The following is a 72,089-nucleotide window of genomic DNA, read 5'->3' as shown; positions in this document are numbered from 1 at the left end:
ATTGCCAAACCGATTACACAGCTGACTCGGAAGAATGCTCCGTTTGTTTGGTCTTAAGAATGTGAGTCCAGTTTCCTTGAATTGAAGAAGAGGTTGACCAGTGCTCCGGTGTTGACTATCCCGTCGGGTACTGGTGATTTTGTTGTTTGTTGTGATGCTTCTCACAGAGGATTGGGTTGTGTTTTGATGCAGCGGGGACATGCGATTGCCTATGCTTCGAGACTATTGAAGCCACATGAGACTCGTTACATAATTCATGATCTTGAATTGGAGGCCATTGTTTTTGCATTGAAGATATGGCGACACTAATTATACGGTGAGAAGTTCGAGATTTATTCTGATCACAAAAGTTTGAAATATTTGTTTTCACAGTCAGAATTTAATATGAGGCAACGTAGATGCTTGATTTATTGAAAGATTTTGATTGTGAAATCAAATACTATCCGGGAAAATCAAATGCAGCGGCTGATGCACTGAGTCGAAAGGTATGTTCTTTATCTTTATCGACGATCGGTGTTTCGAATTTGATTAAAGATTGCTGTTTTTCGAGATTGGTATGTGAGACAGATTGTAAGCCTTTGAGACTGTGCGTTATTCAAGTCGAAACAGAGTTGATATTGAGAATTAAAGAAGCACAGAAAAGTGATCAGAATATTCAGAAGTCGATTGAGATGGTCAAATTAGGGCATCAATCTGAATATCAGGTTCTTGATCTTGTGTTATATGTGAATAATCGTCTTGTGGTGCCAGATTTTTCAGACTTGAAACGACAGATTTTGACAGAAGCGCACAGTAATCGATTTAGTATTCATCCGGGTGGCAGGAAGATGTACAATGATTTGAAGAAACAGTTTTGGTGGAAACGGATGAAATCAGACATTCCAGAGTTTTTGTCTAGGTGTTTGAATTGTCAACAGGTGAAAGCAGAAAGGAAGAAACCCGGGGGTCTACTGCAGAGCTTATCCATTCCAGAATGGAAATGGGATCACATTTCCATGGATTTCGTTACGAAGCTACCACGTTCTTCCCGAGGCTGTGATGAGATTTGGGTCGTGATTGACAGATTGACCAAATCAGCATGCTTTATTCCGTACAGAATGACGTACAGATATGACCAGATGGCAGAAATCTATGTTCGAGAGGTGGTCCGATTGCATGGGGTGCCGAAGTCTATCGTATCAGATCGTGATCCGTGATTTACTTCACATTTTTGGCACAGTTTACAGCAGGCTCTAGGTACGAAGTTACATCTGAGTACCGCATATCATCCAGAGACAGACGGACAGTCAGAGCAGACTATCCAGACAATGGAGGATATGCTTAGAGCTGTAGTGCAAGATTTTGGCACTAGTTGGCAGGATTCATTACCTCTTTGTGAATTCTCGTACAACAATAGCTATCATAAGAGTATAGAGACGACACCATTTGAGGCATTGTACGACAAAGAATGCAGATCCCCTCTGTATTGGGATGATATCTCCGAGGTACCTGATATTGGGCCTGATATGATTCAAGATATGACGGAAAAGTGAAGCGGATTCAACAGAGAATGAAGACGGCTCAAGATCGACAAGCCGAATATGCGAATATTCGACGTATACCATTAGAGTTTGAGCAGGGAGATAGAGTATTCTTAAAGATTTCTCCGTTTAGAGGTATTGTCAGATTTGGAAAGCGAGGAAAATTGTCTCCTCGTTATATCGGTCCGTACGAGATTCTAGAAAAGATAGGTGATCGTGCCTATCGACTCGCTATTCCACCATCTTTATCAAGAATACATGATGTCTTTCATGTGTCGATGTTACGCAAATATCTTCCTGACACTTCTCATGTTCTTCAGCCCGACGAGGCAGAACTCGATGAAACTCTGAGTTATATTGAACGACCAATTCAAATTGTGGATCGTAAGGAAAAGCAGCTCAGAACGAAGACGATTCCGCTGGTCAAGATTCAGTGGATTCGTCATGGCATTGAGGAAGCTACCTGGGAGACTGAGTCAGATATAACAGAGATTCCCAGAGTTATTTACTGATGTGAGTTTTCTATTCAGCTTCTGTTATACTTTCTTATTGATATGTTTTGATTACAGGTGATTTCAGGGACGAAATCATATCTTAGAGGGGGAGAATTGTAAGGCCTGAAATTACTGATATGGTAATCCGAGATTTATTCATTGATAATTGATGTGATTATAGACAGAAAGGATCAGACCGAGAAAGACGAGAAAAATACATGAAAAATGTGCGAGGACAGTACCCCTCGCGCATATGTGGGAGATAGGCAGAGGGCAGAGGACCTCGCGCATATGCGCGAGACAGGGTGCGCATATGCGCGAGGAGGTGTGAAGCCAAAGTTCCGAGACAGTACTTGTCGCGCACATGCGCGGCGTGAGGGCGCTCATATGTGCGAGAAGTCCAGCATGAATTTTGAGTTGACACATGTCATGATATATATAAGCCATGTATTTGATTCATTCTTTCAGCCATTCCAGCAGCAAAAACCGAGAGCAGAAGTTCAGAAACTCCTGAAGTTTCATCTTAGCTTGAATTTGTGCTTACGAACGATCCGACCGTTCAATTATCGATTTGAGCTCAGATTTGTGATCCTCTTGTCACTGGCTACAAAAGGACGTAAGTTTTATTGATTTCCAACATGATTCAGATTTGATATGTTGGAGGAATTATGATATGCTTGATATTATGTGTTCTGTAAATTTTCGAAATCGTATAGACGAAAGCGGATTGAAGAACGGACCGTATATGCTATTGTTATCAAATTTCCAGCTATATGTGATTTAGAATATACAGATTTGGTATTGACATGATATTGTTGATTGATTATGAGTTGTTGAGATTGGTCGTATCTTATTTATATTGCCGGTATATAAAGACTACGCTTTTTATGCAGTCGAAATGTATCGAGATTGCATATTGATATTCTTACGTTGAGTTTGAGGTTGATATAGTGCATCTTATACATGTTATTTCAGTACAGAAAGGACCGAAGTCTGGGAATAATACGTACCGCCACCCCGATTGGGAGAGTAGGCGGGAGAATTGTTTCGTCTTATTCACACCGGGATCCCTAGACTTAGATATGAGTCGAGTCAAAGAGTTTTATCTGTATTCACTAATGTGTCATTAATTATGATTCATGTTCCTTGATACATGGTTTATGTTTTTGTATATGATTTTATGCATTGCATGTATACATGTTTTATACTGGGATTTATTCTCACCGGAGTTTCCGGATGTTGTTGTGTCTGTATGTGTGCATGACAATAGGTGGGACATGATTAGGTTCAAGAAGAGGATAGAAGATCGAGTTTAGCGTGGTGATTACAGGCTTGGAAGAAGAACTAGTTTTTGGGGACCCGAACGCTAATTCATTTCTTAATCATTTTTGGGAATGATTAGATCAATTAAATAAACAGGGTCTAAATTTTTTATTAAAAAAATACAAGAGTACGTAACATATGAAATAAATCTTATTCCATTTACAAGATCAATATCCAGATCTAAGTACAAGTCCTGTACAAAAATAAATCATAACAACTACTGTTCATTCACTACATGTCAGGTGATGAAACAGATCTCCTTCTTAGTCCGGATCTCCACGCTAATTGTCCTCTCTCATCCTCTTCTTGACCCTGATCATGTCCCACCTGTTGTCATGCACACATACATACAAGACAACAGCCGGATAACTCCGGTGAGAATGTAATCCTAGTATAAACAATGAATAAATGCAATCATATAAAAACATATATAAAAGCATAAACAGTCATCAATAACATGTATCAAGTACGAAAACATAAATTGATATAAAACTGTTAATAACTCGTGGCTCCTCATCTCAGACTCGACTCATCTCTAATCTAGGGATCTCGTTGTCTGGACATTGTCTCATAGATCGAATCTCAGCGATAGGAGTTGATCTACTCCTAAGCAACATCGATATAGTTCAATCATCCAGTGTCTCGACATATCCGCCAATGAATATGCATCTCCGTCTATGACTCAGTACACGCTTTGCTATAACTCAATAGACTAAGCATATCAATCTCATGAATTGCAAACATCAATGCAATTAATAAGTATGTGGTTTTTGGGAAACTCGAGTCCAATCTGACTCAAGTCGATCTCCCGGTTAACATTGATTTATAATTTTCGTTCTGTCGATCTGACTTTGTCGAATCTCGGATTCAAATCCTGTCAATATCAATTTGGCAACGACAATATCGAATATACTATATCAATATGCCATTCAAATCAAGACATCTCAGTCTTATCAAATTCTGACAGCACGATAGTATAATCTTGAACTACCGGTTATACAAAATCAGTATATACCAATTCCAATAATTTATAATCAACCACAGTACAAATCTGATATCGAATCTCAATCAAATCCATTCTGAAAATCATAAAAATTTCTTACGATAACTGTTCTTCAATCCGGTTTCGAATATACGATGTCTACTATGTCAAGAACATCATATATGAATCATATCCGATTCTGGCAATACCATAATTTCAAATCATAATATGAACCAATAACACTTACGTCCGTGTGAATCCTGTGTCGAGAGGATCACAGTACTATGCTCGGATTAAATTTATACCAGACGGATCTTGCAAAATAACGATTTAATATTCCACGAAGATATTTCCCTGAAGCTTCTTTCGGTTTCTTCTTTTTCCTTTCTGAAATGCATATGAACTCTTTAGTATATATATCAATGCATGTAAAGGGCAAGTGGCTTCATGTATGCACTACACGTCTTGCGTATATGCGCGACCTCAACCGACGCATATGCGCGAGACCTACTCCTCTTGGGAGTCTTCCCTTCAGCATAACGCGCATATGCGCGCACCATTGTCGCGCATATGCTCGATGTTCTCTGGACATAGCATTCTTCAATGCACCTCCTCGGGCATATGCGCGAGATCTCTGGACATTGCATTCGTCAATGCACCTCCTCATGCATATGCGTGCCCTGTCTCGCGCATATGCGTGAGGTCCTCTGCCTGCCTCGCGCATATGAGCGCATCAACGCCGCCATATGCGCGAGGTGTTCTGTCCTCGCACATTACCTCAAATCGTGTCTCAGAGTGATCCTTCATAATCATATCAACTCATAGTTCAATAATCGTAAATTAACAGCAAATAAATCTCGGGCATTACATAGTTGTTTATCACTAGACATGTATTGAGATTCTAAACACTAGTTGTATATTGGTTTTGTTTAAGATATTGAAATTGATCCATTTTAAATTTGAATAAGATGATATATAAGTTGTTGTATGTCATACCTTTAGTTAGGATGTTTAAATAAAAAGAAAAATTTTGACCCATTTTTTTTTTTATAATTGATCATTTTAATCCCAAAGATAAATGAGTTAGCGCCCGGGTCCCCGCAGTTTCGAAATTTCTTGGCATCAACACCAGTTTCTCCATTCCTTTCACAGCAAGAAACTCGAGAAAAACCTCCTCCAAGTGATTGTTTTCTTCTTCCTCATTTTGAAGCTAGAATTGAATTCTCCACCACAAGATCATCCTAAAGTTGTAAGTGTTCATCTTTAATGGTTGTTATATATATAGATGACTATAAAGGGGTGACTTTCACCTAGTATAAACATAGCCACTGAATTATTGATATATTTGATAGTATAGGAGTGAGAAACATCGTCTCAAACTAGTATTTGTACGCTTGGACTGTAAATTGTCATGTTCTTAACGTAATACATGAGTAATATTAATGATTCCCATTGATTATTGCTATATTTACATTGTTAGTATGTTTATTAATGAAAACATAGCACCATATTCCATTGTTATGTATTAAATATCAAAGAAATTCATGAATATTAAAGATAAGTGCTATGTGATGAACATGAACATGAAAGAAAAATAAAATGAATGATTTTTGTATGATATATAGCTTGTTGACATAATTGGTGGTTTTAAGTCCGCCAAACCTATTGACCAATATATGTTCATGGGGTTGTCACAGGGCACCCTGACGTCTAACAGAGTAGTAGCTGTATAATAAAGCAAGAACGGTAGTACATGTCAACTAATGAGGCTCAAGTACAGAAATGAACATGAATATATGCTATGGTATGATATGGTTTAAAGATTCATTGTTGATCACGACTTGATATGTATGTTCCTTCTACTCATATTGATATGTATAAGTGCCAACTTATTGAGTTTTATAAACTCACATAGCTCATATATTACAGGATCAGGTAATGAAGATACATAGGATGCTGGTTCTCCAATGGATGCTTGTGACGTGCCTTACCTCGACAAGAACCTGGATGTCTTATAGTATAGCTTCCACATATATATTATAATGGATTTTATGTTAGGGTTTGAAAGAAATTTCACGACGTTTTTGACTATATGTATAACGATAAGGTTTATGTTTGTGTATGAAAATATGATTCTACATATGCATAGATGTCGCTGCTTGAGTTTTGGCTTTTAAAAAATGTAGGGGCATCATGCCAAAATTTTTAGATACCGTCAAATTGATACCCCTTGTTGAATTTCTTCATAATATAGGTATATCATTCAAACACTATTTTGATTATGAGTATAAGTATCCTTAACATTGTCAAGTATAGAAGAAGGGTGTCACATATTACATGGTATCAGAGCCCACGGTTCTTCGATACAGAAGACACTGCACTTCATCCATACATGGGAACTCGACAAGTTAATATCTTTGCATCTCATAGTTTATGATAAGTTATGTGCTTCTACGTGACCTGCTTGTAGGATAAACGACGATTCCACCTAACGCAAGGTACATGAAGGAGAGTCATCGAAGGGCAAGGCCCCATCAATAGAAGGTGAAGACAATGCACCACGACCTATAGACGATTTTGCTCGGCTACTACAAAAACAAGCGAAAGTTCATGGGGAGAAGATACAACAATTACTTGAAATGCAACGGACTACTCATTAGCAGGCACAAGCACAAGCCATGCTACCAAGACAAGGGCATGTTCAAACAAATGTGTATGATCTTTCGACGTCTGAATCCTCCTGAATTCATGGGAAGCACCGATCCGGCAGTAGCAGAAGAATGTATTATGTCATTGAATTTCATCTTCTCCTACCTTCATATGGAAGATGTTAACAAAGTAACTTATGCCATATTTATGTTAACGAAACTTGCAAGAATATGGTGGGAGAGTGCAAAAGTGGCATTACTTGCGAGACCATTGACATGTGATACATTTAAGTCCACGTTTCATATTAATAAATATGTACGAGCCAAGAAAGCCAGCGATTTCCTCAATTTGAAGCAAGGAACCATGTCAATGACTGAATATATACAACAATTTGAGGATGGAATTCAATATGTACTATATATTGCAGAGGATGATACAAGTAAGATCGAACTTTTAACGTACCGTACTTTTAAAATAATTGAAATTTGCGAAAAAATAAAAATTTTCTTAAATAAATAAAAATCTTCCAAATTGCGATAAAAATAAAATTCTCATCTAAAAATAATTGAAATAAAAACAATTACCAACAAAGTTTGCAAAAAGTATTCGTTTAAACAACGCAAAATAGTCTCCAAAAATCAGAGTATCTGAAACATGCATAAAGTTATTAAAAAGTAGGCGGTACTCGGGTTTAGCCTCCACGCAGTCCGAGCCGGCTCATTGGTCCCACCCCTTGTCTACTTGTACTCGTCCTCCCATGCATCGATGAAGTCTAGTGAGTCTAAAGACTCAACATGTATAAACTGAGATTAACAAATAATACATAATAAAAAACATGCATTTTAAAGTAGGATGTACATACTTGAATATGAACGTACTTACATAAACGTATACGTGCCATCATATCGTAAAAATTTACATAAACATACTTGCATCGTACATACTTGGACATGCATAAACATAATCATTTTGCGTAGAGATATGTTTCAAAGCAAGTGACTCATACATAAATGCGCCTGATCAGACTAAACCACAGTAATGGGCTGGCAGGGATGTCCACTACCACATACATAAGATCCCCGATCATACTTTACCGGGTGGATTGGTCCCTCGTCATACCTTACCACATTTCAATCCTGATCAAACCCGGTCATACTTTACCGTGGTGGAGAGAGTTCTTCTGCCACGTTCACAGACTTCCAAAACCGTTCATATTTGGTCACAAGTCATTTAGCATACCTAAAAAATAAAACATTTTTTTTTTGCACCTCGAACATACTTAAAAATGTCGAGGGCTTCGTTGGAATGCTCTGGACATGCTGCCCTAAGGAAATGGCAAAGATTCAGAAGATCCCAACGAATCCTGCAACCAAAACTTGAGAAAATGAGAAGAACATGCACAAATTTTCTCAGCTTGAGCGATGTCACGGTAAAAATCATATCTCCATCGTTTCTTATCAGAAAAATATGACTTTACTGTCAAATCGATGATAACACAATGTACTACAAATCACATGTTGAAAACATTTCCAGAACACGAACCTATAAGTCGCAGAATTCTAAATAACAGAGGGTAACGGATTTTGTGACACAGAAATTTCACAGCTTGTGCAGTTTTATGATAAAAATCATATCTCTCTTGTTTCTTATCAAAAAATTACGAATTTACTATAAAATCAAAGGTATCAAAAATTTCTACGTTTTGTATGTTGAAAGTTTTTCCAGAAAATCGATCAAAAATTACCAGTATTCTAAAATACAGCAGACTCGTTTTTTTGAGATCCAAAATTTTGATCCAAAATCGTTTCAAACATTTTTGCTCAAACTTTTGCATAACATACACATGTTTTTCATATTATATACATCAAAATAACTACTATGACAATATCGATGCAAACGAAAGAATATACATGCCTTTGATCTTTAAAACTTACGAAACGACGATCAACGAAGAGACACGGTGCGGGAAGCGATCCGGGCGACTTGAGGCACCATTTTTCTACTAAAATCAACGTGTGGTTGCTGAAATAATTTTAGGGGAGGGTGGCTGCATGACAAAGAACTATGAACCCTACCAATTCTCTCCCAAAAGAAATGAAAGGGTGCAATAGATGTGTGTGTGTGTGAAACGCTCCAGATTCGACGACTGTCCTCACTGTACCAAGACGAGTCTTTCCAGCGTGTTTATGTCCTCACTCACACGCACCCTGGGAAACTTCCCAGGAGGTCACCCATCTCAAAATTGCCCCAAGTCAAGCACGCTTCACTTTAGAGTTCTTATGTGATGAGCTACCGAAAAGAAGATGCACCTTCGTGATATGAGTAGTACCAATCAAATCTTTTAAGCCCTCTTCAACTGTACAGTCCACTACATTGAACAGTCTCGGAATCCCTCTCCTTCCTTTGTAAGAACGGTTCATTGATGTTCCCTCTACGTAGAAACCTGCCAGGAGCCGCTCATTGTTTGTGCCACCTCATGGCACCGGCGATCACCCCCCACTTTCTTCGGCCCCGGTCCTCACATGCCCACCAGCTTCCGCTTGGTTCGTCCCGGAACCACACCGTACTCGGAGAGGTCGGCTCTGATACCAACTGAAACGTCCCAGATTCGACGACTGTCCTCACTGTACCAAGACGAGTCTTTCCAGCGTGCTTATGTCCTCACTCACACGGACCCTGGGAAACTTCCAGGAGGTCACCCATCTCAAAATTACCCCAAGTCAAACACGCTTAACTTTAGAGTTCTTATGTGATGAGCTACCGAAAAGAAGATGCACCTTCGTGATATGAGTAGTACCAATCAAATCTTTTAAGCCCTCTTCAACTGTACAGTCCATTACATTGAACAGTCTCGGAATCCATCTCCTTCCGGTGTAAGAACGGTTCATTCATGTTCCCTCCACGTAGAAGCCTGCCAGGAGCCGCTCATTGTCTGTTCCACCTCATGGCACCGGCGATCACCCCCCGCCCTCTTCGGCCCCGGTCCTCACATGCCCACCAGCTTCTGCTTGGTTCGTCCCCGAACCACACCGTACTCGGAGAGGTCAGCTTTGATACCAACTGAAACAACCCAGATTCGACGACTGTCCTCATTGTACCAAGACGAGTCTTTCCAGCATGCTTATGTCCTCACTCACACGCACCCTGGGAAACTTCCCAGGAGGTCACCCATCTCAAAATTGCCCCAAGTCAAGCACGCTTAAATTTAGAGTTCTTATGTGATGAGCTACCGAAAAAAAGATGCACCTTCGTGATATGAGTAGTACCAATCAAATCTTTTAAACCCTCTTCAACTGTACAGTCCATTACATTGAACAGTCTCGGGATCCCTCTCCTTCCGATGTAAGAACGGTTCATTCATGTTCCCTCCACGTAGAAGCCTGTCAGGAGCCGCTCATTGACCGTGCCACCTCATGGCACCGACGATCACCCCCGCCCTCTTCGGTCCCGGGCCTCACAGTGTGCATAGGCCAAGTGTGTGTGCATATATAGTGCATGTGTGTGTGAGTGTAACATGTGTGTTTGTTAGTGGGTTAGTGGGGTATTAAAGGTTTAATTAATAAATTACTTACTAATTAAGAATATTAACCCACTATTAACTTTACTAAAAATCCCATAATTTAGAATAAAATACTCAAGTGATAACTTTAAAACTTTAAAATCTGAAAAATCACCTAATAATAAAAATTAAGCTTTAAAATACTTAAAACATCATAAATCATTTAAAATATCAATTTTATTGACTTGAAATAAAATACCACCTTTTTTATAAATTGTCTAAATCGTTTCCAGTCTCTTTTCCCGATCACGTATCAAATATTCGCCTTAAACATGAAACTCAAAAAAACATTTTAACGTGCATTACATAAAATTGTAATAATTCAAAATAATGCAATCTAATAATTCATGAGTCTCTAAAATCATTTTAAAATTAATTAAAAAAGTAACAACTTAAATAAATGCATGAGTTTTACGTGTATTGATTTTTGGGCTCTACACGAACACTTCATGCGGGACCTTCGTTCTGAAATTAAAAGAGATGTACGAATGTAGAAAGTTGTTATATATGGGGAGATAGTGGAAATAGCACTTATGGCAGAATGGGATGAACAAGACATTGACATAAATAGGCAACAACAAAGGCATCAGTACTCTCAAAAGAGCCAAGGAACAGGAGAAGGCAAAAAGAATTATAGTAAAGGTACTCGACCAGAGATACCCTGTGGCAAAGGGCCCACTCCACGTAAGGAACTGGACAGACCACCTTGTCCTAAATGTGGCAAACACCATGGCAGTGAATGTATGCAAGGTACAAATTTTTGTTATCGTTGCCAAAAGCCAGGGCATCTCGCCAGAAATTTTCCAGGGAGTTCTGAGAAAGTACATGGACGCCTCTTCTCGATGACAAAAGAGGAAGTGGACGCAGATACATCGATGATCACTGGTATGTTCTAGATTTCTGGTATCACTGCGATTGTTTTACTAGATTCATGAGCCACTCATTCATTTATTTCGGAATCGTTTGTATGGAGACTGGGCATTACAACAAGTACAACAGAGACACAACTCACCATAGCTTTACCTTACGGGCAAGAATTACAGACATATCAGATTGTGCGAGGGTGTCCGATATATGTCCAAGGCCGTGAGATTTATGCAAATTTGATAGTTTTAAAATGACCGATTTTGATGTGATACTGGGAATGTATTGGCTCTCAAAGTATAGAAATACTATTGAATGTAGCATGAAAACGATCAATTTTGCGCCAATAGGAGCTGAACCATTCATAGTAGCAAGTGCAGGTATATCCTTACCTCTTCCGATAATATCTTGTATGAAGGCATGTAAATTACTACAGAAGGGGTGTCAAGGGTATTTAGCATCTGTTTTAATTATTGACCGACCTGTTCGTGAGTTAAAAGATACAGATGTTGTTTGTGAATCCTAGAGGTATTTCCCAATGATATAATAGGCTTACCCCAGATAAAGAGATCGAATTTGTGATCGATGTTTTGGCAGGAACTCATCCGATATCAAAAGCTCCTAATAGATTAGCTCCTACAGAAATGAAGGAATTGAAAAAACAATTACAAGAATTACTTGATAAAGGGTTTATTAGACCGAGCCTTTCACTATGCGGTGCACCTGTTTTATTTGTGAAGAAGAAAGATAGTACCCTTCGTCTATGTATTGATTATAGGGAGTAGAACAAAGTGAAAATCAAAAATAGATATCCACTCCCCAGAATTGATTATTTGTTTGATCAATTACAAGGAGCTGCTATCTTTTCGAAAATTGATGTACGATCAGGTTATCATCAACTAAAAGTAAAGTCATATGATATCTCAAAGACTGCCTTCCGAACCAGGTATGGGCATTATGAATTTCTTGTAATGCCATCTGGATTAACGAATGCACCAGCTGGTTTTATGGATTTAATGAACAGAATTTTCAAGCCATTTTTAGACAAGTTCGTGATTGTATTCTTAGAAGATATTCTCATTTACTCACGAACTGTAGAGGAGCATCGAGAACATCGGAAACTAGTTCTGCAAACACTGAAGGATAAACATTTATATGCCAAATGGAAGAACTGCGAATTTTGCTTGAACAAGTAGCATTCTTGAGCCATATCATTTCAAAAGAAGGCATATCTGTGGATTCAAGCAAGATTGAAGCTGTTAATAACTGGCTACAACCAACTACTGTTACCGAGGTACGTAGTTTTCTTGGGTTAGCTAGTTATTACCGTCATTTGATAGTGGGATTTTCTAGGATAGCCTTGCCTTTGACTACTTTAACACGAAAGAACGTGAAATTTGTATGGAACGAAGCATGTGATCGCAGTTTCCAAGAGTCAAAGACAAAATTTACATCAGCACCGGTCCTTGCTATTCCAGAAGGACCAGGAAATTTTGTGGTATATAGTGATACTTCAAAACAAGGTTTAGGAGCAGTCTTAATGCAGCACGGGAAGGTGATTGCTTATGCATCAAGATAATTGAAGGATATGAAAATAACTATCCCACACATTATTTTGAACTGGCAGCAGTGGTATTTGAGTTAAAAATATAGCGCCATTATCTATATGCTGAGTGGTGTGAAATATACATTTACCACAAGAGTTTGAAATATTTTTTCACGCAAAAAGAACTGAATATGCGACAATGACGCTGGTTGGAATTAGTGAAATATTGCGATTGTGTTATTAATTATCATCCAGGTAAAGCCAATGTTGTTGCAGATTCATTGAGTCAAAACTCCAGTTCTATTGCCGCAATGCAAGTACAAGAACAATTTTTATGGGATTTACAGAACTTGCAGATTGAGGTTATTCCAAAGGGAGCTGCAATCTGGTTATCATCCCTCATGGTTCGACCAACCCTTGCAGACAGAATCAAGGTCGAAAAAAGTGCAGATAGTGAATTACAACAACTGAGACATCGAGATGAGGAAAGAGGAAATTTGAACTTTGAATTGAATACGGAAGGAATCTGGACATATCGAGATAGATTGTGTGTGCCAAAACAAGGAACAATAAAAACCGAAATTCTTATAGATGCTCATGCTACACCCTATTCGATTCATCCAGGAGGAATTAAAATTTCAAAGATTTAAAACCATTATTTTGGTGGCCAGGTATGAAAAAAGACACTGCTCAATTTGTTGCACAATGTCTAACTTGTCATAAGGTCAAGACCGAACATCAAAGACCAGCAGGATACCTGAAACCATTATCCATTCCTGAGTTGAAATGGGAACATATAACAATGGATTTCATCATTGGTTTTCCAAGAACACAAAGATATTCAATGCTATATGGGTTATTGTCGATCGACTTACAAAATGAGCTCACTTTCTTCCGGTGAAGACCACATACACGATGAATCAATATGCTGAAGAATACATCAAAGAGATAGTAAGGCTTCGTGGCATCCTAGTGTCCATTGTATCTTATAGAGATCCCAAATTTACGTCTGCATTTTGGAAAAGTTTACATCACGCTATGGGAATTCGATTAGCATTTAGTACAATATTCCACCCTCAAACTGATGGACAATCATAACGAGTGAATCTGATATTGGAAGATATGTTGAGGGCTTGTACTATTCACTTTCCAGGTAGTTGGGACATTAAACTACCGTTGACTGAGTTTACATATAACAATAGTTATCAGTCAAGTATTGGAATGGCACCATATACTGCATTATATGGTAGAAAATTTCGATCTACAATACATTGGGATGAAATAGGAGAAATAAAGTTATTAGGCCCTGAATTGGTGCAACAGACAACAGAATTGGTAACCAAGATTAGAGAAAGAATGCACACTACCCTGAGCCGACAGAAACGTTATGCTGATGTGGGACGTCGTCAATTGGAATTTCAGTTCGATGATCATGTATTTGTAAAAATATCACAATTGAAGGGCATTTTGTGTTTCGGTAAGAAGGGAAAAGTAAGTCCAAGATATATCGGTCAATTTGAAATCTTGGACATAATAGGAGACAGAGCATACCGAGTTACATTACCACCGAATTTTTCAAATGTTCTTAACGTTTTTCACGTTTCTTTGCTACTGAAGTATTTTTCCGATCCATCTCACGTTCTGCATTATGAACCATTGGAGCTTGCATCAAATCTCTCGCATGAAGAACGGCGGGTCCAAATCCTCGAAAGAAAATCAAAAGTGTTACGAGGCAAGGAAATACCATTAGTGTAGCTATTATGGCGCAATCATGCAATCGAAGAAGAAACTTGGGAGCGAGAAGACGAAATTCAATAAAGATATCCTGAACTATATGGTACGTCAAATTTCAAGGAAAAAATTATTTGCAGGAGGGGAGAATTTTAATGCTCGGTTACTCGTAAAAATTATTAATGATGCATTTATTACATTTATTTTGTTGTTATTTGAATAATTAAGTTTCACGTGCTGATTGAAGTATCGATAATGAGATTGAATATGGTGACTAGATTGAATAGTGATAATAAGATGTGTGAATGAAATTGTGTCATGAACATTTATATTGAAATGCACGAAACGAGAATAAAAACTATGACACTTATTACGGTTTTTAGCATAGGTAGTTGAATATGAATCATATTGATATGAGAAAAATTTCATTAGAAACCCAATAAGCAGGACTAAAACTTGTAGGTTTTGGGTTTTGTCCAAATCATTGGGGAAGACAAGCCAAAAGCGCCCCAAAATGTGTCGTGTGTATCATCATTCCTACAATTTAGTAGAAGGAGCATACATTTTTACTCCGACCTCCAAATGAAATGAAACCAATAGGATATGCAAGTCAAGACATAGGGCTACAACTTTTAGGTTTGCCACTTTTTCAAATTCCAAAAGAAAGAGACGTTTCTGGAGCGATCTTTAATGAACAGTGTGCAGGGACAGAATGTACGGCGCCCAGGCGGTAGGATGTTACTGCCCGAGCGCCCCTGTACCACAAATTCAGTACATTTACAGAATGTTTTGCGTCTGAGCGGTTGATTATTACCGCCCGAGCACCACTTCACAATATGTGGGGACCCAGACCCTAATCATATTCTTAATTATTTTTGGGATTTAATTATCAATTAAGATAAATAGGGTCTAAAATTTTTCTTTCACAATGTAATGGCGGAACGTAATGGAATTTAATTAATATACATATCAGTATAAAAATACAATTCTGTACAATAAACCTTCAGACTAGACTAAGGTTTAACTACTAGATTTCAAGTGTTAGAACCATATCTACAACAAGTCCGGAATCACCATGCAAACTTGTCCTCTCTCATCATCTTCTTGACTCCGATCATGTCCCACCTGTTGTCATGCACACATACAAACAAGACAATAGCCGGATAACTCCGGTGAGAATAAATCCCAGTATAAACAATGTGTACATGCCATGGTATAATAAAGCATGAAACAGATATCACTACATGTATCATAATCTGACAATGCGAATCGATATCAAACTGTAAATGAAACATGAATTGTAATCTACGAAACATAATTTATACAATCTGTAATTCAACTCATGACTCAGCATCTCAGACTCGACTCATCTCTCATCTAATCTAGGGATCCCGGTGAATAAGAACGAAACAAGTCTCCCACCTACTACTACCGGTCGCGGTGGCAGTACGTTCTTATTTCTGGACTTTGGTCTAGTCTATATCGAATAATCTGTAATAAGGATGCTATCTGTATCTGAAGCATCTCGATATACCAAACGTCCAGTGTCTTGGCATGTCTGTCCAAGACTAAACCTATTCTGACAATGTGCAATGGGCCAGTGACTCCTCTGTCATAGTCTAGCCCCTCTATCAGTGACTCTCACTCAATAGCTCTCTGTTTTCTACTTTTTAATTCAATAGAACAAACATAATCATTAAAACACAAAGGTATAAAAACAATACCATACAAGTATGTGGTTTAGGAAAAATCGAGTTAAATCTAACTCAAGTCGATCTCCCAGTTAACATCGATTTATACCTTTATCTTCTCGATCTGACGAAGTCAAAGTTTCGAATTCAAATCTGTCCATTCCCAATCTGGCAATGACAATCGAATAGGTATAGTATCAGTAAACAACTCAACTCCTTACCTGTTCTGATCCATACTCAATTCAACACATGTACTTATCAATAATCTATCTCGGTACATTTCGACGGCATAACAGTGTAGTTTCTCGATACTGATAACTCAACAAAAATACTCCATAACACAATTCATAACACAATCATATACATCGCATAGCCCTTAAAATTCTGTATAATCTCCATTAATCTAGGCTGGAATTTCATAAGAATAGCATAGGATATTATTTCATCGATCCAGTTGCATTTCTTCAATGGTTAGGTTCTCAAGCACATATCATAGAGCTCACATCATAATTCTTCCAACACATAAATATCAAAACATGCTGGAAAGATATAAAAAGTATACCCTTTTTAAACCTTTGTCAAGAGGAACAAGAATCTTGTCTCGGATTGAAATTCGGATATGTAATTCTTGCACAACTCAAAGTCTACTATGAAGAAAGCTTGAGGGAATTCCTAAACTTGCTCTCGGTTCTTAGCTGCTGGAAGTGAAGAATTGAAGGGGAGGGATACACATATACCTCATATGCCATGTGTCAATGTAATAGTGTTGCTGGATTTCTCGCACCGAGGCACCGTGGGTGCGCTCTCTCGGGACCGCGGGTGCGGTCAACTCACGGCATCCCCTTCCAATTTTCCATAATAAACGACCGCGGGGGCGCTCAGTTATGGACCGCAGGTGCGCTCACCCTACTGTAGCAACATCATACCTTTCTGCCCACCTACCGCAGGTGCGGTCGATAATGTGGCGCGGGTGCGGTAGCACTTGTACTCAAAACCCAACTTTCTGCCCTTATAACGAGGGGCGGTAAAATACGGGCGCAAGTGCGGTCTCCTTTCCATGCAACACTTCATAATTTCATGTAACCAACCTACAATCTCGGGCATTACATTTCTCCCCCTCTTAGATATGAGTTCGTCCTCGAACTCGCAGGCAATCAAATCAAATATATATAAAATGTATAATAGAGGTTAATCAGAAACTCATCTCAATGAAATCATTCTAGAATCTCAATCTCATATCAGATTATGTCTTTCAGATAATCTCTTTGATATTCTGACAATCTTATTGTGTTTTCAACAATGTAATAATCTTCATTCTGAAACATTTGCCTTTTACGGATCTTTGATTCCAAACTGGAATAATAATTTAAGAAGTATAATATCATAATATCTTTCGAATTAACTCTGACAAAATAAATCTCGCAATACTGGCTATACAACATCCGTATATACCAAAACATCTCATAACAACTCAACATCATCAGCTGTTACCGAATCTGTTTAACCTAATCAAGGATATATTCAATCTTTGGCCTCAAACACCAGCAGTCATCGTCTGACGTTGGCATATTTAGTCTGTTTATTCTGAGCCGTTTTCATTCTCTTCTGAATCAGCTATATTTTCTTTGCTATATCTTTGACCGTATCAGATCCTATCTCAGGTATCTTCGAGATATTATCCTTATACAAAGGGAAGCTGGGCTCCATACGGTACAATGCCTCGTTGCCACTATCTCATTACTCATCTGATAGCTATTGTTGTACAATAATACATAAAGTAACAATACATCGTCTCAACTAGTGCTAACATCCAGCATTATAGTTCCACAAATATCCTCCCATATCTGGATAGTCCGCTTTGTCTATCTGTTAGTCTTTGGTTACTATGTGAAAGAGCTCATGGTATATTCGGCCATAAGTACAAAATCAATCAAAAATCACAATCTGATATTATCTACTTCGGCATTTTGTTCAATCTGACCATTTCTCTGACCTCGATCTTTGTCATCTGGTCATGTTTGTACGTCATCTTGTACAAACTGACATATGCTGATTGAACAATCTGTCAATCACAATCATATCACATCACCATCTTGAAATTGTTACGGTACTTTCATTACAAAATTCATAGAAATGTACTCCCATTTCTATTCAGAATTAAACAATTCTGTAATAAATCTTCTGGTTTCTATCTTTCTGTTTTCATCTATCAGGAATTTAGCCATCTCAGTACAATTTCTGCCATATCTAATCTCACCTGTTTCTATCAAAATATTTTCTGCTATCCAGATCCATGCTGAATCTATTATTGTGCGTTTCAGACAATATCTGTCATTTCAAATTCGAAATATATCTGGCACAACTAAATCAGTTATTAACATACAAGACAGTATTACTTACCTGATATTCTGATCGACACCCTGTTCTGAATATCGATATCGAATTCTGTAATATCAATCTGAAATATTCGGCACAAAGAGACGATTCTGTCACATATCTGTTACTCTGACCGATGCTCTGCTCTGATCCTCCTAATCAAATTCTGAACATTCTGATCACATTTCTAAACTGCTTGAATTCTCGATATCAGCTCTGATTCGGTTTGAACTGTATCTAATCTCAACGGTTCACAATAATCTGTATCAAACACGGATTAAATTAACAATAACATCGGATCAAATTCGAAACATCAATCATCTATATTGATCTTTGACCCTCATAAACGGTAATTTAGGATAATACTGTAAATTTGGCTACTCGATCATATCTTCGAGGTTGTTTAAATTAACTGTTATATCATTTTCAAATGTAATGTCCCCCAAACAATATAACCTGTCTAAATTACTGTTCTAGAACAATAACAATTCTCAAGCAATTTCAAACAACCGTCGTATATAATAATCTGCTAAACTCAGGCATTTATGAATTTTTTTGACATTTCTGATACCGATATCGTTCCCAGCCACTGATCACTATCTTAAATGTTTTAAGATCAATCAATATACTGTCTTCGGATATCACATATCTGAATACAATCTGTTTCAATCAAGATTCATATCTGAACAATTTCTGTATACAACAATCACATTTCTCAGAATTTTCAACACAATTTTCAATTGTTCGATTCAATCAATCATATGCTGCGAATATATCAAGTGGTCATAGATACAACGAACATAACATCATCAGAATACTGCCAGATCTAAGGTTCATCAACCCATATACAGAACTGGTATCGAGTCAAGACTAAAATCAATCTTCTTGACTGAAAGCAAATCCGGCATCTCATCTGGGAAGACTGTAACAACTCTCCTGCTACTGGCAAATCAGTCAATGATACGCACAGTTTCAATAAATCAACTGAATACATAAGGAACTCTTCTGTTCCTTTCGATAACCATCGAATTATATATAATACGGATATCAAAGGAATTCTAGATCTAGAATTCTTATCGTACAAGGTTCATTCTTTGGCCATTTCAAGTCCGAATCTTACCATCTCCTGGCAAGAATCTACAATAGTTCTGCACTTAGTCAGCATAATAATATCAATCATGCAGTCAGAATCAGACAACATGAGTACACAAAGTCTAACTCGATTTCATTCTCATCCTACTGCAGTATACGATATTTTACAGAATTCACTGACATCAACCTTTCCCCCAAGAGGTAAGGAAATCAATACTACAATACCACCAGACCCAACAGATAAAGCATATATCAATGTAATTCATACAAAATCATGTATAGGATGTTTTAGTATCTCTCAATACATACGTAACATAATCGTAAAAGAACAGTTACCTGTCACTATATCATCAAGTGCATCCTGGGTCTGTTCCTTGATCACTTCAACCAGATGATTCTGCTCCCTAAAATCTTCGGGAACCTTTCTGTGGACAAACTCTAGCAAAGTGTCCCCGCTGTCTACAGATATTGCAGCTACCAGTCACTCCCTAGCATTGCTCTGTGGGATGTCTCCCTCCGCAAGTTCTGCAATAAACTCCGACATAACTCAGGCTAGAACCACTGGAGCTAGATGACCCGCTCCCTAACTTCTTGAACTGTTTATTTCGAGCTTGCAATTGTTCTTTCTTTCCACTACTGCTGATGCCAATCTCGACTCCGGGAGGCAGTTGCTGTGAACTCGGTGCTGGAAAAACATATGAAGCTTCTGTTTGTCTCATCAGAACAGTTTCTGCTCTTTTGGCTCTGTTCAGGGTATCAACAAATTTATTTGATCGTTTCACATTTACCAATGTACGTATCTCCGGATTCAATCCCTGAATAAACTGAGTAGATACAGCTTCATCATTCCAAGCCACGTGCGGAGCAAAACGTAGCAAGGTAAAGAATTGGGCCAAATACTCATCAATATTCAACTGACATTGTTTCAAATTTGCAAACTATGTACCTTTATCCTGTCTGTATGATAGGGAGAAAAATCTTTAATAGAATTCACCTTTAAAAATTTTCCACGTGGTCACCGTACTACTCTGTTCAGGGCTTCTTTGGTTACCAGCCACCAACTCCTTGCGACTTCCCGTAACTGGTACCCAATCAGCTTGACTCTACAATCATCCGTGAAACCAAGAAATTCAAATAACATTTCTATGTCGTCTAGCCAACTCTCACAATCAATTGGTGTCTCAGTACCCTTCAGAATCGGTGGTTGAAACGACTGAAACCTCTTCAACTGTGTTTCTATCGAAATTTCTGACACATCCCTCTGATTAGTTGAAGTACTACCTCTTTCTAGAATTCTTCGAGGAGGTATATCTGATTACTAAAAGCATTAGTAACCAAATACAACAAACCTGTTTCAGTCCTCCTCTGATCATCTTACTGCTGATCAAGAATCAGATCTGATTCATACTCAAAATACACAATACCAAATCAACTCAAATAATCAGGTAAACATGTATTGCAAAGCAGTAAATCATAGTATCATGCTAGCATATACTGTCATTCAACATTATAATAAATCACATGCTAGCAATCAAAAACAGGAAAGAAAACTCAATCTACCCCGCTCATCCTCCTCTATCTCAATCTAAGGAACCTATTGTTCTAGGACCTAATGCTCTGATACCACCTGTTGTGGGGACCCGGACGCTAATCATCTTCTTAATTATTTTTGGGATTTAATTATCAATTAAGATAAATAGGGTCTAAAATTTTTCTTTCACAATGTAAGGGCGGAACGCAATGGAACTTAATTAATATACATATCAGTATAAAAATACAATTTTGTACCATAAACCTTCAGACAAGACTAAGGTTCAACTACTATATTTCAAGTGTTACAACCATATCTGCAACAAGTCCGGAATCACCATGCTAAACGTGTCCTCTCTCATCATCTTCTTGACCCCGATCATATCCCACATGTTGTCATGCACACATACAAACAAGACAATAGCCGGATAACTCCGGTGAGAATAAATCCCAGTATAAACAATGTGTACATGCCATGGTATAATAAATCATGAAACAGATATCACTACATGTATCATAATCTGACAATGCGAATCGATATCAAACTGTAAATAAAACATGAATTGTAATCTACGAAACATAATTTATACAACCTGTAGTTCAACACATGACTCGGAATTTCAGACTCGACTCATCTCTCATCTAATCTAGGGATCCCGGTGAATAAGAACGTAACAGGTCTCCCACCTACTACTACCAGTCGCGGTGGCGGTACGTTCTTATTTCTGGACTTTGGTCTAGTCTATATCGAATAATATGTAATAAGGATGCTATCTGAATCTGAAGCATCTCGATATACCAAACGTCCAGTGTCTTGGCATGCCTGTCCAAGACTAAACCTATTCTGACAATGTGCAATTGGCCAGTGACTCTTCTGTCATAGTCTAGCCTCTCTGTCAGTGACTCTCACTCAATAGCTCTCTGTTTTCTACTTTTTAATTCAATAGAACAAACATAATCATTAAAACACAAAGGTATAAAAAAAATACCATACAAGTATGTGGTTTAGATAAAATCGAGTTAAATCTAACTCAATTCGATCTTCCAGTTAACATCGATTTATACCTTTCTCTTCTAGATCTGACGAAGTCGAAGTTTCGGATTCAAATCTGTCCATTCCCAATCTGGAAATGACAATCGAATATGTATAATATTAGTAAACAACTCAATTCCACACATGTTCTGATCCATACTCAATTCAACACATATACTTACCAATAATATATCTTGGTACATTTCGACGGCATAACGGTGTAGTTTCTCGATACCGATAACTCAACAACAATACTCCATAACACAATTCATAACACAATCATATACATCGCATAACCCTTAAAATTCTGTATAATCTCCATCAATCTAGGCTGGAATTTCATAACAATAGCATTGGATATTATTTCGTCGATCCGGTTGCATTTCTTCAATGGTTAGGTTCTCAAGCACATATCATAGAGCTCACATCATAATTCTTCCAACACATAAATATCAAAACATGCTGGAAAGATATAAAAAGTATACCCTTTTTAAACCTTTGTCAAGAGGAACAAGAATCTTGTCTCGGATCGAAATTCGGATATGTAATTCTTGCACAACTCAAAGTCTACTATGAAGAAAGCTTGAGGGAATTCGTAAACTTGCTCTCGGTTCTTAGCTGCTGGAAGTGAAGAATTGAAGGAGAGGGATAGACATATACCTCATATGCCATGTGTCAATGTAATAGTGTTGCTGGATTTCTCGCACCGAGGCACCGCGGGTGCGCTCTCTCTGGACCGCGGGTGCGGTCAACTCGCGGCATCCCCTTCCAATTTTCCATAATAAACGACCGTGGGGGCGCTCAGTTATGGACCGCGGGTGCGCTCACCCTACTGTAGCAACATCATACCTTACTTCCCACCTACCGCGGGTGCGGTCGATAATGTGGCACGGGTCCGGTAGCACTTGTACTCAAAACCCAACTTTCTGCACTTATACCGCAGGGGCAGTAAAATACAGGCGCAGGTGCGGTCTCCTTTCCATGCAACACTTCATAATTTCATTTAACCAACCTACAATCTCGGGCATTACACAATATGTTAAGCAATTGGACAAAATGTTCCACGCCCGAGCGGTATAATTTTACCACCCATACGCCGCCTTATTTCTTGGCATCAACACTAGTTTCTCCATTCCTTTCACAGCAAGAAACTCGAGAAAAACATACTCCAAGTGATTTTCTTCTTCTTCCTCATTTTGAAGCTAGAATTGAATTCTCCACCTAAAGATCATCCTAGAGTTGTAAATGTTCATCTTTAATGGTTGTTATATATGTACATGAGTATAAAGGTGTGACTTTCTCCTAGTATAGAAATAGTGACTGAATTATTGATATATTTGACAGTATAGGAGCGAGAAACATTGTCTGAAACCAGTATTTTTACGCTTGGACTGTAAGTTGGCATGTTATTGACGTAATACATGAGTAATATTATGTATTTCAAATGCTTCTTATTCATTATTGCTATATGTACATTGTTAGTACGTTTATTGATAAAAACATAGCACCATATTCCATTGTTATGTATTAAATATCAAAGATATTCATGAATATTGAAGATAGGTGCTGTGTCATGAACAAGAACATGAAAGAAAAATATAATGACTGATTTTTATAAGATATATGAGCTTTTTGGCATCATGAGTGGTTTTAATTCCCTCAAACCTATTGGCCAATATATGTTCATGGGGCGTGGGGTTGTCACAGGGCACCCTAACGTCCAACAAAGTAGTAGCTATATAATAAAGCAAGAATGGTAGTACAGGTCAACTAATGATGCTCCAGTATATAAATAAACATGAATATATGCTATGGTATGATATGGTTTAAAGATTCAATGTTGATCATGACTTGATATGTATGTTCCTTCTACGCATATTGATATGTATAAGTGCCAACTTATTGAGTTTTATAAAGTCACATAACTCATGTATTACAGGATCAGGTAATGAAGATACATAGGATGCCAGTTCGACAATGGAGGTTTTTACGTGCCTTACCTCGACAAGAACTTGGATCTCTTATTGTATAGCTTCCGCATATGTATTATAATGGATTTTATGTCAGGGTTTGAAACAAGTTTGACGATGTTTATGACTATAAGTATAACGATACGGTGTATGTTTGTGTATGAAAATATAATTCTACATATGCCTAGATGTTGTTGCTTGAGTTTTGGCTTTTACAAAATGTAGGAGCATCATGCCAAAATTTTTGGAAACCGTCAAATTGATACCCCTTGTTGAATTGCTTCAAAATATATGTATATCATTCAAACCCTATTTTGATTATGAGTATAAGCATCATTAATCTTGTCAAGTATATAAGAAAGGTGTCACATTTTTAATGTTATCACCTGCATGTTTACATGACATAAGTTTTACAGCACATGTTTATCCGTCGTTATGTTTCGAGATTAGATGCTTTAAATTTTTTATGCATGTTACGACATGAAAATGAGAAATTATATGATTTTCATGCATGCAGGCTTGTGGTGAAATTGGACATGATTAAGAATTTGGCAATTGGGCATTAGGGAAGGTTGCAAATGATTTGACTGTATTGATTTTTTGGTTAGTAGGTACTGATGTTCTCCTCTTTGGGTCATAAGTTAGTCATGAAGATTATGAATGCTTTTGAGACCTGTATATTTTCTAAGAAAATACTGATGGTTCACGGTCACTAATTGACTTAATTTTCGAGAAATTCATATAAGAATAATGAATCGAAGGCTCAACGATCTTTATAAGTATAAAAACCTATAATTTGGGATTTTAAGTTTTTATTGAAATATAAGATTAGTTATGAGAATTGATTCTGGTTTAATAAGCTTAGAATTATTTAAATTTATGTTACGAGAAAACTATAAAATGGAATTAGGAACGCCAAGAACTTATGGTTAATTGTAGGATTTTCGAAATTAAAGACAATTTTGGATAATTTCGAGGAAATTAAGGATTAATTTTGTAATTTATAGAAATTTGTGGACTAGTTTAGCAGTAAGTGAGAATCGAATGGTTTAAATGATATGAATTTTTGATGATTAAGGATTGAAGGGATATTTAAAACCTTGAAATATCTAGGTTATAATGTTATAAGGTGTGGTAATCAAGGGCATTGTTGGATGAATCAATATTGAGCTCGAAAATCTAAGCGTTAGCAAATTAATGTTATGGAAAATTAAGAATTTATAGGGTCGACAATTTGAAGTAAAAGTTGATCACTATGTAAGTTACAAGATTCAACATTAGGTTAACTTATATTTGGGGAACTTAAGGTTTGATGTAGCATAAGTTTCAATCATGATCTTAAGAGTTAAAATTACAACTTCGTTAGGGTTAAATTTTTCTAGAATGTTTGGTATGATTGATGGTTATATTACTTTATAGACGCATGTCAGAAGTGCGATGGACACTTGTCTTGAGGAATTTTTGTAAGTCATTAAGAAACTTAGGATTAATGGGACATGTGTGTTGGAATTATATTATCTAAGACTATTTGGGGTGGTGTAAGCTGGAATTTCAATTTTATGAAATAGTTGTTCATACGGAAATCTTGGATGATATAAAAACAAAATGCAATTAGTTGTGTTCAACATAGGTTACCAAAGAACGAGTATTAAGATTTTTATAGAATAAGTAATCTAAAATCTCGATATGTGGATTCTAGAATTCTGCGAATTATAAGTGAAGTTGATTTATTAGAGTCAGTCCATCATTATCAGAGGATAACATATTAAGTTTTATATGCAAGTATTTATCAATCATTGATGATACCTAAGAATGCGAAATTCGTTTCAATGAGGAAAGTCCAAGGGTCTTAGGCCTCAACTTTATTGTAATTGGGAAGAGAATTGATTTATGATATGCATTATTTTACTATTACATGTTTATTTGATCCACGTCAAAATGTTTTCTTGAGTTTTATGTTTAGGCGAATATTCGATGCGGGATCGGGAAAAGAGACTGGTGATGATTTAGGCGATTTATGAAAATGCGGTATTTTATTTCAATTCAAAGAGGTTGATATTTTAAATGATTTATGGAATTTGAAGAATTTTAAACCCTAATTTAATTTATTAAGTGATTTTTAGATTTTTAAACTTATCAAAACTACTAATTTTATTAGTTATGGATTTTTTTAAAACCTTGAAAATTTGACACGTGGTATTTTATTTAAAATTAGGGGGATTGGTAATTTATTTAGTATGTTAATTGGTTATTAGAATTTTTTTATTAAAGCTAATTAACCCTTAAATATCTCCCTAATCATGAATCACACACACACTTACATGCTTTACACACACACAAATCCGCACACACACATACACGTTGAATTTTAGGAGAAAAGCTAGGGTTCTTGAGCCTCTTTCAGCAGCCATCATCTCAACCTCTTTCCCTTGCAAAATTTCTGGAGATTTACGTCCCTTTTCTAGCAAGAATCATGTAGCAAGCGTCTCCCGTCCATCTCCCCCAATCCACCGCGTCGGTATTCATTATCTTCGAGTGTTCAGACACGCAAAGGCATGTATAATATTTTATTTCTACATCAATATTGTCGTAGTAAGTATTTTGATGTGTATGATGCGTAAAAATTCATTAGTGTTATGAAAAGTTTGAGCGAAATTTTTTTAAACAATTTTGAATCAAATTTTAGATCTCAAAAACTGAATCTGCTGTCGCTTGGAAAAACATTTAAACTACAAAACGTATTACTTTTTTATATATTCAATTTGACAGTAAATTTGTAATTTTTGAACAAGAGATGAGTGAGTTATGATCATTCTCTTTTGATTGCCCAATTGTGTTGGTTTTTAAAATTTTTCGTGCAAGGCGGCGCTCGGGCATGAGATTTTACCGCTCGAGTGCCAGGCCTTCTGGACGGGCACGCTCGAGCGGTAAGAGCGGCAAGCTTTCTGAAAAAAGAAATTAATTTTTTGTCTTGGACATGCATGCATAATGTATTAGTATGTTTGACGTGCAAAGAAATTTTTTTATGTTTTTGAGGTATACGAATTGTCTTGTGACAAATTATGAACGGGTTTGGAAGCCGGAGAACGTGTCCGGGGATAGGACCTTTCCACCCCGGTAAAGCATGACCAGGGACCAATCCACCCGGTAAAGCATGAACGGGGATCCTATGTATGTGGCAGTGAACATCCCTCACAGCTCAGTTGTAAGATTCAGGAATTTAATTCACGTAACCTAAATGCATGCAATCTAGGATTGTATTTAAATTATGTGTTTAATTATTTTTATGCATTTCATGCATAATTATTACATGATAGGATTTATTTAATGAAATTTTAAAGGTTCATGCATTAGGGTTTCTAGATACATTTCGCGCTCGAACGAGGAACGGAGACCGAAGAATTATCAGGAAAATTATTTTTATTACATGATTAATTTTTATTAATTAATATAAGATGTTTGAATGTATTTTTCAAGAAATGGACTTTGTTCGGTATTTTTACTCGTCAGATCATATTTTTCAGCGATACGTAAATTTTATCGAATCGAGGGAATTTTTGAGGGCTCGTCCAATATTTTCAAAAACTTACCAAAAATAAATATTTTTCGGGGGTGTGTTTGAAATTTATGGACCTATTTTTGAGCTTATTGGACTCAAAACTCTTTTAATCACTTTTAATTTAAAGTTAGTGTCCATTCTCTTATTTGTTATCTATTTAATTAACACCTAAACCTAAACATAATATCCATTTCCACCAGCCGACACTCCCCTCCACTCAGCATATTCTCTTGATTCCAGCAGCCACCTCCAAGAAATCCATCGGCCAAGCACCTTTCTTTCAAGAAAATTCCTCCTGCGCTTCCCCGACGCTTGTTTCTTCGACGTTCTTGCGTAGAATTCATTAAGGCATGCTTTGTATCATTCTTTTCTCATAAAAAACACTGTATATATTCTGTTATGTGTGCCATACTCGTAGACTTTATAGATATTGCATGATTCAAATGCCTTTGCATTCGATGGTTCATGGTTGTTCATGTTTTTTGCTTAACTTTCGAATTTTCTGGTTTTTTTTTTTATGTGTAAGGGCTGATGTATTACGTCATTAGGGGGATGTTATCATCGAGGAGGAGGGGGTTTCTAGGCTGGAGTCCAAGGTTGTTGGATTTGTTGGGAGATCCGATCGAGTGGTGTCATGGGTGGTTGTTACGGCTATATTGGAGTGGGAAGGAAGAGTTCCGGCTGTAGGGGACCCTAACCAAGCCATGGTGCAGCCCTTGAGGGGTTTGGGGCATGGCCAAGAAGGGCTCAACAGCAGCTGGTCGCGTCCCAGGGGTGGCTAAGCATAGTCACCGAGCGAGAGCAAGTGGCCATGGGGTGCTTCCTCTTGTGTTTTGGGAGTGTGCGAGGGTGAGGGCTTGCATGGGGATGTAGGCTCGTTGAAAGTGAGGCTAGTAGGCTCCTAGGGAGGCCTAGGCGAGGTCGAGTCATGGCTGGTCCTCGGTAGTTTGATCTACAAGGGTAAAACGCGAGCTCGGAGTGCTAGGGTCTCGGTTGGTGACTTGCTGGATTTTCAAGCAGCCATTCGGGGATTCATGTGTCTAAGGGTCTGGTTTTGAGGTTTTTAGGACCTTTTAGATATTTACAAGGTGTGGTAAAAAGTGGGAGGAATTTGGTTAAGTTTCAGTTCGATTGGGACTTCGGTCCAAGTTTTAAAACGAATCGATTAAGTTTTGAAACGGGTCGAGTTTACGTCTAAGAAATACTTTTAAGTATGTTCTGGAACATTTTATGGAGTTTGGTAAGCTTCGGGTCGAATTTTAGAGGTCCAGGGGTAAAACGGTAATTTTGGGTTTGTAGGGGCAAAATAGTCATTTTGCACCAAGGGTGAGATTTTGGTCATAGCAAAGCCTTGAGCACATTTTATCATGTTTTAAATGTTTAGACATAACGTTTATAATTTTTATGAAATTATGACAAATACGGTGCATGCTTGGTTTTAAAGATAGAGTTACGTATATGAATATTTTTCTCAAGTGGTGAATACGATGATATTTTTGAATAATGAGAATTGGTTCTGACTGACAATGTATATGTATATGATGACATGAGATATGATGAGCTGAGGCCAAGGCTCAGTGGACGGGTAATTCTGTTGCAGATGTCCCCGCCGCCCGGTTCGGTGGTTATACGTAGATGGATCCATCGATAGAGCTGATACGAAAGTCACAACTAATGAACTGAATTCGATTAAAAATAAAATTTGTACGTATATGATGACATGAGATGACATGTTTTGACACGATATGATTTTACACGACACCTTTATATTCATGCGTTTAAGTTCAGGAAATATATGTTGAGTATGGTATTTTTCACTGTTGTGTGCCATGAATATGTACTTATTATTTTTTGTACAAGTGTGTTGAGTTTTTAGACTCACTAGGCGTGTGTGATACAGGTGTGCTTGATGGTGAGGGGACTGAAGGTGCCAAAATCTGAGTATGCAGGCCTGGTGCGGTGACACAACCCGAGATTTGAGAGGAGATGAACATTTTCATAAGTTTATGATTTTAAGATTTTTATTCGTTTATGTTTACGTATGATTTTGGATGAGTTTGGTTATTTTAAATCGTACTATTTTTACTGTCAAATATTCAAGATCATTTTTCTTTATGTTATATTTTCTATAGAGCGCATGCATGCGGAACTTGTAAATTTTATTTCGAAAATGGGAGTTTTTTTAAAAAAAATATATAAAATTTCCGTATTTTTAAAATGAGTAGACATTACACCAGTACTGTGGTTTAGTCTGATCAGGCGCATTATGTCATGAGTCACTTGCTTTGAAACATATCTCTATACAAAATGATGATGATTATGCATGTTTAAGTATGTATGATGCAAGCACGTTTATGAAAATGTTTATGAAATGATGGCATTACTCAAATGATTGAACATTCAGATGCTTTCATTGCTTTGCCAGGAGGTCTCGGAATTTTGGAGGAAATATTTCATACTGTTTTCTGGGTACAATTAAATATCCACAATAAGCCAATTGATTTGTTAAATGTTAACAACTATTATGATAAACAGTTATCGTTTCTTGATGATGTTGTGGAACAGGGATTTAATGGGCTGACGACTGACGCATGTATAATCCTAAAACCTTAAATAGTTATTTAAGGATCATTAGAGAGAACCTTGTAGCATGTTTGGTAATTCAATTTCTGGTTTGATAGTGATTTCATTATGTTGGTACTGTTTAGGTTCAGAGGTTTCTGTCAGATTGTTTTAATGAGCTATGTGATGTACTGACTGAGATATCCAAGCATAGTATACACATATATATGCTGCATTTTTATCTGTTGCATGATACATGTTTTACTACTTTGGCAAATTATGCATGATATATCATGTTGAGCCTGATATCTTTTGAGATATACCTCGTTTGTTGGGGCCGCTCAGCCCTATTCTGTATTGTGGACGATGGGGCATCGAGAGCTATTGTGTCTGATGGGAGCTGGTCTGTTTCAGTTCAGCTGGTCTGGTTCAGTTCAACTGGTTCAGTGTCAGTTGCACAGCAGCTGGTTCAGTTCAGTTGGTCAGCTGCTGGTTCGATTCGGTTCGGTTCGGTTAGTTAGTGTACTGAAATCAGCCTAGCTGATTTCAGTTTGTACAAAACCAGTAGTTTCATCATCATTTATAAGTATTGTAAGCTTCGATTCAGACTTTGACTTCTGAAGATGATTTGTAGATCATCGTCATATCTTTCCAACGCATACTGAATCGCTTCATTCCAATAACCGAGCTGAGAGATATGACCAAAATACTACAACTGCTCATACCAAACTGATTTTTGTTTTTGTGCAATCAGTTTAGTAATTTAGCGATCGGTTCGACCTTGATAACATCCGAATTTGCCCAACTAGCTTGAAATACAACTTGTTACAAATTATGTTTTCTAATCCGTCGAGTTGGCAGATTGTCATTTTAATCATCCAGTTTAGAGATATCATCAAAAAACCAAAGATTGCCAGAAATTCAATTTGTGCAGAATTTCGTTTAAGTTTGCTTCTTGTTTTAATAACTTCACACTTGACTAAATATGTTAGAAACACAATAACAAGTTTTGTTAACATCAGAATCAAGATGGCGAACATAAAATGTTCTAACATTATGTATTCTTTGAATTTTAATCCTTTACTATCTCAGTTGTATTAAATTTAACTTAGTTTTCTTTTTTTACATGTGTAAATATTTTGAATACTGAAATGTTATCTAAGAACACTTTACTATGGCCCCCTCATTTATTTTGTATAACTCTGTCATGTGCATGAGCGAGTAAAATTAATGTTAAGGATATTACAAAAGTTATTTATGTCTAATTTTAAATTGATAAGGAGCTTTCCTTCTGCGCTGATTTTTTTTCTTCACTCTTCTTTTCTATGTTTTCTTCATTGGGTTTTTTTTAAATTATTTTTTGGATGCAGGCCCCACCAGTCATTGTTTTCTCATAAGGTTGTGTTGGATTAACAGGTAAATATATTCTTTACATGGAACTGTAAGGTACTCTGTGTATGCGATTGTGACCTCATGATATAGTTAAAATGGTCGAATAAATTTTGTTGCCACGATATCAACTCCAAACGACAATTGTGAAGGGTGCACAATAGCTAAGGACAACACACCCGCATTGTCCTGACAGAGTAGGGATTGGATGATGGCTGGAGGACCATATTTCAGAAGGCGGAAACCAAACTTCCGTAAATATTTTTTGTCCTGCTAATGATTAGAAGGTTTCGATCCTTGGTTCTAGTGTGGTTTTGTTTTGAGCTGATTTTGTTAAAAGTGGTGGAGATATAATTGAAGGGAGGAATGGAAAATTTATAGAAAATTTGCGATGGTTTTGATAAAACTGTCGCTAATTATAGCTACCGTAGCTAAACTGTCGCTATAATTAGCGATATTTATGTCAAAACCGTCGCCAATTGTCTATAAATTTGCCATTCCTCCCTCCATTTTTCTCCACACCGCTTTCCTTCTGTGATTAATTTTTCTCTCTTAGATGATTTTAGTTTCCAGTTGGAGAAAGTTTTTTAGCTTCAATTCTTGGTATATTTTTTAGTTTTGGTTAAGATAATGAAATTTTTTAGCTTGTAGTGCAAGTCGTTTTCCACCTGATTTTTTTTGCGCGTGCACAGTGCTCTGGCGTCTTCTACTGTCAGATTATAAGTTTGTTGTAGATTTATACATAGTATATTTAATTTTTATTTCATGTTATTTAGAAATTAAATAATATAAATTAACTGTTTGTTATTAAAAAATTAAATAATTCAAATTTTTAATTAATTGTCAACATTAAAATTATTAAATCTTTCTAGTTATGTTGTTGAATGAGAACTAAGGAGTTCGTATATTAATTTTTTTAATTAATGAGTAAATGATAGCGATTAAGTAAAATACATTTTATTTATTCTTTTTTAGGATAAAATTGATAACGATAGAAATTGGATGTATCGTCGGTTGGAGAATGGATTTTTAACGAAAACATGAGTAATATTATGTATTTCAAATGCTTCCCATTGATTATTGCTATATGTAAATTGTTAGTATGTTTATTGACGAAAAAATAGCATCATATTCCATTGTCATGTATTAAATATCAAAGAAATTCATGAATATTGAAGATAGGTGCTATGTCCTGAACATGAAAGAAAATTATAATGACTGATTTTTATATGATATATGAGCTTGTTGACATAATGGGTGGTTTTAAGTACACCAAAGCAATTGACCTATATAAGCTCACGGGGTTGTGACAGGGCACCCTGACGTCTAACATAGCAGTACATATATAATAAAGCAAGCACGGTAGTACATGTCAACTAATGAGGCTCATGCACATAAATGAACATGAATATATGTTATAGTATGATATGGTTTAAATATTCATTGTTGATCACGACTTGATATGTATGTTCCTTCTACGCATATTGATATGTATAAGTGCCAAATTATTGAGTTTTATAAACTCACATAGCTCATGTCTTACAGAATCAGGTAATGAAGAAACATAGGATGCCAGTTTGACAATGGATGTTTGTACATGCCATACCTCGACAAGAACCTGGATGTCTTATTGTATAGCTTCCGCATATGTATTATAATGGATTTTATGTCAGGGTCTGAAACATGTTTCACGACGTTTATGACTATAAGTATAACGATACGATGTATGTTTGTGTATGAAAATATAATTCTACATATGCCTAGATGTTGTTGCTTGAGTTTTGGCTTTTACAAAATGTAGGGGCATCATGCCAAAATTTTTAGAAACCGTCAAATTGATACCCCTTGTTGAATTGCTTAATAATATGTGTATATAATTCAAACCCTATTTTTATTATGAGTATAAGCATCGTTAATCTTGTCAAGTATATAAGAAGGGTGCCACATATTTAATGTTATCACCTGCATGTTTACATGATATACGTTTTACAGCACATGTTTATCCGTCAAATTTTTTATGCATGTTACGACATGAAAATGATAAATTATATGATTTTGATGCATGCTGGCTTGTGGTGAAATTGGACATGATCAAGAATTTGGCAATTGGGCGTTAGGGAAGGTTGAAAATGAATTGACTGTATTGATTTTTTGGATATAAGTACTGATATTCTACTCTTTGGGTCATAAGTTAGTCATGAAGATTATGAATGCTTTTGAGACCTGTAGATTTTCTAAGAAAATACTGATGGTTCGCGGTTACTAATTGACTTACTTTTCGAGAAATTCATATAAGTTAATGAATCGAAGGCTCAACGATCTTTAGAAGTATAAAAACCTATAATTTGGGATTTTAAGTATTTATGGAAATATAAGATTGGTTGTGAGAATTGGTTCTGGTTTAATATGCTTAGAATTATTTAACTTTATGTTATGAAAAAACTATAAAATGGAATTAGGAATGCCAATAACTTATGGTTAATTGTAGGATTTTCGAAATTAAAGACAATTTTGGATAATTTCGAGGAAATTAAGAATTAATTTTGCAATTTTTAGAAATTTGGGGACTAGTTTAGCAGTAAGTGAGAATCGAATGGTTTAAATGATATGAATTTTTGATGATTAAGGCTTGAAGGGATATTTAAAACCTTGAAATATCTGGGTTATAATGTTATAAGGTGTGGTAATCAAGGGCATTGTTGGATGAATCAATATTGAGCTCGAAAATCTAAGCGTTAGCACAATAATGTTATGGAAAATTAAGAATTTAGAGGGTCGACAATTTGAAGTAAAGTTGATAACTATCTAAGTTATAAGATTCAACATTAGGTTAACTTATGTTTGGGGAACTTAAGGTTTGATGTAGTATAAGTTTCAATCATGATCTTAAGAGTTAAAAACCTTCGTTAGGGTTAATTTTTTCTAGAATGTTGGGTATGATTGATGATTATGTTACTTGATAGACGCATATTAGAAGTGAGGTGAACACCTTGTCTTGAGGAATATTTGTAAGTCATTAAGTAACTTAGGATTAATGGGACATGTGTGTTGGAATTATGTTATCTAAGACTATTTGGGTGGTGTAAGCTGAAATTTCAATTTTATGAAATAGTTGTTCATACAGAAATCTTGGATGATATAAAAACAAAATGAAATTAGTTGTGTTCAACATAGGTTACCAAAGAACGAGTATTAAGATTTTTATAGAATAAGTAATCTAAAATCTCGGTATGTGGATTCTAGAATTCTGCAAATTATAAGTTAAGTTGATTTATTAGAGTCAGTCCAGCATTATCAGAGGATAACATATTAAGTTTTATATGCAAGTATTTATCAAGCATTGATGATACCTAAGAATGCGAAATTCGTTTCAATGAGGAAAGTTCAAGGGTCATAGGCCTCAACTTTATTGTAAATGGGAAGAGAATAATTTAAGCATGGAATCAATGGTAAAATGGTTTTATTATTTAGGTAGAAGATCTATAGAGCCCAAAATCAGTACACGTAAATCCATGCATTTAATAAATTGTTAAATTACATATTTAGTTTTAAAATGATTTTTAACTATGCATGATTTATGATATGCATTATCTTACTTTATTACATGTTTATTGATGCACGTCAAAATGTTTTCTTGAGTTTTAAGTTTCAGGCGAATATTCGATGCGGGATCGGGAAAAGATACCGGTGATGATTTAGACGATTTATGAAAATGCGGTATTATAATTCAAGTCAAAGAGATTCGTATTTTAAATGATTTATGGAATTTTAAGCATTTTAAACCCTAATTTAATTTATTAAATGATTTTGAGATTTTTAAACTTATCAAAACTACTAATTTGATTAGTTGGGGATTTTTTTTAAACCTTGAAAATTTGACATGTTGTATTTTATTTAAAATTAGGGGGATTTGTTATTTATTTAGTATGTTAATTGGTTTTTAGTATTTTTTTATCAAAGCTAATAAAATCCCTAAATATGTCCCTAATCATCACTCACATACACACTTACATGCTTTACACACACAAATCTGCACACACATACACGTTGAATTTGAGGAGAAAAGCTAGGGTTCTTGAGCCTCTTTTAGCAGCCATCATCTCAACCCCTTTTGCTTGCAAAATTTCTAGAGATTTATGTCCCTTTTCTTGCAAGAATCATTTAGCAAGCGTCTCCCGTCCATCTTCCGCAATCCACCGCGTCGGTATTCATTATCTTCGAGCATTTAGACACGCAAAGGCATGTATATTCTTTTATTTCTACATCAATCTTGCCGTAGTAAGTATTTTGATGTGTATAATGCGTAAAAATTTGTTTGTGTTATGCATAGTTTGAGCGAAAATTTTTGAAACGATTTTGAATCAGTTTTTAGATCTCAAAAACCAAATCTGTTGTCGCTTGGAAAAACATTTAAAATACAAAACGTATTACTTTTTTATATATTCAATTTGAAAGTATATTTTAAATTTTTCAACAAGAGATGAGTGAGTTATTATAATTCTCGTTTGATTGCTCAACTTTGTTGGTTTTCAAAATTTTTCTTGCAAGGCGGTGCTCGGGCATAAGATTTTACCGCTCGAGTGCGAGGCCTTCTGGACGGGCGCGCTGGAATGGTAAGAACGGCAAGCTTTCTGAAAAAAAAAATTTTAATTTTTGTCTTGGGCAGGCATGCATAATGTATTAGTATGTTTGACGTGCAAAGAAAATTTTTTATGTTTTTGAGGTATACGAATTGTCTTTTGACAAATTATGAACCGGTTTGGAAGCCAGAAAACGTGTCCAGGGACCTTTACACTCCGGTAAAGAATGAACGGGATATGATCAGAATTGGGAAGCGGTAAAGCATGACCAGGGACCAATCCACCCGGTAAAGCATGACCGGGGATCTTATGTATGTGGCAGTGAACATCCCTAACAGCTCAGTTGTAAGGTTCAGGAATTTAATTCACGTAACCTAAATGCATGCAATCTAGGATTGTATTTAAATTAGGTGTTTAATTATTTTTATTCATTTCATGCATAATTATTGCATGATAGGATTTATTTAATGAAAATTTAAAGGTTCATGCATTAGGGTTTCTAGATACATTTCGCGCTCAAAAGAGGAACAGAGACCGAAGAATTATCAGGAAAATTATTTTTATTACATGATTAATTTTTATTAATTAATATAAGATGTTTGAATCTATTTTTCAAGAATTGGACTTTGTTGGGTATTTTTACCCGTCAGATCATATTTTTCAGCCATACGTAAATTTTATCGAATGGGGGGAGTTTATAAATATTGCATGATTCAAATGCCTTTGCATTCGATGGTTCATGGTTGTTCATGTTCTTTGCTTAACTCTCGAATTTTCTGGTTTTTTTGCTGTGTAAGGGCTGTTGTATTACGTCATTAGGGGGATGTTATCATCGAGGAGTAGGGGGTTTCTAGGCTGGAGTCGAAGGTTGCTGGATTTGTTGGCAGATCCGATCGAGTGGTGTCATGGGTGGTTTTTACGCCTATATTGGAGTGGGAAGGAAGAGTTCCGGCTGTAGGGGACCCTAACCAAGCCATGGTGCAGCCCTTAAGGGGTTTGGGGCATGGCCAAGAAGGGCTTAACAGCAGCTGGTCGCGTCCCAGGGTTGGCTAAGCATAGTCACCGAGCGAGAGCAAGTGGCCATGGGGTGCTTCCTCTTGTGTTTTGGGAGTGTGCGAGGGTGAGGGCTTGCATGGTGCTGTAGGCTCCTTGAAAGTGAGGCTAGTAGGCTCCTAGGGTGGCCTAGCTGAGGTCGAGACATGGCTGGTCCTTGATAGTACGATCTAGGAAGGGTAAAACGCGACCTCAGAACGCTAGGGTCTCGATTGGTGACTTGCTGTATTTTCCAGCAGCCGTTCAGGGATTCATTCAAGTGTATAAGGGTCGGGTTTTGAGGTTTTTAGAACCTTTTAGATGCTTATAAGGTGTGGTAAAAAGTTGGGAGGAATTAGGTTATGTTTCCGTTCGATTCGGGTTAAAATCGGCACTCCGGTCCAAGTTTTAAAGCGAATCGATTAAATTTTGAAACGGGCTCGAGTTTACGTCTAAGAAATACTTTTAAATATGTTGTGGGACATCTTATGGAGTTTGGTAAGCTTCGGGTCAAATTTTAGAGATCCAGGGGTAAAACAGTAATTTTGGGTTTCCAGGGGAAAAATAATCATTTTGCACCAAGGGTGAGATTTTGGTCATAGCAAACCCCTGAGAACATTTTATCATGTTTTAAATTTTTACACATCACGTTTATAATTTTTATGAAATTATGACAAATACGGTGCATGCTTGGTTTTAAGGATAGAGTTACGTATATGCATATTTTTCTCAAGTGGTGAATATGATGATATTTTTGAAGAATGAGAATTGGTTCTGACTGACAATGTATATGTATATGATGAGCTGAGCACAAGGCTCAGTGGACGGGTAATTCTGTTGTTGATATCCCCGCCGCCCGGAACGGTTGTTATACGTTGATGGATCCATCGATAGAGCTGATACGAAAGTCACAACTAATGAACTGAATTCGATTAAAAAGAAAATTTATACGTATATGATGACATGTTTTTACACGATATGATTTTACACGACACCTTTATATTCATGCATTTTTGTGCAATCATTTTAGTAATTTAGCGATCGGTTCGACATTGATAACATCCGAATTTGCCCAACTAGCTTGCATTTCAACTTGTTTCAAATTACGTTTTCTAATCCACCGAGTTGGCAGATTGTCATTTTAATTATCCAGTTTAGAGATATCATCAAAAAACCAAAGATTGCCAGAAATTCAATCTGTGCAGAATTCAGTTTCAGTTTGCTTCTTGTTTTAATAACTTCACACTTGAGTAAATATGTTAGAAACACAATAACAAGTTTTGTTAACATCAAATCAAGATTACGAACATGAAATGTTCTAACACTACTTATTCTTTGAATTTTAATCCTTTACTCTCTCAGTTGTATTAAATTTAACTTAGTTTTCTTTTTGTACATGTGTAAATATTTTGAATACTGAAATGTTATCTAAGAACATTTTACTATGGCCCCCTCATTTATTTTGTATAACTTTGTCATGTGCATGAGGGAGTAAAATTAATGTTAAGGATATTACAAAAGTTATACGTCAAATTTTAAATTGATAAGGAGCTTTCCTTCTGCGCTGATTTTTTGTTCTTCCCTCTTCTTTTCTATGTTTTTCTTCATTGGGTTTTTTTAAATTATTTTTTTGGATGCAGGCCCCACCAGTCATTGTTTTCTCATCAGGTTGTGTTGTAACAGGTAAATATATTCTTTACACAGAACTGTAAGGTACTGTGTATATGCGATTGTGACCTCGTGATATAGTTAAAAAGGCCGAATAAATTTTGTTGCCACGATCTCAACTCCAAACGACAATTGTGAAGGGTGCACAATAGCTTAGGACAAAACACCGCATTGTCCTGACAGAGTAGGGATTGGATGATGGCTGGAGGACCATGTTTCAGAAGGCCGAAACCAAATTTCCGTAAACAGTTTTTGTCCTGATAATGATTAGAAGTTATCGATCCTTGGTTCTGGTGTGGTTTTGTTTTGAGATGATTTTGTTAAAAGTGGTGGAGATATAAGTGAAGGGAGGAATGGCAAATTTATAGACAATTTGCGATGGTTTTGATAAAACTGTCGCTAATTATAGCGACCTTAGCTAAACCGTCGTTATAATTAGCAATAGTTTTGTCAAAACCGTCGCCAATTGTCTATAAATTTTCCATTCCTCCCTCCATTTTTCTCCACACTGCTTTTTATTCTGTGATAAATTTTTCTCTCTTAGACGATTTTGTTTCCAGTTGGGGCAAGTTTTTTAGCTTCAATTCTCGGTATATTTTTTAGTTTTGGTTAAGATCATGAATTTTGTTAGCTTGTAGTGCAAGTCGTTTTCCACCTGATTTTTTTTTCGCGTGCACAGTGCTCCGGCGTCTTCTACGGTTAGATTATAAGTTTGTTGTAGATTTATACATAGTTTAATTAATTTTTATTGCATGTTATTTTGGGGTTGAAATAAACACTAACAATTTTCACAACCTTTTCGAATATTGAGTCAGTTTGGTGATAAACTGAAACTCGAGAATCTTGTTAGTTGATATCAATCAGTTAACAATAATAGTGTGGAAATAAACTGACTGCTAGATAGAATAAAATTGAAATAAGAACACACAAGATTTTACGGATGTTCGAAGATTTCAAACACTCGCACGTCACCCCTTCTATCACGAAGATAGGATATTCCATGAAAGACTTTGATCGATACAAAGAGTTGTACTGAACAACTTCAGTTGTGGACTTAACAATTCCAAAATGAAATTCTTACTTACAAAACAATTTACAGTATTCAACTGGACTGAAATAACTTAGCACAACTTATGAAAACAATATCAGTTTGTGCTAGTAAGCTCAAAGTATAGCCTTAAATGCTATGAATGTATACAATAAGCGTGAGCTTTGAAGTTTGCAAAGATTTCAGCTGAGTAACAGCTCAGATGATAGTTGTTCGAGAGTAGAGTTTTTCAAGAGTCGAGTTGAGAGTATTTTTCAGCTACTCTTTCTATGCTTATTATAGGCTTTGTCTCCAACGGTAATATTGAATGTAATTTGAATCTTTCTATATGATTTTTAAAACGTTAACATTCTTATGACAATCGTACACTGCGGTTTTTCTGAAATGCGACGAACCCACTACTAGTTACAGTCTGCTTTTGTACAGTTGTTGGTTGAATGTCCTTTTCCTTAACTAATGATGTGTACAACTGAAGATCAGCTGATAGGCTATAACTGATAAGCTCACAACTGTTTGTAGCAACTGATTAGGTAGTTGTCTGCGTAGTTCAGTCAGCTGGTTCAGTTGCCTTTGATTATCTTCGCATTCATCTTCAGTTAAGAGAAATCGATAGTTTTCATATTTTTGATCAGTTACTATCAGTCTTCTTGATCAGTTAGTTCAATCTATTAAATGCTCAGTTTGTAAAACTTCCGAAATTCAGTTTCCAACAATACTTAAACATGCATAGTCATAATCATTTTACTTAGAAATATGTTTCAAAGCAAGTGATACATACATATTGCGCCTGTTCAGACTAAACCACAGTACTGGGCTAGTAGGGATGTCCACTAGTACATACATAAGATCCCTAGTCATAATTTACCAGGTGGATTGATCCCTGGTCATATTTTACCACTTTCCCATCCTGATCAAAACCCGGTCATACTTTACCAGGGTGGAGAGGTCCTCGGATATGTTCTCCGGCTTCCAAACCTATTCATAATGGGTCACAAGACTATTAGCATACCTCAAAAACATCGAACATTTTCTTTTGCACGTTGAACATACTTACATAGCGTTGAGGGATTCATTGGATCTCGCTTGGGCTGTCGCTGAACATACTAACACGTTCTCATGCATTTTAAATTCCATAACTCAATCATGCACATCGTACTTATTACCAAGTTATATATTAAATAACTTATGAATTTCTAGAACACTCGGGACTTGACCAAGATAAACATCATAAACAACCCATGACATCGAACCCCGAAACAAACCCTGATATGAGTATGAACATTTTCCCAAGCAATAAAAGACACGGGCTTTGCTTAAACCATAGTTCAACGTTCCCTAATCAAACTTCGCAACATCTAAACTAACCTTCAGTAAGCTTAGACATAACGGCGTAGTAGTACCCAAAGGAAGCAATAGAACCTAAACTTGAAGCTCGAAGATACCTGAACCAGCGCTTAGGCGCTAAGTTAGCGCTGCAGCGCCTGTCAAGTGCCTAGGAGCTACCCCGGCACTACTCAACATGAAGTTGTAGCGCTGCAGAGCTCTAAATGCAGTGCTGCGTTGCTAACTCTGCGCGAACCAAACCTCAAAATGTCATCTTCTACCCATTCGCTTCCCTATGACTTCTAATGTACTCACAACTTTACCGACCCTAAGCTACAGACCAAATGTAACGTACCATACTTTAAACTACTTTAAAATTTACGGAAAAATAAAAATTTTCTTAATTAATTAGAAACCTTCAAATTGCGATAATAATAAACTGATCATTCAGAATATTTCCAACGAAAAGCTCTCAAATAAAGTTTGCCAAAACACTTGTTTAAATATAGAAAAAAATAACGTGAAATCAAAGTATTTGAAACATTGCATAATTTCTTAAAAAACATGGGCGGTCCTCATGTTTAGCCTCCTGCTCAGTCCAAGCCGGCTCATTGGTCCCCACCCCTCGTCTCCTCAAAGTCATCATCACATGCATCGATCAAGTCTAGTGAGTCTAAAAACTCAACATGTATAAACTGGAGATAGCATGTAGAGGCCCGTATTTCGTATTCATAATTTTGCGGAATTATTAAAAATTTTCTAAATAAATAATTACCTTGTCTTATTTAATTAAAATAAGCATGTAAATAATTTTAACTTTAAAATAACAGCAGAAACAAATATTGTTTTCAACCAACAATTTAAAAATAATCCAAAGTAAACATCAACTTAAAAATAATCCAACGTATTAAAACTAAGTTTGAATAATAAAAGGTGTATAAATTAAATCATGAGGTCCTCGGGTTTACTACTGCTGTCCCAAGATCGCTCACTGGTCTCCGCCCGCGGTCTTGACCTCGTCAATACCTACAACAATCAAGTCTAGTGAGTCTAAAGACTCAACATGTATATATCGTGAATAACAAGTAAATATATCATAAAATCGCATGTATCATAAAAATAAAGTATCGTAGAGAGTATGGTGAAAATCGTATCATGAATAATTATAACTACGTGCATGTCTGAAAATTCATACGTAAAAGCTGTGCTCAATAGAGCTCTGTCATAACATATCATAATTTTTCTGGTAGAGATAATGTTTCTAAGCAAGTGGCCCATAACATAGCGTAAGCGCTTGATCAGACTAAACCACAGTATACTGGGCGGTAGAGATCAATCACAGCCCTTGGACTGGATGTCCGTACCCATACATAATCATAAACCGATCATAAATCACCGGGCGGAGAGGTCCTCGGTTGCGCCTACCGACTTCCAAACCCATAAACGTAAGGTGGCCACAAGACATATAGCATATATCTCAAAAATAAACATTTTATATTATTATGCACGTAATATAATCATAACCTTATTTTTACCGGATGAGTTGGATCGTTCCCAGGCTTGCTGCGACTTAATTCTACTATGTGACACATGCAATAAATCTTAACTTGACAAAAACTTAACAATAGAACAAAAAACGAGACGATTCGGGCCAACAACTTGATTTTTGACCATGGCTTCGTACCAACCCGAACCAACATTAAACCAACGTTTAACTATGATTAAAAATACTCCAAACATACTGAAAAACATGCATAAGAATTGCAAAACACGAAAATAGGTGAAAGGAATCCAAAAACATAAAACACTCTTTTAAGAGTCATTTTGGCACATTTCACCGTAAATTCTCGTACGACCTCTAAACTCGACCAAATCACAAACGACCAAAAACATGACCTTCCTAACTCATTGAGGTACTGTCCAGTCCAAGACCATGGGCTAAAAGACAACCAAGAACTCAAACAACCCCAAAAACCGGATCCCATAGGTGCTGTCAAAAGTGCAGCAGTGGCAGCTTGTGTGTATTTGTAGTAAACTCTGAAAATAATTGACTACGGGCTTGAACCACCGCCCAAGGACTCTTACCAACATCCCAAGGCATGGCATGGACCATGGCTAAGGGCTCAAAGCCAACCATAAACCGAGCCAACACCTAGGACAATGCATCATGCTAGCCGAGAAATGCAGCCTGCTGTGTCTTGAGATGTATTAACTTGTTTTACTCTCTTGGGTCGTTCCAATGGCAATTTGATCAACCATGGCTCGACCTAGACATGATGAAGTGTTTTATAAACCATGGCTATGGGCTAGAAGCCAAACATAATCCAAACAAAACACCCAAAACCGAAAGTGTGCTCATGCAGAATTTTGATGTATTGTTTTGATGAAATTCTGATGGATCCGTGAACCAAACTTGGAAAGGACTCCTTGGCCACATCCTAGACATGTAAGGGAGGGTTCTAACCATGGCTACAGCCCCTAGGACCCCCAGGATTCGAACACATCCCTTAGACAATTAATGACAAAATATTTTGACACAAAGCTGTAACTCCTTGAAATGTTGCTGTCAATTCTTTGTTGTGCGTGTATGGACTTGAACCATTGACCCAAAAACACCCTAACACATTCTAATTCATGCCTAGTAGCAGCCATGTGAGCCTGGAACCGAGCAACATCCTGAAATCAACAAAACTTAGCAAACCCGTGAAGTTGGAAACAAAAGAATTTAGGAAAAATCTGTACAGATTTTGCTTGGTAAACCTTGCTGTAATTTCGTGATGTCTCATGATTCTTGATCATATATTGTTATAAAATAGCTAATATAACTTGATTGAAGAGCAAAGAAGTAATATATACATGCCTGGAATTTGTTTTGACAAAAACAAATCAATACGACGAACACGAGCGACAGAATCGGTGTTGGATTTCCTTTCTTATTTCTGTGATGTTTTCACGATTTCAACAGCTGGTGCTTTCTGATATTTATAATGTAAGGGTGGGGGAAGGCTAGGTATGGAAGGTGAATGATATAAGAGGTGTTAAATAAGTCTTGAATTGCATTTAGTTGAGAGTTACAAGTGAGAATTTGAATGGGAATTGAATTGTTTCTTCACCTTGTTGTAGCTGCTATTATTCTATTATTCCAGCTACTAACTCACGAATCTAAGCTGCTATTTTCTGATATTTTTCAAGGGTGAGAGTGTGGGTTTGCTAGACAATGAAGGTGAGTGTTAAAAGGTGTCATTATATGCATTAAGGTGGGAGTTACAAGTGTAGGCTTTGAATGCAATTTAAATGATTCTCATTCATCTTGCTAGCCGATACATTTTCTCCTTCTTGTTGTCTATTCACGTTTATTTGCTAGCAATATGGGCTGAGGAGCTTCAAGGAGAATTATGGTGCATGTATTACCTATAACTATGGAGGTTAAAAGTGAGAAATGATTACACTATGAAAACCATTTAGTGGTGACTTGAATGGTGTTTATTACAATTTTTTTTAATTGTCTTGACCGAGAATCATTACTCATTTGCGTGGTATATTTTTATTTAAACTTTGCATTTTAATTGTTTAAGATTTTACATACCCATTATACATTTTAGTGAATTTAGACCTTAATTTAAAATGAACTCTTGCATGGCATTGCATGTTTACAATCTAAGTATTTAAATGATATATTTAATTTCATGAATATATTATACTTAGATTAATTCATCCCCCATTTGTTAACATATTTTAATTTAAGCTTTAATTAAATATTGAACCTAATAGAATTTATTTACTAACTTGATTCCAATTAATTTAATAAATCCTAAAACATTCTTTTTCTATAAATTAAATTATTCCTTGACTTAATATAAATTTAGGAATATTTTTCTTATTATTAATATTATTTCTAATCTCCAAACTCGGTCCGGCCTCGCGTATTTATCCTTAAAAGATAAAACTAAACATCTACTTTTTAAAATAAATAATCATGATTTAAAATTATTTAAAATGACTTAAACACTTAATATATTTAATTAAAAATTCATTCTTAATTTAAATAGTAACAATTATGCATGGCTTATACGTAATTTGATTTTCGGGTTCTACATAGCAAGTACTACATAATAAAACCATATGAATCTTTAAAGTAGGGCTTACGTACTAGAAACTTGAACGTAACAGCATAAAAATACTTGACACTTGAACGTAATAGCATAAACGTAGATGTGCCATCATCATAAGACTTTTCTTAAACATACTTGCATACATAACATCATTTTGCGTAGAGATATGTTTCAAAACAAGTGACCCATACATAAATACGCCTGATCAGACTAAACCACAGTATTGTGCTGACATGAAAAATCCACTATCATATACATGAGATCCCTGGTCATGCTTTACCAGGTGGATTGGTCCCTGGTCATGCTTTACCGCTTTCCAATCCTGATCTAAACCCGTTCATGCTTTACCGGGGTGGAGAGGTCCTCGACCACGTTCACCGACTTCCAAACCCGTTCATAATTTGGTCACAAGACATTTATCATACCCAAAAAACTTAAAATATTTTCTTTTGCACATCGAACATACTTACTTGGCGTTGAGGGATTCATTGGATCTCGCTTGGGACCACTGTTGCACATGCTAACGTGAGTTCGAATACATATCTTGCATAAATTATACATATAGTCATGCTCACACCCAAAAATGACAAAACGTTCTAAATCATTCGGGACTAGACCTCGTTTAATCATCATACTAAATCATAACATCAAACCCCAAAAAAATCCCTAAAATTTTTTTTATTTTTATTTAAAAAGTTCATGGACCCCATGTAAGGGTCCGTGTAGGTGCTTAAAATTCAAATTTTGAAGGAAAAAGTGCACGGACTCCATTCCAGGGTCCGTGTACCTACTGGAATCGCGAACCAACAGAAATTCACTACACTTTTGACTTAATTCTCCTAACTCGATCATACGACCCATGAATCAATGCCTCGAGACCCATCCTAGGATACAATGACACTTATTCAAACTCAAACAATCCCCCCAAAACAACTAGGCATCACAAACAACGCCACCCAATCCGGGAACTCGACATTTGACATCAAAACACATTCTACGACTTCTAATGCAAACAAGTGTCTATCGATGCGAACCAACACACCAAAAATCATCCCAATATCATACTCAACATACTTAAACGCAACAGTGATCACCCGTCGATCCCCAACGAAGCCTGCAACAATAAAACTTCAAGAAGGTATCAAAAAGTTCTATGTTTTATATGTTGAAAGCTTTTCCATAAAATCGACCGAAAAGTCGCAGTATTTAAAATGACAGCGAACTTTTTACTCAAACTTTTTACATGTTTTATATGTTTTACTCGAAAAGTCGCAGTATTTAAAATGACAGCGAACTTTTCTATGTTTTATATGTTGAAAGCTTTTGTTTCAAAATCGATCAAACAAATTTTTGCTCAAACTTTTTACAACATACATGGATTTTTACACATAATAAACATAAGAACATATAATATAACAAGATCGATGCAGAAACAAAAGATTATACATGCCTTTTGATATTTAACGATACCGAAATGACGATACCGAAGCGGGAAAATGCAAAGATGATCCAGAATGATTTGTGGCTCGATTTCCTTGAAGAAACTGAACAAAAACTTGCTGGAAAACTGAAGGGAAAGGGGCGGCTGCTCTTGCTATAGAACCCTAGGTTTTATTTTTTTAAAAAAAAAAACTGAAATTAAGGGTAGTGAATTGTGTGTGTGTTAAACGTAAGTGTGTGTGTGTAAATGTCGGTGTGTGCGTGAGTTAGTTTAGGTAATTAGGAGAAATTATGTCCTTAATTGATAATTAACAGCAATTAAAATACTAACCTTCCTCTAACTTTAAATAACATCTCTTAATTTAAAATAAAATGTACAAGTGACAACTCTTTAAAAACTTTAAAGTCATAAAATCACCTAATAATTAAATTAGGCTTTTAAAATGTAAAAAAATTAAATAAACTTTTTAAAATGCCCCAAACCCAACTTAAAATAAAATATCACATTTTAAAAGTTACCTAAATCGTCGCCGGTCTCTTTTCCTCGTTCTCGCATCGAATAATCGCTTGAACATGAAGCTCAAGAAAACATTTTAACGTGCATCATATAAACATGTAATAATTTTAAATATTGAAAATCATAAATCATGCATAGTTAAAAATAATTTTAAAATTAAATAAATAATTTAAAATTTTAATAAATGCATGTGTTTTACGTGTATTGAATTTGGGTTCTACAGTTCCTTCCCTACTTAAATAAATTTTTTCCTCAAAATTAAGTCTTATTAAAAAATTCCGGGTAGCGATTCCTCATCTCTTCCTCGGTCTTCCAAGTTGCTTCCTCCACTGATTGATTTAGCCACCGGACTTTGACTAGCTTGGTTACTTTGTTCTGAAGTCTCCGCTCTTATCTGTCTAGGATTTGAACAGGTCCTTCCTCATACGACAGATCTGGAGCAAGATGCAACGACTCATAGCTCAAAACATGTGAGGGATTTGCTTGGTACTTCCTCATCATCAAGACATGGAACACATTGTGTACACCGGCCAGATTAGGCGGTAGGGCTACACGATAAGCTAGTGTCCCAACTCTGTCAATAATTTTGAACAGTCCAATAAATTTCGGACTAAGCTTGCCTCTCTTCCCAAACCTCATAACACCCTTCACAGATGCTATCTTTACAAAAATGTGATCACCTACGGCAAACTCAAGATCCCTTCTTCTCTTGTCAGCATAAGACGACTCTCGGCGGTCTTCATCCTGTCTCGGATCTTGACCACCACATCTGCTGTCACGGTTTAGATAAAACTGTCGCTATTACCAACGGTTTTATGAACCGTTGCTAAATCGTCGCTAATAGCGACTATTTGTAAAACTGTCGGTAATTTAGCGACGGTTTAAGCAAAACTTACCAAAGATATTATCTCAAAGACTTGCTCTATGTGGCAGTCACAAATCACGCAATGGTGATCTATTGTTAAAGATAGACAGAATTTTATCATATTTCAATCTAAATTGATTTTTAAAGTAAGTTAACAATTGCGAGATACAATTTCTACCAAATGTGATGTTGGAATTTTTGAATTAATGATATGGATTTGAGAGAAAAATCAACATTATTGTTTGAGAACAAAATACAAATAGAATAGAAAAAAAAAAAATTTGTTCAGATGGGTGCATTATCATCAATCCCATTGTAAAGTTTCACAAAAACTTCTATGAGATCGTCTCATGAGTCAATTTTGTGAGACAAATCATCTATCTGATCTAGGTCGTGGAAATGTATTACTTTTTATACAAAAAGTATTATATTTGACTCCAAATATAGACTGGGTCGATCCGTCTCACAAATATAAATCTACTAGACCTTTTTACAAAAGACCTACACCTAAAATTTTGGTATATGTGAAATTATTTCAAATTAATATTTATATACAACTTTTTGTAGGATTGCACCTATGATGCAGTAAAAATTGACCAAATCGAATATTTTTTTTTTAGCTAAGAGAGTTTTGTTGAATTAGTTCTCGAACTCGGGACTTCATTTCAAATTTGAGATTTCTGCCATTCTACCAGTTGCCCTAGCTTCGCCCAATCTCACATCGATTCACTTTACCACAGCAGCACTGGAATCTGGCCTCGATAGCCTCGGCCGTAGCATCATCGGAATCCTTTTCTTTTATCCGTTTGTAGCGTGCCGAAAGACGACGGGTAAGAAATCAACACTTACGAAAGGTTGGGCTGCTTTCCAATTATTTTACTCTAACAGAACTCTTCAAAATGTGTCCTCTATGTTAATGTTTTCTCTTTTTCTCATGTACCCATCCTCCTTTGGGATTCCTCTTCCCAAATCCTAGTGTCAGCTACCATAAAATTGTAATCAGGGAATTTTTTGTGTTCTTGATTTGTTAATTGTTTTATTCACATTCTATTGATTTTTTTTTATTGTAGTTACCAATTCTTATGCCTGAGATTGATTTTATGTGGTCTTGAATTCTTTGATTTTGCAGTTTTTTGTGTGTTGAGAAGAAATTGATTGGTTTTCCTTGTTTTTCTAATTCTATGTCATGGACTGTGATGATACATATAGTCGGTGTATGTAATTGTGTTTTAAATAGTATTTAAAGTCCATTATTCAGGGTTCTAGCATATATTTTCCTAAAATGAAGCTATGTAGAAAGCTGCAGTGTGTGCTTTGAATAAGTATTATTAAGCTCTAGCAAAACCAATAAATTTAGTTCCTGATTATATATTTCTTAATTTTTTTCCTGAAAAATGTGTTAAGTTGGTTACTGACTGAAATTACCAATTTTAAATAGGTTTTTGTTTGATTGATTTTAACAAAAAATGAATAAAACATGGTTGGTTCGGTTTAGTAGGAAAATGAATTGGGTTCATTCAGTTTTGAGCACTATATGCCCATTCCTAGAATCTTTGCCTTCTCCCAAAAAATTATATCTTTCACCTTTGAGTTTAGAAAAGTGCTTACCACTCTATGGCTCCAATCGATGTTTCTTGCTACTGCCCTTGAACCAAGTTCTCAAATCTCACATATTGGAGTATGTGGCAAGAATAACTAAGGAATTCAAAGGAATTATTTTCCATGCCTTTGAACCAAGCCCTTACCATTCACATTTTGTACCTTGAGTTATCATTGAGGATTTCTACCTTTTTTTTTGGTTGGGTGTTGAAAAATGATTTTTAAGTATTTTGTTAAACTTAACATTCAATTTTCATTGTTATGCTTTAAATATAACTTTTTGTTATTGGCTTATATTTTAATCAAGTTTTAAACAGAATTCAGTTTTATACTTTGAAAGCCATGTTAATTTGATGTTTCCATATTTTAAATTATGTCAGTTTACTTGAAGTTTATATTTTTAGTTGTTTCACAATCCCAGAATGTTGGTAAGTTTTAAACATGCTTTCCATATGATTAAGTTATTTAGATCATGACTTTGAAAACTCTTATTTAGAACATGATTAAGTTATCCCATAAAGTTGGTAAGTTTTAAACTTGCTTTCCATAAGTTAGTTAGAAAGGCCGAACAAATTTTGTTGCCACAGTCCCAACTCCTAACGACAATTGAGAAGGGTGCACAAATGGCTAAGGACAACACACCCGCATTGTCCCGACAGAGTAGGGATTGAATGATGGCTGGAGAACCATGTTTTGGAAGGCCGAAACCAAACTTCCGTTAACAGTTTTTGTCTTGCTAATGTTTAGAAGGTTTCGATCCTTGTTTTTGGTGTGGTTTTGTTTTGAGCTGATTTTGTTAAAAGTGGGAATGGTAAATTTACAAACAATTTGCGCCGATCTACATCATCGACGGTTTTATGAACCGTCGCTAGTTGTAAAACCATTGCTATTACTGACGGTTTTTCTTAAAACCGTCGCAAATTGTCTTCCCATTCCTCCCTCCATTTTTCTTCGCACCGCTTTCCTTCTGTGGTAAATTTTTCTCTCTGAGACGATTTTAGTTTCGAGTTGGGGCAAGTTTTTTAGCTCCCATTCTTAGTAAATTTTTTAGTTTTGGTTAAGATCATGAATTTTGTTAGCTTGTAGTACAGGTCGTTTTCCAGCTGATTTTTTTGCGTGTGCACAGTGCTCCGGCATTTTCTACGGTCATATTATAAGTTTGTTGTAGATTTATATATAGTTTAATTTGTTTTTATTGCGTGTTATTAGAAATTAAATAATATATATTACATGTTTGTTATTAAAATATTTCATAATTTAAATGATTAATTAATTGTCAACATTAAAATTATTAAATATGTCTACTTATGTTGTTGAATGAGAGCTAAGGAGTTCGTATATTAATTTTTTTAATTAATGAGTAAATGATAGCGATTAAGTAAATTACATCTTATTTATTCTTTGCAGAATAAAATGGATAATGATAGAAATTTGATGTATCGTCGGTTGGAGAATGGATTTCTAACAAATTTGATTAGGGACGCGCTAATTAGAAAAATTTTTTGTAGTGACTTATGATTATTAACTTTTCGTATTTTCAATTTTGAGTACACTCATCTTTTAAAACACGTATATTCAGGATATGTGTGCATTGGAAATGTGTATTGAAAATACAAATAGTTAATATATTATTTTTTTCCACCGTGGATTTTTGCGTCCAGGGATTTCACAGCCAATTAGCCTTAATTATTTCCAGTAACTTTCTACTCAAATCTTTTATTATTATTGTAGAAAAAAATATCTTTAATTATTAACGATCAAAAAATTGGTGTTTGTCCAAGTATTTGTATAGCCCAAAAAATAGTGGCCATTTTCCTGTTGAAACCCTAACTGCAACTCTGCTTCTATAACCAGGTTGTGTTCTTTTCGTTTTGGTAATTTCAAGTGAATTGTGATAAGGATGGGGAAGTCAAGTTCTAAATTGCGAGGAGATCTCCATGGCTTAAGGTGTCAACATTGTGCTGGCCCCCTTTCAAAAGAGATGGTAAGTCACCAAAACCCTTTTGATTACCCAACGAATTATCCTCAAAATTAAAATCCCAACTCTGAATTCCACAGGAGACCAGTGAGTGGACTGTTTCATCACTCATCAGGGACAGCTTTTCCATGGTGTGGATGGCCATTTTTGTATCTTTTTCCTAGTGCGCTCTATTTTTTAATCGGATTTGTGATCTTTTATCTTTTTTACTTGTCGCATTAGATAGGATCAGCCGTTGGAGGCACGGCAGGAGCTTTTTATGGTTTCCACCACGGTATGAATGATGTTATATCATTTCGTATGATTGGTTAGTATGTTCTGGGTCAAAACACATAATTTGATTGGAATCATTGATTTTTTTGCATTGACTGATTTGTTTTAACAATGTTGATTGGTTTATTAATTTTTTTTATATGTGATTGGATTTATTGTGAATTTGGGATTGTGTGTATCATACCATATGAGAAAATTTCTTCGGTTCTTTACAAACTCTTGCAATTTTAATGGAGATTTTGTGTTTAGATTCTCTAATGTCAATCCTTCTACAGCTATGCCGTTTGTTAGGAGGTGGATCAAAGGACCTATGTGGTTACATTTCCTCATTGGTGCAAGTTTTTGATGTTGTTGTAGGAGTTGGTGTTGTAACCGTTTGTTTTGGAACTTCTTTTCTCTTGGTATGGTGATGGTGGGATGTGGATTACCATCATTATACTCAACCGTGGCATTTTTCTGTGCTGCTTTATGATATGCATTCTATGCTTATGTAAGGACAAGTAATGTTAACTAATGTTTTTAGTTGGAAGTACTTGAACATTTGGTGATATTGGGTACCCTCAGGCATCAACAATATACAAATTTTTTTTAGTCTCATATTGATTCTTGTGGTAGGGGTGGCTGTAAATTGGCCAAATTCCTCTTTCATGATGAACATGATTCATATTTATGTTGCAAGAGTGCTAGTGTATAAATTAGCTACGTGTAGACATTTCCACTACGCTTTGATTCTCTGATGATCAACCAGCAATTGCTAGTGGTAATCAAGGATCCATGGTGTAATGTTACTGTTTCCACTTCAATTTTGTGCATCACTCTCAAATTTTCTTTTTCAAGGCCATTGATGCGGGGACAGAATTTTATGACATACGCATTATCTTCTATACCATGTGTGAAAGAATAATCTACTTTTTAAGCAGGGTTTTAACTTAAATCTTAACAATGTCCACAACTTAAAACGGTAGTGTCTTGTGTCTTTTTCTTTGCAATTCATTTCTTTTCTTTATTTGCATGCCCAGATGGAGAAAGAAAGGTGGTTTGATATGATAATAATGTTAATAACAGAGCTATATGCATAAGGATCATGTGCAATGCTCGCAACAGGATAAAATTCATACTATCTGGATTTGTGGAAAAAGCGTGGAATATAATGTGGAGGTTGGGTCATTGTATATTCTAAGTATTCTTTGAATTTTAATACTTTACTATCTCAGCTGTATTAAATTTAACCTAGTTTTCTTTTTGTACGTGTGTAAATATTTTGAATACTGAAATTTTATCTAAAAACACTTTACTATGGCCCCCTCATTTATTTTGCATAAGTCTGTCATGTGCATGAGCGAGTAACATTAATGTTAAGGATATTACAAAAGTTATTTGCGTCCAATTTTAAATTGATAAAGAGCTTTCCTTCTGCGTTGATTTTTTGTTCTTCCCTATTCTTTTCTATGTTTTATTCATTGGGTTTTTTTAATTATTGTTTTGTAATGCAGGCCCCACCCGTCATTGTTTTCTCATCAGGTTGTGCTGGATTAACAGGTAAATATATTCTTTACACGGAACTGTATGGTACTATGTATATGCGATTGTGGCCTCATGATATAGTTAGAAAGGCCGGACAAATTTTGTTGCCACGGTTCCAACTCCAAACGACAATTATGACAGGTCTTGTTTTGTGTGGCGGTTTCTACAGTGGTAGTGGTCGGGGGTTTTGATGCAACATTGTGACTGTTCTGATTTAAAAAAAAATGTTCCTGTTGGTATTTGGATGCTATTGATGGAGTGTTGAACTAGATTTTCATATGGCTATAATTCGAGAGTAGTTGGTTATTTATGTAAAAGGTTTTGTAGTTTGCACAATAGCTAAGGACAACACACCCGCATAGTCTTGACAGAGTAGAGATGGATGATGCTGGAGGACCATGTTTCGGAAGGCCGAAACCAAAGTCCTGCTAATGGTTAGAAGGTTTCGATCCTTGGTTCTGGTTTGGTTTTGTTTTTGAGCTGATTTTGTTAAAAGTGGTGGAGATATAACATAATGGCATATATAATTAATAAAAAATGGCTAAAAGTTTAACATTTTTTCACAAATTATTGTGTTCTTTTGGTGCCGACTACTTATTTTTTTTTTACAAGAAATAAGCCATAAGTTCTTGATTTTGGTTTTAATTTTAGAATGGAAACTGACATGGAAAAGATGCTCTTATTCCCATTTTCAACTAATGGTTTTAATTTTTGTTTATCGTTTCAAAGTAAATGATAGTCCGGGTTATTCCTGTGAGCCTGTTGAATGGCTTCCATCAGTTTGTTCTTGCATTGCATTTCCATTCTCCAAGAAGGAAGAGAAATAATGAAGAATGCGGGGATGTTGGGTTACTTTTGAAAGGACAATGCTGTTTACTTTTCTCCTTTTCAATTTCCATATTTTGAAGACTCGTGTAATTGTCTGACTTCAGAATTCTGATGCTTGTGGTCATTATTTTGCGCAGGTGGATCTATTCGGCACTTGTTCAACTCGCCTCTTCATCTTATCATGCAGTTGTGTCATCTTCACCATCGCCACCGCGTTCATCCTCATAGCATTAGGAAATGACTACGTCTTAAACTGCTAAACTTCTTCACTGTGGTTTCCAGAGGAATCAGTTGTGGCGAGAGGTCTGGCAATTACAAGTTGGAGCGGTCATTACCCTGCTTGCACTCAATAGTAGGATCATTCGTTCCTCTCATCCACTCAGAACAGTATTAACTACTAATGCAAATAAGAAGGATCATATATTTATTCATCTCATCTGCGCACACCTGTATTATTATATGAAACATGTACTTGGTATTGTTATATAACATACAAAACTCTTCGATGTTTGATTACAAAGTTGCGAGATGTCCATTTGGTCAACTTTTTGATGGACGCAAATGTTCATGCTGCTAAAACTGTGATCCTAGCATGTTTCCTTGCATATTGGCATCTAACTTAGTCGATTCTTAATTAAAAAAAAAAGAACAGAATCCAATCTACGAAAAACAAGCTGACCAATTCTTGAATTAAGGTAGCAAGTAAAAGTTTTCTGAAATTCTTTTTATGACTAGAACTTTTTGTCAACATAATGTAAACCATTTATTAACTATGAGTCCCTGGAATCATACATGTTTGAATTATGAGTACAGGTTTCATATGTTTAAAATTTATCAAGCGGATGCTTCTTACTTGTGGTACTTTGAAAATGGGACCTCCACGCTTACTGATACTTGTATCCTAATGAAGTGATTTCTGCCTTTTAGTGCAAAATACATGGATTCAAACAAAAAATTCACATGTGATCCATTGTAGGCGTGCACCTCATTGGGACCGCTACCATGTGCCACTTGCGCTGTCACGTTTTCCTTGGGGGCTAAACCACATGTGAAATTAGGTCTACACACTCAAATGTCTCGCTTTTTGGGTTTATTTCATCTTACCCATGTGGGCATTGTCTCCATGATAGGATGGATGACCAAGATTTGCTCATGCATATATAGGACACACTTTTTTTTTTAAATTGTATGTGTGGCAAGATCTTATCCGTTGAAATGAAATGAGAGTAGTGCCCACATAGGTAGGATCTCATCTACCCGCTTTTTGTAAGAAATTTATTTAATATCTAAGCATGTATAAAAGACAATGTGATTTTTATTTTATTCTTATTTCACCCTCAAAGAGAAAATTCTCCGGCTTTGAAATATATATATATATAGCAATACGCCTTCCTATTTCACCCTCAAACATCAAAGACCCTCAAACAGAAAATTCTTTGAAATTGATGTGATTATGAAAGGGCCACCCGAGACCCGATTGGATTTACCATGAGAAGATTTGATATGCGAGGACAGTATGCGTGAGCTGTGCGAGAAGATTAGTGCGAAGACAGTAGGTCTCGCGCATATGCGCGAAGAAAGGGCGCGCATATGTGCGAGCTGTTGAATATTCAAGCGCCGAGACCAGTAGGTCTCGCACATATGCGCCGGGGGAGGTCGCACATATGCGCGAGACGTGCTGTAGGGAGAAGAAGCCACATGTTCTTTCATTCAATAAAATCATAAATAAAGTGCAATAGTCATAAAATAAAATCGTCGCATGTTTACCAAACCTAAAAAGAAAAAAAGTTTGAAAAGTATAGCCATACTAAACCTTTCAAAAATCTCTAAAAAATCATAAATAAATAGTCTTAAAAATCTTTAACATAAATCATGAGTCGTAAATCATAATGCGGATAAATTAGAAACGCTGGTCCTCGGGTTGTGTGCGCCATCAGTCCAGTAAAATCATCCGTCAAGCCCTCCCTCGACCTCACCTGCATCCATCACACCTAGTGAGTCTTGAGTCACCATAATCTTTATAACAAGTAATACGTATAAAACCACATGCAACAGTGAAAATACTTTTATGTAAAAATAAATTTTCATGACATGCAAATCATAAACTTTAACTTAACATGACATAAACCTTTAACATGATCATAAACATTTTCCTTTTCCTTATGCTTTTCCTTTGTTGAATTCAGATCGTTAATTGTGACTTTCCTGAACATGACATGAACATGAAAAATCGATGGATCCGTTTACATGAAACCACAGTACTGGGCGGCGGGGACATCAGCGACACTCTCACCGGTCAACTGAGCATTGACCTATCATTTTTCAAATAGAAATATGATCGTTGGGGTTCCCTCTGGGGCCTTTTCCCCTCACGATATTCCCATTCTTACCGTTACCACAAAACCGATACCACATATTCGTAATGATGAAAATACGATCGTCGGGCTCCCACTAGGACCATCACCCTCACGATATCTCCAACATTATAGAATTAGTCACAATTAATTCAATTCCTCCAACGTTTACATTCTCATCACTTTATGAAATCATGCATACCACATGTGAAATTAGGTCTACACACTCAAATGCCTCGCTTTTTGGGTTTATTTCATCTTACCCATGTGGGCATTGTCTCCATGATAGGATGGATGACCAAGATTTGCTCATGCATATATAGGACACTCTTTTTTTTTTTGAAATTGTATGTGTGGCAAGATCTTACCCATTGAAATGAAGTGAGAGTAGTGCCCACATAGGTAGGATCTCATCTACCCGCTTTTTGTAAGAAATTTATTTAATATCTAAGCATGTATAAAAGACAATGTGATTTTTATTTTATTCGTAAAGGGTATTACTCATTCTTGCATTTAGATCTTTCGAGCAATAAGCCTTCTTATTTCACCCTCAAACAGCAAATTCTCCGGCTTTGAAATATATATATTATATATATATATATATATATATATATATATAGCAATACGCCTTCCTATTTCACCCTCAAACAGCAAAGACCCTCAAACAGAAATTTCTTTGAAATTGATGAGATTATGAAAGGGCCACCCGAGACCCGATTGGATTTACCATGAGAAGATTTGATGTGCGAGGACAGTATGCGCGAGCTGTGCGAGAAGATTAGTGCGAAGACAGTAGGTCTCGCGCATATGCGCGAAGAAAGTGCGCGCATATGCGCGATCTGTTGAATATTCAAGCGTCGAGACCAGTAGGTCTCGTGCATATGCGCCGGGGGAGGTCGCACATATGCGCGAGACGTTCTGTAGGGAGAAGAAGCCACATGTTATTTCATGCCACGTGCAATAGTCACAAAGATGTATTGCATAAATAAAGTGCAATAGTCATAAAATAAAATCGTCGCATGTTTACCAAACCTAAAAAGCAAAAAGTTTAAAAAGTATAGCCCATACTAAACCTATCAAAAATCTCTCAAAAAGCATAAATAAATAGTCTTAAAAATCTTTAACATAAATCATGAGTCGTAAATCATAATGCGAATAAATTAGAAACGCTGGTCCTCGGGTTGTGTGCGCCATCAGTCCAGTCAAATCATCCGTCAAGCCCTCCCTCGACCTCACCTGCATCCATCACACCTAGTGAGTCTTGAGTCACCATAATCTTTATAACAAGTAATACGTATAAAACCACATGCAACAGTGAAAATACTTTTGCGTAAAAATAACTTTTCATGACATGCAAATCATATACTTTAACTTTTTCCTTTTTCCTCAACATGATATAAACCTTTAACAAGATCATAAACATTTTCCTTTTCCTTATGTTTTTCCTTTGTTGAATTCAGATCGATAATTGTGACTTTACTGAACATGACATGAACATGAAAAATCGATGGATCCATTTACATGAAACCACAGTACTGGGCGGCGGGGACATCAGCGACACTCTCACCGATCAACTGAGCATTGACCTATAATTTTTTGAATAGAAATACGATTGTTGGGGTTCTTCTGGAGCTTTTCCCCTCACGATATTCCCATTCTTACCGTTACCACAAACCGATACCACATATTCGTAATGATGAAAATACGATTGTCGGGCTCCCACTGGGACCATCACCCTCACGATTTCTCCAACATTATCGAATTAATCACAATTAATTCACTTCCTCCAACGTTTACATTCTCATCACTTTATGAAATCATGCATAACATAACATTTTGTTTTTGAAACCAAACATGCAACATATCTTTTAAATGTCTTCCTTAAATCATAAAAATCTCTTAGACATTTAAAAATCATAATTTATTCATGTAAAGTTCATAAACATTTAAAAATAATCATAATATCATGAAAACAACATTTAGAGCACTGCCATGACGTTTACTGATTTTTTTGTGTAAAAAGACCATTTTACCCCTGGACTTTACATTTTACGATTTTTAACTATTTCTTGATTTCTTGACTCTAACATGTCCCAAATAATTATTTAAGCTAACATGAATTTTTCCATAATTTTATTTGGCATAAAAATTAGACTTTTCCATTTATCTTTAAATAATTGTTTGGACAGTGTTTTAATCCCGAAAAATCCCAAACTTTAATATAAAATTCCTAAATTCCCAAATTAGTTTTTTATATTATTTTAGCCCTTATGAACCAGACTCCACCCCCGTGAGCCGTTTTTCAATTTTATTGAGTCAAAAACCCTAATTTGGCACCTAAACTTCGACCCCAAGCCAACTTTCGATTTTCACGAGTTACTCCCGAACCATGTTGGTCCAAAATTGAACAACATGCTAAAGTACCCTGCTGGACCCTAAGTTCACTTAGATCCCCTCCCAAACAACCAAAACGAAAGCTGGAAGTCGCCCCATGTTACAGCCGAGAATCCCTAGTGTGGTAGGACTCTATGATTTGGTGTCTAGGACCTAAACAGACGCCCCAGCCCTTGAACCATCACGTTTTGCACCTTCTTAGGACCCTAGTGAGCCACCATAGCCCAGCATGTGTCCCACACACCGAGCCCCCAAACCCCTGAAGCTGTGCGAACCTTGCACCAGCTTTGGGCTGTGTCCTCGGGAAGAGTCCTAGCCATGGAAGAGTCCTAGCATGGCTAGGACTCTTTTCCCAGCCTCTACTCGAGTCCTAGCTTGGCTAGGACTCTCACCCTGCCTCATGACAGCCCTTGGCCGAGCCCTGGCCCAATCCAAGGCCAAGCCTCCCCCTTGAACAAGGAACCCGATCGCCCTAACCCCCAAGACAGCAGTTTTACGTTTTCTGCCATGGTTGGTTAGGACTCTAATTCACATATTAGCTTTGCTTAAACATAAAAAACATCATGGCATCCCCTTTAGTATAAAAAAAACGTTAATTATTGCCTCAACATATTGCATAAAAATCGTGCACATGAGAAGAAACAATAACAACAAAAATTTGGACTTCATGCTTTCATACAAAAACTTTTAAAGATATATTATGACATGATGGATGAGAAAAGGAGATTAATGGCGTGCCTTTGCGTTATATATGCACGAAAATCCGTTGACGACCAACAACGGGCAAGAACCTTGGCTTGTTTCCACTTGAGCCCTTCGAAAATCCTTGGATGATATGTATATGTGTCGTGTGTGTGTGTATGAGAGGGGTGGGGAGAGTTTTCAGATTTTTAAAGTGGGTGGCCGATTGTTTGTGGTGTAAAGTGTAGGGTTTTTAACATATTATATGCATAAAATATACTAATTAATTTACTGACTAGGCCTTAGGACTATTAAGCCATTAAATTAAGCCCATTAGTCTAATTAAGAATTTAATAAAATATCAACAAGGTTTATGTTTAAATAAATTTGTGAATTTATTAGCCGGGTTGCCAAAAAGCTTGTATTTTAGTTGAAAACCCAACACCGATAAAATTTACGACCTAGCGTAAACCCCTTATTTTCAAAAATATAAAACCTCTCAATCATATTTTAAATAATTAAAAATAATTATTTAATAAAAACATTTTACGTTTTTCAGACCGTGGTCTCCGTTCTTCGATCGCAACTTGAATATTCCTTAAAAAATACATTTTAATGCAGCCATGTAAAAAATATATTTTAAACATGTCAATATGCACAACATAATTAATTCACGCAATTAAAACATTTAATTAAAATACAAGAGAATTTAATAACTCAAATGCATGTGGTTCGCTTGAACCTTCAAATTTTCGGGGCGTTACAATCTTCCCCCCTTAAATTGAATTTCGCTTATCCTTAATAACCCAAAGTTTAGATTTAATTCTAGTATCCCAAAAATCAACGCTTACGCTGCGCTACTCTAATAAAACTTAAGTTCTAGAATGTACTTATGTCTCCTTTATCCCAATTAAATTTTCCTTCTAAATCCTTATTTCTGAATTGTAACTTAAAAAGACCCATAATAACTTAGTACTATTACTATTATAACCTCAAATTTCAACTTTTCTTACAATTCCCAATAAAAATATGGATGACCATACTTATCGTATATTATTTTTCTTATTTTATACCAAAAATATTCATCAACTTATCAAATTTCAATCTTAAAATCCCAAACGCATCCGCTAACGCTTAGATTTTCAAGCGTAATATTGATTCAATCTAAAAAATCCTTGATTATCATTCCTTATCACATTATAACTAAAATATCCAAGGTTCCAAATATTCTTAAAAGTCTAAATCATCAAAATTCTTATCATTTAATCCATTCAATTTTCCCTTATTGCTAAATTAGTCCCCAATTTCCTTAATATTTGCAAAAATCATTTCTTAATTTCCTCAAAAATTATCTTAATTGGTCTTTATTTTCAAAATTCCTTAATTAACCCATAAATTTTTGGCATTCTTAATTTTCTTCTACAAGTTTCTCATAGCATAATTTAGATAAATTTAAACTTATTTACCCAAAAAAAATCAATTTCTATAATCAATCTTACCTTTCGTCAAAACTTAAAATCTCAATTTATACATTTCTATACTCCCAATGTCGTTGTAAATGCCAGATCATTATTACTTATGAGTATTTCCCAAAAATTAATTCAACTAGTAACCATGAATCATAAATATTTTCTTAGAAAATCTATGTGTCCCATAAAGCATTCATAATATTCACGTTAACCTATAGCCCAAAAAGTAGAACTTCGATACTAAAACACAAAAGTCAATATAATCCAATTCCACCACGAAGTCAACATGCATTAAAATAAAATAATTTCTTATTTCATATCGTAACACATATAAAAATCATGAAGCATATAATCTTTTAGCATAACAAAGTCATGCAACCTTAAACATAAGTTCATATTGAATCATATAAACCATGTAAAAACTTACAACTTTGAGGCTTGACGACTGATCTTTCTGACGCTGATGGTAGCACAACCTTTTACAGGAATCATTGCTCTGATACCAACTGAAGCGTCTACCTTTTTTATTTCTTTAAAAGTACTAGAAATATTTTTTAAAACACTCAATTTTCGGCCTTGTATACTTACCACATGAAGATATTTTATAAAATATTTTACCCCTTAAAATAAAATACCAACCATCTAGTATTTTGAAAATCAAGTGCAAGAGTCATAAAATAAAATCGTCGCATGTTTACCAAGCAAAAAGTTTGAAAAGTATAGCTCATACTAAACCTCTCAAAAATCTCTCAAAAAGCATAAATAAATAGTCTTAAAAATCTTTAACATAAATCATGAGTCGTAAATCATAATGCGGAAAAAGTAGAAGCGTTGGTCCTCGGATTGTGTGCGCATCAGTCAAGTCAAATCATCCGTCAAGCCTTCCCTCGACCTCACATGCATCAATCATACCTAGTGAGTCTAAAGACTCAACACACCATAATCTTTATAATAAGTACAACGTTTAAAACCACATGCAACAGTGAAAATACTTCTACGTAAAAATAACTTTTCATGACATGCAAATCATAAACTTTTTCTTTTTCCTCAACATGACATAAACCTTTAACATGATCATAAACGTTTTCATTTTCCTTAACCTTTTCCTTTGTTGAATTCAGATCGTTAATTGTGACTTTCCTGAACATGACACGAACATGAAAAATCGATGGATCCATCTACATGAAACAACAGTACTGGGCGGGGGGGACAACAGCGACACTCTCACCGGTCAATTGAGCCTTGGCCTATCCTTTTTTGAATAGAAATACGATCGTCGGGGTTCCCTCTAGGGCCTTTTCCCACAAATGGGTTCCCTCGGGGGCCTTTTCTCCTCACGATATTCCCATTCTTACCGTTATCACAAACCGATACCACATATTCGTAATGATGAAAATACGATCGTCGGGCTCCCACTGGGACCATCACCCTCACGATATCTCCAACATTATCGAAATAGTAACAATTACTTCACTTCCTCCAACGTTTACATTCTCATCACTTTATGAAATCATGAATAACATAATATTTTGTTTTTGAAACCAAGCATGCAACATGTCTTTTAAATGTCATCCTTAAATCATAAAAATCTCTTAGATATTTTAAAATCATAATTTAATTATGTAAAGTTCATAAACATTTAAAAATAATCATAATATCATAAAAATAGCATTTAGAGCACTGCCATGACGTCTACTGATTTTTTTGGTGTAAAAAGACCATTATACCCCAAACCATGTTGGTCCAAAACTTGACCAACATCCTAAAGTACCCTGCTGGACCCTAAGTTCACTTAGATCCCCTCCCAAACAACCAAAACGAAAGCTGGAAGTCGCCCCATGTTACAGCCGAGAATCCCTAATGTGGTAGGACTCTATGATTTGGTGTCTAGGACCTAAACTGACGCCCCAACCCTTGAACCATAACGTTGTGCACCTTCTTAGGACCCTAGTGATCCACCTAGCCCAGCCTGTGCCCCACACACCGAGCCCCCGAACCCCTGAAGCTGCGCGAACCCTGCACCAGCTTTGGGCTGTGTTCTCGGGTAGAGTCCTAGCATGGCTAGGACTCTTTCCCCAGCCTCTACTCGAGTCCTAGCTTGGATAGTGTAAGGCTCGAGATTCATTAGTCTTCATTAATATGATACTCAAAGATATGAGAATGCATGACATGGAATGAGGGGAGAAAAGACATGAGAAATTAGAGTTTTGAGTACAAGATAGACCGCACCCGCGCCTAGAGAAGGAGCGCACCCGCAGTAACATAATTCGGAATTTTGAAAGTGAGGCCGAAGCCACACCGCACCCGCGGTGCAACCAAGACCGCACCCGCGGTCGTCGAATTTCATAAAATGAAAGTGCTGCCGAAGCATGAGCGCACCCACACTGAAGAAGTCACCGCACCCGCGGTCATGCGTGTTGCTTGAAAAATAAGACACTTGCCCTTGAACATGCAGATATAATGTGTTGTCCCTTGTAATTCCATACCATTCTTCAGAAAGAGATCGAGGAAAAGGGTGAAAAGAAAGAGAAGGCTTTTTCATTTACAAAGCTAGCTTGTACAAGATTTATCCAACAAACTTCAATCTAAATATAGATTTGTGCTCCTTGCATCAAGAGCTACAAGGGGATGTAAGTTTCTTTCAGTTTCAGTATGGTTTGAAGTTTTAATGTTGGGGAAATTCATGTATGATTCATATTATGTGTTCTTGATATGTAGAGCATAGTATATTCGTAATCGGATCAAAGAACGGACATCAAACGATATTGTTATTAATGTCCAGCATGTTTGAATGAAATATGTGCAGATTTCAGCATGGTATGATGTATTGTGGTGATAATGATGAGTTGAGACTTGTGAATTGTTGATATATGTGAGAGTTGGATTGACCGGTATCGAGAAATCACGTCGTTATGCCGTCGAAAGTTATACCGAGATTTATTATTGATTGTATATGCATTGAATTAAGTTGGTGATTGATATTGTACATCTTCACATTGCCATTTCAGATTTGGATTGACAGATTTGGTACCTACTTCGAGACTTGGATTTATTACGACGACAAGAAGGTATAATTCATGTGATTGTGGGGAAGATACGACTTGAATCAGATTTGATTGGGGTTTCCCAACAAAATCACATACTAGATTTGTTATTGTATCTTTTTGATATTATTTGGATTTTTTTATAGATTTATATTCAAATCTCATGATATGATCATGCTTTGTCTATAGATTTATATTCAGGTATTGAGATAGGAGAGTCATTGACAGATTTGTCAAAACTAGACGTTCGGTGTATCGACGCATAGGAGCAGACTTCCTCCGATTGTAGACATTCGATACAGACACGACCGAAGTCTAGGAGTAAGACGTACAGTTACCCCGATTGGGAGGGTAGGTAACAGACAGTGACGTCTTATTCACCCCGGGATCCCTATAGTAGAGTCGAGTTGAGTCAAGACATGATTTGATTTGCATTACATGCTTATATAGATCGGTTTCATAGACTATGGAACCCATGATTTGTGTTACATGCATGATATGGTGTTTTATGATTTTATTATGCATATGCATATATACATGTTTTATACTGGGATTTATTCTCACCGGAGTTTCCGGCTGTTGTTATGTCTGTATGTGTGCATAACAACAGGTGGGGCAGGATCTGGGTCACGACAGAGATGAGTTCGAGATAGCATGGTGACTACGGGCGCAAAAGATCACTAGTGGTGTCAGACTAGACTTGTACTACTTGTAGTTTATGATTTGTAATAAACCCTAGCTTTATGATTGTACCAGAACAAGACATGTTTTATGTTTGTAGAAATAAATAAAGAACTTGTGTTTGTTTATATACATTTGAATGAATGTTAAAAAGCGAAAATTTGACCCACATTTTCTCACAGATCCATTTAATCCCAGATTGAATCGATTAGAGCCCGGGTCCCCACAATAGGTGGTATCAGAGCGATAGATCCTTTAGACTGAGATAGAAGAGAATGAGCGGGTAGATTGAAGTTTTCTTTCCTTGCTCGTGATTGCTAGCATGAAATATATTTTAATGTTGACTTACATTGTGTGTGCTAGCACGAGATTATGTTTCACTGCTTTGAAATACATGTTATCTAATTATCTGATTTGAATTGATAATATGTATTATTGAGTATGAATCAGATATGATTCGTGATCAGCAGTAAGATTATCCAAGAGAGATTGGAACAGATTTGTAGTACTGGGTTACTAATGGTTTTGGTAATCAGATGTACCTCCCCGGAGAATTCCAGAAAGGGGTAGTACTTAGACTGAACAGATGGATATATCAGAGACTCAAATGGAAATACAGTTGAAGAGGTTTCAGTCATTTCAACCGCCGATTCTACAGGGTACTGAGACGCCGGTAGATTGTGAGAATTGGCTTGAAGACATAGAAATGCTATTCGAATTTTTTGAGTTTACAGATAATTGTTGAATTCAGTTGATTAGGCATCAGTTACAGAAAGCTGCAAGAAGTTGGTTGCTGGTAACCAAAGAAGCCCTAGAACAGCGCAGTTCACTAATTACGTGGAAAATTTTTAAGGTTGAATTCTATTAAAGATTTTTCCCCGTATCATACAGACAAGACAAAAGTGCAGAGTTTTCGAATTTGAGACAAGGGCACTTGAGTATTGATGAGTATGTGGATCGGTTCTTTACCTTGTTACGTTTTGTCCCTCATGTGGCTAGAAATGATGAAGCTATATCTAGTCAGTTCATTCAGGGATTGAATCCAGAGATACGTACATTGGTGAATGTGAAACGATCGATTAATTTTGCTGAGACCTTGAACAGAGCCAAAAGAGTAGAAACGATTCTAATAGGACAAAATGGAGCATCATGTGATCCCCCAGCACCGAATTCACAACAACTGCCTTCCAGAGTTGAGATTGGCAGTAGCAGTGGTGGAAAGAAAGAACAGCTGAAAATTCAGAAGAAACAGTCTAAGAAGTTGGGAAGCGAACTGAGTGGTTCATCTAGCTCTAGTGTTTCCGGCCTGAGTTATACTGGCGTATATTACAGAGCTTGTGGAGGAAGACATCCTACAGAGCAATGCTAGGGAGTTACTGGCATTTGCAATATCTGTAAACAGCTGAGACACTTTGCTAGAGTTTGTCCCCAAAGAGGTTCCCGAAGATTTCAGGGAGCAGACTCATCTGGTGGCAGTGACCGAGGAACAGACCCAAGAGGCACTTGATGATATAGTGGCAGGTAATGTTCTTCTATGATTATCTTGCATATGTATTGATATATACTATTGCACTTTCTACAATTATCTTTAACTGAGTTGTATTGATATATGCTGTACCTGTTGGGTCTGTATTTACTGTAGTATTGATTTCCTTAATTTTTGGGAAAGAAAGAGCGATATTAGAGTTTTCTGTAAAATATTGTATACTACAGTAAAATGAGAATGAGATCGAGTTAGATTATGATGTACTCGTGTTTCCTGATTTGAATGCCTTATTGATATTAATATGCTGAACAAGTACAGAACTATTATAGATTTCTTTTAGGAAAGTATAAGATTCAGACCAGATATGGCTGATGAGTAGAGATTTCACGGTAAGGAAATTAGATTTAGAATTCCTTTGATAATTTTATTGTCTATGACTCGATTGTTACAGAAAGGAGCAGATGGCATCCTTATGTATTCAGTAGACACACTGAAATCGAGCCTAGCATTGGCAGATTTTCCAATGATGTGTGAGTTGGCTGATGTTGCCAGATAAGATTTCAAATTTGCCTTGTATCAGAAAGATAGATTTCAGAATTGAATCGATACCAGATATTGTTTATTGTTTAGAATTCAGTACAAAATAATATTGAATGTCCAGAATCACACTGAATGAATTGAAAGACCAGTAGAAGAGTACTGATCAGGAGTTACATCTGATAGGATCAGAAATTTCAGAAATGTCAGAAATTTATTTTTGGTCTGAATTAACAGATTATCGTATACGATTGTTGTTCTGTGTCTGCCTGAGTATTGTCATATTTTGAAAGCCGTATTTGATACAGATCATTATGAACCGTTGAGATTATATACAGTTCAAACCGAATCAGAATTGAATTCGAGAATTTCAGTGATTCAGAAATGTGATCAGAATATTCTGAACTAGATTTCGATAATCAGAGCAGATTATCGATTAGAGGGACAGATATGTGATTTGTACTGTATGAGGATGAGTATCTGGTGAGGTCAAATGTTTCAGAATTGTACACCAGAATTTGATATCGATAGTCAGAACCGAATACCAGGTAGGTATTTTTCTTTCATTTATATTATTAACTGATTTTGGTATCAAATAGTTCGAATCGGAAATGACAGATAGTGTCAGAAGCGCACAGAAATGGATTCAGTATTTGTTCAGGTAACAGAAAGTGTATGTTAATTCGAACAGACAGTTTTAATATAGACAGAGTAAATCAGTTGTGGCAGAATTTGTTCTGAAAGGTTAGCAGAAATTGTACAGAAATGTCTGAATTTCCATTAAATGGAGATAGAAAGATAGGAATCAGAAGATTTATTACAGAATTTGTATATTTCTGACTAGACATGGGGAGTATATTTCGATGAAATTTGTAACGAGATCACTGTAATATTTTCCAGCTTGTGATATAATATGATTGTGATTGACAGATGGTTCAATCTATATCTATTAGTTTGTACCAGATAACGTACCAACATGACCAAATGACACAGATCGATGTCAGAGAAGTGGTCAGAGTAATCAGAATGCCACGGTAGTCAGAGGGTACTATCCAGATATTGGAAGATATTCCAAAAGCTGCAGTGCTGGATACTAGCACAGATTGATATGACATATGGTCGCTGGATAATTGTATTCAGATTATCAGATGGATAATGAGATAGTTACAGATGATATATTGTACAGTTAGTACCGCCGATTTCATTGGTATGAGGATAATATCTCGGAGATACCTGAGATAGGATGTGATACGGTCAAAGATATGATAAAGAAAATGTAGCAAATTCAGAAGAGACTGAAAATAGCTCAGACCAGACTGAAAATAGCTTAGACCAGACAGACATAATATACCAACGTCGGATGGTGACGATTGGTATTTGAGACTGAAGACTTAATATGTCCTTGACAGGGGATAAACAGATTTGATAGCAGCTGATGGTAGTGATTTGCTATAAGCTATGGTTTGGTATATACGGATGTTGTATAACCAGTATTGCGAGATTGACTTTAACAGAGCTATTTTGAAAGGTATTATGACATTATACTTTTGAATTCGTAATCCAGATTGGAATCAGAGATCCGTAAAAGAAAAATATTTCAGAACGAAGATTATTCTCTTGTTGGAAACACAATAAGATTGTTAGAATCTCAAAGAACTATTTGAAAGACAGAACCGGATATAAGATTGAGATTTCAGAATAGAGTCATTGAGATGAGTTTCTGATTTAAACTCTGTATACATTTCTTCTTATATATCTGAGTTGATTACTTGTGAGTTCGAGGACGAACTCAGATCTAAGAATTTAAGCAAGGAGACAGAGTGTTTCTAAAGATTTCTCCTTTCAGAAGCGTTGTCAGAATTGGCAAGCGTGGGAAGTTGTCTCCTAGATACATCGCTCCTTACGAGATTCTTGAGAAGATTGGCGATCGAGCATATCGACTTGCTCTTCCTCCTTCTTTATCTGGAATACATGACGTTTTTCATGTATCAATGTTGCGGAAATATATGCCTGATGATTCTCATGTCATTCAACTTGACGAAGCCGAGCTGGATCAGACATTGAATTATGTTGAACACCCGATACAGATTCTTGATCGGAAACAAAAGCAGCTCAGAACGAAGATTATTCCGCTAGTGAAAAATCAGTGGAGTCGTCATGGCACTAAAGAAGCGACTTGGGAGACAGAATCAGAGATGAGACAGAGATATCCCGAGCTATTTCTATGATGTAAGGGTTGATTCAATTTTGATTACATTCCTTTTCATGTACGATCTGATAGATTGCCTGCGATTTCGAGGACGAAATCATTTCTTAGAGGGGGAGAAATGTAAGGCTCGAGATTCATTAGTCTTCATTAATATGATACTCAAAGATATGAGAATGCATGACATGGAATGAGGGGAGAAAAGACATGAGAAATTAGAGTTTTGAGTACAAGATAGACCGCACCCGCGCCTAGAGAAGGAGCGCAGCCGCGGTAACATAATTCTGAATTTTGAAAGTGAGGCCGAAGCCACACCACACCCGCGGTGCAACCAAGACCGCACCCGCGGTCGATGTCCAGTAGGGTAGGGAAATTTTATTCGAAGCAAGACCGCACCCGCGGTCGTCGAATTTCAGAAAATGAAAGTGCTGCCGAAGCATGAGCACACCCGCGCTGAAGAAGTCACCGCACCCGCGGTCATGCGTGTTGCTTGAAAAATAAGACACTTGCCCTTGAACATGCAGATATAATGTGTTGTCCCTTGTAATTCCATACGATTCTTCAGAAAGAGATCGAGGAAAAGGGTGAAAAGAAAGAGAAGGCTTTTTCATTTACAAAGCTAGCTTGTACAAGATTTATCCAACCAAACTTCAATCTAAATATAGATTTGTGCTCCTTGCATCAAGAGCTACAAGGGGATGTAAGTTTCTTTCAGTTTCAGTATGGTTTGAAGTTTTAATGTTGGGGAAATTCAGATATGATTCATATTAAGTGTTCTTGATATGTAGAGCATAGTATATTCGTAATCGGATCAAAGAACGGACATCATACGATATTGTTATTAATGTCCAGCATGTTTGAATGAAATATGTGCAGATTTCAGCATGGTATGATGTATTGTGGTGATAATGATGAGTTGAGACTTGTGAATTGTTGATATATGTGAGAGTTGGATTGACCGGTATCGAGAAATCACGTCGTTATGCCGTCGAAAGTTATACCGAGATTTATTATTGATTGTATATGCATTGAATTAAGTTGGTGATTGATATTGTACCTCTTCACATTGCCATTTCAGATTTGGATTGACAGATTTGGTACCTACTTCGAGACTTCGATTTATTACGACGACAAGAAGGTATAATTCATGTGATTGTGGGGAAGATACGACTGGAATCAGATTTGATTGGAGTTTCCCAACAAAATCACATACTAGATTTGTTATTGTATATTTTGATATGATTTGGATTTGATTATAGATTTATATTAAATCTCATGATATGATCATGCTTTGTCTATAGATTTATATTCAGGCATTGAGATAGGAGAGTCATTGACAGATTTGTCAAAACTAGACGTTCGGTGTATCGACGCATAGGAGCAGACTTCCTCCGATTGTAGACATTCGATACAGACACGACCGAAGTCTAGAAGTAAGACGTACAGTTACCCCGATTGGGAGGGTAGGTAACAGACAGTGACGTCTTATTCACCCCGGGATCCCTAGAGTAGAGTCGAGTTGAGTCAAGACATGATTTGATTTGCATTACATGCTTATATAGATCGGTTTCATAGACTATGTGTAAGGCCCGAGAATTAGATTACCGTAATCTGAAATGATTTGAGTATAATTACTGTAATCTGAGATTTATCTGAAATGATTTATTGTTTAATCAAGGTAATTATAGACGGATCGGATTGGACCGGGAAAGATTTGAACAGACGCGGAATATTTGTGCGAGGGTGTGCATTCGCGCGCATGCGCGGCGTGTAAGCGCGCACATGCGCGGAATGTCCAGAACCTCTCGCGCATATGCGCGAGACAGGGCGCGCTTATGCACGAGGAGGGTCAAATGCCGAGGGAGAACTCCAGAGAGTTCGGCGCATATGCGCGACGGAAATGGCGCACATGCGCGTGACGGACAGAAGGCTCGGCGCATATGCGCGATGATTTGCGTGCATATGCGTGAGCACTCCAGTAGCAAATTTCAGATAAAGCCTCCGGCGCATATGCGCGGCGCTTGGGCGCGCATATGCGCTAGTCATGCAAAACGTAAGGATGCCACTTGGTCTCTCGTATGCAGCATGGATGTGTATATATACATATAAACGTTAATGAACAGAAAGGAAATGGAAGGGAAAGCTTTGGGGAAAGGCTTTGTTCATGATTTTCGAAATTAATTTACGAGAAATCCGTCCGTTCAATTTTGAATCCGAATACGGTATCGTGTTCTTATCGACGTAGGCTACAACTTGATGTAAGTTTTGCTACGTTTTGACATGTTTTGAAATTAGACTATTGTCTGAATTGAATAGGATTCGTATATGATGTTCTTGTCATGTTAGACATCATAAAATCGAAGTCAGATTGAGAAACGGACTGATTATGTAATTGTTATGATTTTTGGAATCGATATGACTGAGAATTCATATCAGATATGTATTGTTATTGAGATTATGACTAGTATCGATATTGATTAGGAATTCTGGTATTATATCTGTGATGTTCGGACTGACGGAGTTATCGAGACTGTATTGTTATACCGTCGAAACATCAGTTAATTGATTTGATCATATTCA

General features: G+C 36.3%; 1 protein-coding gene across 1 annotated transcript; it reads left to right on the top strand.

Annotated features, from left to right (window-relative positions):
• Positions 1–39,829: 39,829 nt before the first annotated feature.
• LOC140803204 (uncharacterized) lies at positions 39,830–55,201 on the top strand. Its single transcript, XM_073158934.1, has 6 exons — positions 39,830–39,848; positions 51,954–52,038; positions 52,113–52,163; positions 52,255–52,306; positions 53,799–53,844; positions 54,795–55,201. Exons 2-6 carry the CDS (start codon positions 51,955–51,957, stop codon positions 54,883–54,885), a joined length of 324 nt encoding a protein of 107 aa, XP_073015035.1. The 5' UTR covers positions 39,830–39,848; position 51,954; the 3' UTR covers positions 54,886–55,201.
• The last annotated feature ends 16,888 nt before the right edge of the window (positions 55,202–72,089 follow it).

This window comes from Primulina eburnea, chromosome 10 (genome assembly GCF_022965805.1).
Source record: "Primulina eburnea isolate SZY01 chromosome 10, ASM2296580v1, whole genome shotgun sequence".
Classification (NCBI taxonomy): Eukaryota; Viridiplantae; Streptophyta; class Magnoliopsida; order Lamiales; family Gesneriaceae; genus Primulina; species Primulina eburnea.
The sequence above is the reverse complement of the archived record's forward strand: the minus strand, read 5'-3'. Positions and strand labels throughout refer to the sequence as shown.

What these genes read in the sequence shown, in the direction of transcription:
- LOC140803204 (XM_073158934.1), top strand. Translation starts at nt 51,955, where the DNA reads ATGGGGAAGTCAAGTTCTAAATTGCGAGGAGATCTCCATGGCTTAAGG. An exon ending in GCCCCCTTTCAAAAGAGATG is followed by an intron (nt 52,039 to 52,112) that starts GTAAGTCACCAA and finishes TGAATTCCACAG; the next exon opens with GAGACCAGTGAGTGGACTGT. An exon ending in TCAGGGACAGCTTTTCCATG is followed by an intron (nt 52,164 to 52,254) that starts GTGTGGATGGCC and finishes TTGTCGCATTAG; the next exon opens with ATAGGATCAGCCGTTGGAGG.